Genomic DNA, 72,089 nt, shown 5'->3' with positions numbered 1-72,089 from the left:
CCTAATGCAGGCCAGAATGCTATTGGCCCTCCTGGCCACCTGAGCACACTGCTGGCTCATATTCAGGTGGCTGTCGATCAGCACACCCAGGTCCCTCTCTGTCTGGGAGCTCTCCAGCCACTCCGACCCCAGCCTATAGCTCTGCATGGGATTGCCATAGCCAAAGTGCAGCACTCGGCACTTGGACTTGTTGAAAGCCATCCCATTGGACTCTGCCCATCTGTCCAGTCGGTCGAGGTCCCTCTGCAGAGCCTTTCTACCCTCTAATTGACTAACATCTGCCCCTAACTTTGTGTCATCTGCAAACTTGCTGATGACTGACTCTACCCCTTCATCCAGATCATCAACGAATATGTTGAAGAGGACAGGGCCCAGCACTGATCCCTGTGGGACACCACTGGTGACTGGCCTCCAGCTGGATGCAGCACCGTTCACGACCACTCTCTGGGCCCGGCCCTCCAGCCAGTTCCTAACCCAGCACAGAGTGTAGTGGTCCAATCCACAGGCTGACAGCTTAGTCAGCAGTTTGCTGTGGGGGACGGTGTCAAAGGCCTTGCTGAAGTCTAGGTAGACCACATCCACAGGCCTCCCCACATCCACCAGGCGGGTCACCTGATCATAGAAAGAGATCAGGTTGGAGAGGCAGGATCTGCCCTTCCTGAATCCATGTTGGCTGGACCTGAGCCCTTGGCCATCCTTCAGGTGCGCAGTTATTGCTGCCAGGATAATCTGCTCCATCACTTTCCCTGGCACTGAGGTCAGGCTGACCGGCCTGTAGTTTCCAGGTTCCTCCATCCGGCCCTTCTTGTGGATGGGGACCACGTTGGCCAGTTTCCAGTCATCTGGGACCTCACCAGTGAGCCAGGACTGGAGGAAAATGATGGAGAGTGGCCTAGCTAGCACATCCGCCAGCTCTCTCAGCACCCTAGGATGGATCCCATCTGGTCCCATGGACTTGTGGATATCCAAGTGGCTCAGCAGGTCCCGAACTAACTCCTCATGGATTTCCAGGGTATTACTCTGCTCCCCGACCCCAATGCCCAGCTCCGGAGACCACTCGTCCTGAACTCCTGCCTTGCTGTTAAACATTGAGGTAAAGAAGGTGTTCAGGACCTCAGCTTTATCCTCATCCTCAGTAACTGTGTTCCCCTCCAGGTCCACTAGAGAGTTCAGGTTCTTCCTGCCCTTCTTCTTATTGTTAATATATTTATAAAAATGCTTTTTATTGTCTTTGACTGAGGTGGCCAGCTTCAGTTCCAGCTGGGCCTTAGCCTCCCTAATTTTATTCCTACATAATCTAACAGCTTCCTTGAACATACCTCGAGAAGCCTTCCCCTCCTTCCAAAGGTGATACAGCCTCCTCTTCCCCCTTAAATCCTCCAGGAGCTGCTTGCTCATCCAGGCTGGTCGCCTTCCCCGCCGGCTTGCCTTCCGGCACATGGGAACCGCCAATTCCTGTGCCTTCAAGAGCTCCTGTTTGAAGTAGGTCCAACCCTCCTGAACCCCTTGGTTCATGAGGGCTGGTACCCAGGGGACTTTGCAGACAAGTTTTTTAAATAGGCTGAAGTTCGCCCTTCGGAAGTCCAAGGTGGAGGTTCTGTTGGTGCTCCTCCCAATCTCCCTGCATATTGAGAACTTCACTATCTCGTGGTCACTGCACCCTAGGCAGCCTCCCACGATCACATCTCCCACCAGCCCTTCCCTATTGCAGAACAGCAGGTCAAGCAGAGCCTGTCCCCTGGTAGGCTCGCTTAACAGCTGTGTCAGGAAGCAGTCCTCCATTTGCTCCAGGAATCTTCTGGACTGCCTCCTCCCTGCTGAATTAAGTTCCCAGCAGATATCTGGGAGGTTGAAGTCACCAACAAGGACAAGATCAGATGATCTTGAGACAGCCTCCAGTTGCTTGTAGAACAACTCATCAGCCGCCTCATCCTGGTTGGGTGGTCTGTAACAGATTCCAATCAGGATGTCAGACTTGTTAGGTTGTCCTCTGATTTTGACCCACAGGCTCTCAACTACCTCATCTTCCACCACAAGTTGTGTGGCAGAGATTGACTCTCTAATATACAGAGCCACCCCTCCTCCTCTTCTCCCTCGCCTGTCCCTCCTAAAGAGCCTGTAACCCCCCATTGTAGCACTCCAATCGTGGGTGCTGTCCCACCAAGTTTCTGAGATGGCGACTACATCATAGTCGCCCTGATGGATTAGGACCTCCAACTCCTCTTGCTTGTTGCCCAGGCTGCGTGCATTGGTGTACACGCATCGCAGCTGGGTTCCTGACTTCTCAACTGACCCTACCTTGCGCCCTACTCTTACCTCTGCAGAGGGACCGATTGCCTCACCCACCCCCTTCAGACCTAGTTTAAAGCCCTCCTAATGAGCCCTGCCAACTCCAGTGCCAGGACTCTTTTACCCCTTCTAGATAGATGCACCCCATCAGGACCCAGCAGGTCAGGTGCAGTGAAAGTTGCCCCGTGGTCATAGAACCCAAAGTTCTGCCGCTGGCACCATCCCCTGAGCCAATTGTTGATGGTGTGGGTTCTCCCATTCCTCTCAGTGTACACCCCTGACACTGAAGGAATTGAGCAGAACACCACTTGAGCTCCTGCCCCATCAATCAATTGTCCAAGGGCCCTGAATTCCTTCTTAATTGTCCTAGTGCCCTTCCTGTCAATCTCATCACTCCCAGCCTGTATTACCATCAGAGGGTAATAGTCAGTGGGCTGGATTAATTCAGGGAATCTCTTCGCAATGTCCCTAACCCCTGCCCCTGGTAGGGAGCAGACCTCCCTGTGGGATGGGTCGGGACGACATATGGGTCCCTCAGTACCCCCCAGGAGAGAGTCCCCAACAACTATAACCCTTCTCCCTTTCTTTGTGGAGCTGGTCGTTATAGCCGGTGGGGACCGCTTGGGCTTAGGCTTCCCCCCAGAGCTGGCCGTTACAGCTGGTGGGGTCCGCTTGGCCTTAGGCTCCCCTCTGGATGGCTGCTCCTCAGACTCAGCCCTCTCATCCTTACTGCCCTCAGCCTGCAGGGCCTCATACTTATTATGCAAGGGCAGAGGAGGAGGAGGAGAGGGTCGGGGTGGATTTCTCTTGCCACCCCTGGCAGGGACCCGTATCCATCCCTCTCTGCCTCCAGAAACCCTTCCCTCAGCAGGGGAGATCTGCAGAGCCTTCTCCCGCAAGTCTAACTCCCTTAATTACGCAAGGAAAGAGGGTGAGCCAATACTAAGCTGGGCCCTGAGACGCTGGGACGAGGGGGTGGACACAGTGGACCTGGATAAGAGGGAGGCGAAGCTTTTAGGCTCCCTGACTCGTGATGCTGGTCTGGACAAAGAGTTAGCCAAACTTGATGGAATACACACTCTCTGGGCCCGGATTCTGAATGCCATCAAGAGCCGGTACCGCTCAAGAGATGACCTGCCCTGGGCCCCAGTTAGATGGACAACTATGGAACAGGGCATACGGTATCTGAGGCAGATGGCCGTGATGGAAATAATCTATGGGGACGGCCAGCTCCCTTTGGACCCAGATGAGGTGCCCATGAGACGGCCCTTCGTAAAGAAACTCACCCAGGGTGCTCCTTAGAAATATGCCCACACATTAGGAGGGATTTGGTTTCTGCTGGTTATGTCACGATTTAGGGAAGAAAACTGCTTGTCTGATGTTAAAACTGCTAGTTCCTCATGACAATCAAGGCATGGCAGCAGGAAATCTAGAGATTGGGTGTGGATATCTTGCGCTTTGATTGTGAACTTGACTGGTTTGTGGTGGAAAAGTTGGTTTCTGCTGGTTATGTGACCATTTAGGGAAGAAATCTGCTTGTCTGAGGATTAACTGTTGGTTTCCCATGAAAATCAATGTGTTGCAGCAGGAAATCGTCAGATTGGGTCTTGAAATCTTGTGCTCTGATTCTGAACTCGACTGGTTTGTAGTGGAAAAGTTGGTTTGTGCTGGTTATGTGAAGATTTTGTTCAGAAATCTGCTTGTCTGAGGATGAACTCTGCTGGTTTCCCATTAAAACTGAGGAGTTGCAGCAGGAAATCGACAGACTGAGCCTTGAAATCTTGTGCTTTGATTCTGAACTCGACTGGATTGTGGTGGAAAAGTTGGTTTCTGTAAGTTATGTGATGATTTTTTTAAGAAATCTGATTGTCTGAGGATGAAGTCTGCTAGTTTCCCATGATAATGAAGGGTTGCATCAGGAAATCTACTGATTGGTTCTAGAAATCTTGTGGTTTGATTCTGAACTCGACTGGATTGTGGTGGAAAACTTGTTTTCTGCTGGTGATGTGACGATTTAGGTATGAAATCTGCTGGTCTCAGGATGAACTCTGCTGGTTTCCCATTAAAAGCACAGAGTTGCAGCAGGAAATCGGCAGATTGAGTTATGAAATCTTGTGCTTTGATTCTGAACTCTTATGGTTTGTGGTGAAAAGTTGGTTTCTGCTGATTATGTCACAATTTCGGGATGAAATCTGCCTGTCTAAGGGTGAACTCCAATGGTTTCCCTTGGAAATCAATGCGTTGTAGCCAGAAATCGACAGATAGAGTCTTGAAAAGTTGTGCTGTGATTATGAACCCTACTGGATTATGGTGGAAAAGTTGGTTTCAGGTGATTATGTCCAGATTCAGGCAAAAAATGTGCTTGTCTGAGGATGAACTCTGCTGGTTTCACATTAAAACCAAGGATTTGCAGCAGGAAATTGACAGATTGGGTCTGGAAATCTTGTGCTTTGATTCAGAACTCTACTGGATTGTGGTGGAAAAGTAGGTTTCTGCTGGTTATGTGCCTATTTAGGGAAGAAATCTGCTTGTCTCAAGATGAATTCTGCTGGTTTCCCATTAAAACCGAGGAGTTGCAGCAGGAAATCAGCAGATTGAGTCTTGAAATCTTGTGCTTTGATTCTGAACTCTACTGGATTGTGGTGGAAAATTCGGTTTCTGCTGGTTATGTCCAGATTTAGGCAAGAAATGTGCTTGTCTGAGGATGAACTCTGCAGGTTTCCCATGAAAATCAATGCGTTGCAGCAGGAAATCTGCTCTCTTCGTCGAGCAGCTCGCTCAGGACAGCACCAAGACCAGCAACCGCCGGGGACCAGCCGCTGCTCTCCTTTTCGGGCTGCGGGAATCGCCATCGCTGCCGAGTTTTTGCCGCGAGGAAGGAGCAGCCGCCCTTTCACGTGGTCAGACTCGTGATCCCAGTGGCAGGAGCGGCTGAATTTAAAAGGCTCTGCTGCGACTCGCGCGGGCTTTCTTCGTCGGGCAGCTCGCTCGGGTGTGGTGGTTTGGCTCTGGCCTGGAGGCCAGATACCCCCCAAGCCGCTCTATCGCTCCCCCTCTTAAGTGAACAGGGGAAGAAGGGAAAGAAAATATAACAGAAGCCGGGGATAAGATAGGAGCAATTTAATAACACTAATAAGCAAAGAGCAAATAGACTGCGCAGAAGCGAAGAAAGCAGAGAGAGAGATGTTAGTCTCTACTTCCCATCAGCAGGACGGTGGTAGGTCTCGAGAAGCAGGGCTCTCTAAGCTTGATGGTTCCTTGGGAGGATAAACGCCATGGACGAATCCCCAAACTTCCTTCTTTCACATCCTTCTTATACCTGAGCTGACGTCATATGGTATGGAATACCTCTTTGGCCAGTCTGAGTCAGAAAAAAAAAAAAAAAAAAAAACCCCACAGCCCTAGAACGATGCTGTGAGGAGAATTAACTTCACCTCAGTTCAACCCAATACAATCTCCACCCCTTATTCCATACCATTTGCATCAAGCTCAGGTTCTACACATTTCAATACATTTAACCATCTCATTTGATTCTTACACCAAAATAACAAAAGAACACAAAAAAAAATTTCTTGCTTACATTCACAACCTGATCTACATACTTAAACTATCTCAATACTCCAACATATAGAGACTTATATCAATGTCTCAGTCCTCTCTTAAAGTTTTTTTTCTGCTCCTGCAGATGTCATTTGGGAATATTCAAGACAGGAGAAGCAGGATATTCTGTTCTTGGACAGCAACTCCAGATGGTCTCAACCACTGTGTCGTTCTTGATCCTTGCAAAACTTCATCAGTCTGTGTTCTTCTTACTTCATTACTTTCTGCAACATGCAACTCACATTATTCACATTCTAAATTACCTTTCCCCCAGTGTTAGGTCCCTTTGTGGCACACACTGAGTCTCCCCATTTCTTTTCATTACCCACCGTGTACATCCAGGCCCCTGAGCAAAGACAATCCCACGAATGGGTTTGCCTTTCCCCATGGGAGGAGCAACCCACACTGCCTTTCCTAGCCACTTTCCCATGTGTACTACAGGGACTTTATCTCCCCCCACAGTGTGCAAGGGTTCTGTTTGGGCAGGACCAGGACGGTTAGCAGATCCTCGAGAATTAACCAGCCAAGTGGCTTCTGCTAAATTTACATCCCAGTGCCTCCATGCTCCATTACTCAATGCTTTCAGCATAGTCTTTAACAGTCCATTATATCTTTCAACCTTCCCAGAGGCTTGTGGGTGATAGGGAATGTGATACACCCATTCGATGCCATGTTTCTTGGCCCAGGAGCTGATGGCATTGTTCCTGAAGTGAGTCCCGTTGTCAGACTTGATCCGTTCAGGGGTACCGTGCCGCCACAGGATTTGCCTTTCAAGGCCTAAGATGGTGTTCCGGGCAGTAGCATGATTTACAGGGTATGTTTCTAACCAGCCTGTAGTTGCTTCCACCATGGTGAGGATATAGCGCTTGCCTTGGCGTGTTCGTGGCAGTGGTCCAATATAGTCAATCTGCCAGGCCTCGCCATAGCGAAAACCCAGCCACCACCCTCTGTTCCAGGGAGACTTGGCTCTGGTGGCCCTCTTGATGGCAGCACAGGTTTCACAGTCATGTGTGACCTGTGCGATGGCTTCCATGGTCAAGTCCACCCCTCGGTCACGAGCCCACCTGTACGTAGCATCTCTCCCTAGATGTCCTGATGTTTCATGGGCCCATCGAGCTACAAACAGTTCACCTTTTCGCTCCCAGTCTAGATCCACTTGAGCTATATCAATCCTGGCAGCCTTGTCTGCATGCTCATTGTTTTGATGTTCTTCATTAGCATAACTCTTAGGTACGTGAGCATCAACATGACGTACCCTCAGAGGCACGTTCTCCACCCGAGCAGCAATGTCCTGCCACAGTGAGGCAGCCCAAATAGGCTTACCCCTGCGTTGCCAATTGGTCTTCTTCCACTGCTGTAGCTATCCCCACAAGGCATTAGCCACCATCCAAGAATCTGTGTAAAGATAAAGTACTGGCCACTTTTCTCTTTCAGCAATTTCTAGAGCAAGTTGGATGGCTTTCACCTCTGCATATTGACTTGATTCACCTTCTCCTTCAGTAGTCTCAACAACTTGTCATGTAGGACTCCATACAGCAGCTTTCCACTTCCGATGGCTTCCTACTACACGACACGATCCATCAGTAAACAGAGCATAAGGCCTTTCATCTTCAGGTAACTCGTATGGTGGTGCCTCTTGGGCACAAACCACTTCCTCAGGCGATGCTCCAAAATCCCTGCCTTCTGGCCAGTCCATAATCTCTTCCAGAATTCCTGGGTGGTTTGGTTTTCCCAGTCGAGCTCGCTGTGTAATCAGTGCTACCCACTTACTCCATGTAGCACTGGTGGCATGATGTGTACAAGGGATGTTTCTTCTGAACATCCAATGCAGCACAGGCAGCCTTGGTGCTAAGAGGAGAGTTGCTTCTGTACCCACTACTTCTGATGCAGCTCGAACTCCCTCATAGGCTGCTAAGATATCCTTCTCGGTTGGTGTATAGTGGGCTTCTGATCCTCGATATCCTCTACTCCAAAATCCCAACGGCCGACCTCGGGTTTCACCTGGTGTCTTCTGCCAGAGGCTCCAAGTAAGACCATGCTCCCCAGCTGCGGCGTAAAGGATATTCTGCACCGATGGTCCTGTGCGAATGGGCCCAAGTGCCACTGCACGAGCTATCTCTTGTTTGATCTGTTTGAAAGCTTGTTGCTGCTCACTACCCCATTCAAATTGATTCTTCTTTCGAGTTACTCGATAGAGAGGGCTGACAAGCTGACTGTAGCCTGGAACATGCATTTTCCAGAACCCCACAAGGCCTAGAAAGGATTGTGTCTCTTTCTTGTTGGACGGTGGAGACATGGCTGTTATCTTGTTGACCACGTCCATAGGTACATGATGGCGTCCATCCTGCCACTTTATTCCCAAGAACTGAATTTCTTGCGCAGGTCCTTTGACTTTGCTTTTCTTTCTAGCAAACCCAGCCTTTAAGAGTATTTGAATGATGTTTTCTCCCTTCTTGAACACTTCCTTTGTTTTATCGCCCCACACAATGATGTCATCAATGTACTGGAGATGTTCAGGGGCCTCACCCTTTTCCAGTTCACTCTGAATTAGTCCATGACAAATGGTGGAGCTATGCTTCCACCCCTGGGGCAATCGATTCCACGTGTATTGAACACCCCTCCAGGTGAAAGCAAATTGTGGCCTGCACTCTGCTGCCAATGGGATTGAGAAGAACGCATTGGCAATGCCAGTAGAATAGAATAGAATAGAATAGAATAGAATAGAATAGAATAGAATAGAATAGAATAGAATAGAATAAACCAGGTTGGAAGAGACCTTCAAGATCATCGCGTCCAACCTATCACCCAACACCACCTAATCAACTAACCCATCTAACGAAGCACCCTGTCAAGTCTCCTCCTGAACACCTCCAGTGATGGTGACTCCACCACCTCCTCGGGCAGTCCATTCCAATGGGCAATCACTCTCTCTGTGTAAAACTTCCTCCTGACCTCCAGCCTGAACTTCCCCTGGCGCAGCCTGAGACTGTGTCCTCTTGTTCTGGTGCTGGCTGCCTGGGAGAAGAGACCAACCTCTGCCTGTTTACAACCCCACTGCAGGTAGTTGTAGAGAGCAATAAGGTCACCCCTGAGTCTCCTCCTCTCCAGGCTAAGCAGCCCCAGCTCCCTCAGCCTCTCCTCATAGGGCTTGTTTTCCAAGCCCCTCACTAACTTTGTTGCCCTTCTCTGGACTCGTTCCAGCAAGTCAACACCCTTCCTAAACTGAGGGGCCCAGAACTGGATACAGTACTCAAGGTGTGGCCTAACCAGTGCAGTGTACAGGGGCAGAATGACCTCCCTGATCCTGCTGGCCACACTGTTCTTAATGCAGGCCAGGATGCCATTGGCCCTCCTGGCCGCCTGGGCACACTGCAGGCTCATGTTCATCTTACCATCAACCAGCACCCCTAGGTCCCTCACTGCCTGGCTGCTCTCCAGCCACTCTGACCCCAGCCTGTAACACTGCATGGGGTTGTTGTGGCCAATGTGCAGAACCCGGCACTTGGATGTGTTAAATCTCATGCCGTTTGACTCTGCCCATCTGTCCAGCCTGTCGAGGTCTCTCTGCAAAGCCTCTCTACCCTCTAGCAGATCAACTCCTGTCCCCAGCTTGGTGTCATCCGCAAATTTACTGATGATAGACTCCATGCCCTCATCCAGATCATCAATAAAGATGTTAAAGAGGATGGGGCCCAGCACAGATCCCTGGGGGACTCCTTTACTGACTGTCCGCCAGCTGGATGTGACACCATTCACCACCACTCTCTGGGTTCGGCCATCCAGCCAGTTCCTAACCCAGCTCAGAGTGCTGCTGTCCAAGCCATGGGCTGACAGCTTGGCCAGAAGTTTGCTATGGGGGACGGTGTCAAAGGCCTTGCTGAAGTCCAGTGAGGGGTGTAACCTCAATTCTTTTTCTCCTGAGAGATCGTTGATTACTTTCTTGGCTTTTTACAGCAGATACCTTTGCTGTTTTCTTAAATGATCCCTTTTTAGTTCTTGTTTTTCCTTTCAGTTCACATACCCGAGCTTCCAGTTTATAAGTGGGTTCACCATCCCACTTCCTCATGTCCTCCCCCTGGTCACGAAGGAAAAACCAGAGTATTCCACGTGGTGTGCGGCTGGGGCTCCCTTTCCCTCCGACTGAGGCAGGAGGGGACAGATTTCTTGGAGTAGACCTGGTCAATGAGGCACTGGCGCGTGGAAATGAGTTAGTACAGAGGTTATCTTCAAAATTCTGGAGCCAGGCTGACACAATCTCCACAGACCGTGCGTCCTCATCCAAATAGTACATCATTGCTAGGCTGTTAGAATACGATGCTGGAGCACCTTGGATCACTTTCCTCCACATGGCCCGTGTGCATGGGACATCTTCTGGATCTGTGGAGACACTTTGATCATCTAAATCACTATAGATAACTTCCAACACCGCTAATTCTCTTAAGTATTGGATTCCTTCATCTGCTGTATTCCACTTCCCTGGAGAACTCATAAGGTCCTCCTTGCATGGGTACCTGGCCCTCACACTTAGCAGGAGTCGTCTCCAGAGGCTGCATATGCCTGTCTCCTTTGCAATGCCTTTCTCAATACCTCTGTTTCTAGCAATGGGTCCCAATTGTTGGGCCTCTTTGCCTTCCAGCAGTTGGCTGTCAGCCCCATTATCCCAGCACCAGAGCAGCCAAGCAGCAATTCGCTCTCCTGGCTGATGACTGTAATCCTTGCGTATGTCTCTCAGTTCTGCTGAGGTCAAGGACTGAGTAGTCTCTGCTTCTTGTCTAATCTCACTCACATCCTCTGATTTCCCACTTGATGGACCAGCCTCTTGATCATAATCTTCCTCATCCCTTATCAATCGATGAGAGGGACCTGTTGACCTCCTTGTCCACTGCCTCTTTCTTACAACTGGGGCAATCTCTCTGGTTGCTGTCTGGGTCCCCATCTCCACCATGGTGTCCTCAGGTAGTGTTTGGGTGCCTGCCTCAGCCATAGTCCTCATAGAGTATTGAACTGTGGCTCGGTAAGCACAGGCCAGGCCCCAGTAAAGTGCAAGAAGTTGTTTGTTCTCATTGGGATAAGCAAGGCACCCTTCTATCAGATGGCGAGTTAGTTTAGTAGGATCGCTCGCCTCTTCTGGGGTAAAGTCCCAGGCTATGGGAGGTGATAACCGTCCTAGGAATCTGCACAAGTCCTTCCACACACCCTGCCACCCAGGGACTGGCCGCTTCAAGTCACACTTCAATATATCCCCACCCGAAGACTGTCTCTTTTCATGCCATGATGGAATCAAACTCCACAAAACCCGCAACATGCCAGTAATGTTGATAAGCAGTACTAGGGAGCTCACATATGGATGGATCAAAATCTTGGGGGCCTGCATAATAAAATTCTCTACACTCATTTCAGGTGGGGAGACAGAAATGATGACCTCTCTAGCATCGCTCCCACAGAACAGCAGCCCTACAAGCAGGAGAAAGAGACACATAGCCATTATTTGCTTCGGCATGTTCCTAAACAAATGAAGTATTACCAAAGCAAAGCAGAAATTATCAGAAGCCACGTGACCAGCACAGAAGCCTGTATCATAAGCAAGCTTATATAAAAAAAACCTGCAGAAACTACAGCTATGTTATATTTTTGTTTTTCTGGCCAATGCACCAAAAAGGACTGTGGTGGTTTGGCTCTGGCCTGGAGGCCAGATACCCACCAAGCTGCTCTATCACTCCCCCTCTTAAGTGAGCAGGGGAAGGGGTTAATAGTCTACTGCTGGCCGATGACAAACAGAGGGGCAGCTCACCAGCAGTAGAGAGAAGGAGAGCTGGTAAGGGCTCTCAACTTGCTGTCCTGAGGCAAGCCACGAATGATCCACCAGGACATTCTGTGGAAACCGAGGGGATTTGGCACAAGAGGAGGACAGGGCCAGCCCAGCTGAAGTGCTTCTATGCGAATGCGTGCAGCTTGGGCAACAAACAGGATGAGGTAAAGGCCACTGTGCTGCTGGGATGCCATGACATAGTGGCTGTTACTGAAATTTGGTGGGATGAATCCCATGTCTGGAATGAAGGGATAGATGGGTATAAACTCTTTAGGCAGGATAGGCAGGGAAGGAGAGGAGGAGGTGTTGCCCTCTATGTCAATAGCCAGTTGGAATCAGTGGAGCTCCAACTGGGGAGGGATGATGAGCTAGTTGAGAGTGCATGGGTTAAAATTAAAGGCAGGACAGGGGAAGGAGATATTACTGTGGGGGTCTCCTACAGGCCACCTGACCAGCAGATCCAAGCAGATGAGGCCCTCCACAGGCAAATAGAAGCGGCTTCCAGGTCACAAGCCCTGGTCCTCATGGGTGATTTCAACCACCCGGACATCTGCTGGAGGGACAGCACAGCAAGGCACCAGCAATACAGGATGTTCCTGGGCTGCATAGAAGACAACTTCCTCCTCCAAATAGTAGAGGAACCAACAAGAAATGGTGCTATGCTGGACCTTGTTCTCACCAAGAGGGAAGGGCTGGTAAGCAATGTGAGGCTCATAGACGGCCTTGGCTGCAGTGACCATGAAGCAGTTGAATTTAACATCCTCAGGGCAATCAGGAAGAAGTATTCCAAGCTCACGACCCTAGACTTTAGGCGTGCAGATTTTGATCGCTTCAGGGATCTGCTAGCCTAAGTGTCGTGGGACAAAGCCCTGGAGGGAAGAGGAACCCAGGACAGCTGGTCAGTATTCAAGGATCACCTCCTCTGTGTCCAGGAGCTCTGTATACCAACAAAGAGAAAAGCAAGTAAGAAAGCTAGGAGGCCTGCCTGGAGGAGCAAGGAGCTACTGGACACACTATTACTTAAAAGGAAACTCTACAGGCAGTGGAGAGAAGGACAGCTAGAACAGGGGGTATATAAGGAAGCTGCCCGAGCAGCAAGAGTCCTGGTTAGGAAAGCCAAAGCAGAGTTTGAATTGAATCTAGCCAGGGAAGTTAAAGGGAACACTAGGAACTTCTACAGGTATATTAATGGGAAGAAGAAGACTAGGGAAGGTGTGGGCCCCCTCAGAAAGGAAAATGGTGACATGGTCACAAGTGATGAGGAAAAGGCTGAGGTACTTAATAACTTCTTTACCTCAGTCTTCACTGCAAGGGCCTCTAGCCACACTCCTGATGTTATGGAAGACAATGCCAGGGACGGGGAGGAAGAACTGCCCGTTGTAAGTGCAGATCAGGTTCGTGATCACCTGAAGAACCTGAAAGTGTTCAAGTCCATGGGACCCGACGGGATACACCCACGGGTACTGAGAGAACTGGCAGATGAGGTTGCTAAACCCCTCTCTATTATATTTCAAAAGTCATGGCAATCTGGTGAAGTCCCCACAGACTGGAAAAGGGGAAACATTGCCCCCATCTTCAAAAAGGGTAAGAAGGAGGAACCAGGGAACTACAGGCCAGTCAGTCTCACCTCTGTGCCCGGAAAGATCATGGAGCAGATCCTCCTGGAGTCACTACTGGCTCAGAAGAATAGTGAAGAAGTGATTGGGAACAGTCAGCATGGCTTCGCCAAGGGCAAATCCTGCCTGACCAACCTGGTTGCCTTCTATGAGCAGGTGACAAAATTAATAGATGAGGGGCGAGCAACTGATGTCGTTTACCTGGACCTGAGCAAAGCCTTCGACACTGTCCTGCACCACATCCTGGTCTCCAAACTGGTGACACATGGGTTTGATGGGTGGACCACTAGATGGATAAGGAACTGGCTTGATGGCCGCACCCAAAGAGTGGCTGTCAATGGGTCCATGTCCCAGTGGAGGCCAGTGACAAGCGGAGTCCCTCAGGGATCAGTCCTGGGACCTGTCTTGTTCAACATCTTTGTGGGTGACATGGACAGTGGCATTGAGTGCACCGTCAACAAGTTTGCTGATGACACCAAGCTGTGTGGTGCAGCAGACACGCTGGAGGGAAGGGAGGCCATCCAGAGGGACCTGGACAGGCTGGAGAGGTAGGCACAAGCCAACCTCATGAAGTTCAATAAGAGCAAGTGCAGGGTCCTGCATCTGGATCGAGGCAATCCCAGGCACAAATACAGGCTGGGCAGTGACTGGCTGGAAAGCAGCCCTGAGGAGAGAGACTTGGGGGTGCTGGTGGACAAAAAGCTCAACATGAGCTCTCAGTGTGCACTTGCAGCCCGCAAAGCCAATCAGATCCTGGGCTGCATGAGGAGAAGTGTGGCCAGCAGGTCGAGGGAGGTGATCTTCCCCCTCTACTCAGCTCTGGTGAGACCCCACCTGGAGTACTGCATCCAGTTCTGGAGCCCCTATTACAAGAGGGATGTGGAGGTGCTGGAACGTGTCCAGAGAAGGGCCACAAGGATGATCAGAGGGCTGGAGCGCCTCTCCTATGAGAACAGACTGAAGGAGTTGGGGCTGTTCAGTCTGCAGAAGAGAAGGCTCTGAGGTGACCTAATTGTGGCCTTCCAGTATCTGAAGGGGGCCTACAGGAAGGCTGGGGAAGGACTTCTCAGGATCTCAGGTAGTGATAGGACTAGGGGGAATGTCCCCCAGGGATCAGTGCTGGGCCCCATGCTCTAACATCTTTATTGATGATCTGGATGAGGGCATTGAGTCGATCATCAGTAAATTTGCAGATGACACCAAGCTGGGGGCAGGGGTTGACCTGCTGGAGGGTAGGAGAAGCTCTGCAGAGAGACCTCGACAGGCTGGACAGATGGGCAGAATGCAACGGCATGAGATTTAACACATGCAAGTGCCGGGTACTGCACATCGGTCATAACAACCCTATGCAGTGCTACAGGCTAGGGTCAGAGTGGCTGGAGAGCGGCCAGGCAGAGAGGGACCTGGGGTGCTGGTTGATGGTAGGCTGAACATGAGCCTGCATTGTGCCCAGGCGGCCATGAGGGCCAATGGCATCCTGGCCTGAATTAAGAACAGTGTGGCCAGCAGGAGCAGGGAGGTCATTTTGCCCCTGTACACTGCACTGGTTAGGCCACACCTCGAGTACTGTGTCCAGTTCTGGGCCCCTCAGTTTAGGAAGGATGTTAACTTGTTGAAGAGTGATTGCCCATTGGAATGGACTGTCCGGGGAGGTGGTGGAATCGCCATCGCTGGAGGTGTTCAGGAGGAGACTTGACAGGGTGATTGGTTGCATGGGTTAGTTGATTAGGTGGTGTTGGATGATAGGTTGGACGTGATGATCTTGTAGGTATCTTCCAACCTGGTTTATTCTATTCTATTCTATTATTCTATTTTATGTACCAACATCATGAAGAGATCCAATCACATGCAGTGCAGTTTATCTGAATATGTCAAGTTTAATTTAAAGTCCAATTTCACACGGAGGTTGTGCTTTGGTCTTCAGTGGGTCACTACAGTGGGTCTCTTATTTCTCCATGGCATACCAAGACCTGGTGGCAACTCTGTGATAGGGTACACATTTGAGAGGCATCTAGTAATCATGGAATTATAGAATGGCTTAGGTTGGAAGGGACCTTAGAGATCATCTACTCCAAGCTCCCCACCATGGGCAGGGATCCCTCATCAGCTAGACTCAGCTCCTCAAGGCCTCATTCAACTTGGCTTTGAACACTCCCAGGGAGGATGTGTCCACAACTTCCCTCAGCAACCTCTTCTAGAGTCTCACCGCCCTCATACTGAAGATTTTTTTCCTAAAATCTAGTCTAAACCTCCTCAGCTTAAAACCGTTTCCCCTTGTCCTATTGCAAGATATCCTTATGAAAATTCTCTCTCCAGCCTTCCTGTAGGATTCCCTCTGGTATGGGAAGGCAGCTTTTAGGTCACCCTGGAGTCTTTTCTTCTCCAAGCTGAACAACCCCAGTTCCCTCAGCCTGTCCTAATAGAGGCATTCCATCCCTTGGATCATCTTTGTTGCCCTCCTCTAAATTCAGTCCAACAGCCCTGTGTCCTTCTTATGATGGGGACACCAGAAGTGGACATAGTATTTGAGTTGGGGTCTCGCAAGAGCAGAATAAAGTGGCAGAATCCCCTCTCTTGCCCTGCTGGCCACACTCCTCTTGATGCAGCCCAGGACACAATATGCCTTCTGGGCTGCATGAGGGCACTGCTGGCTCATGGTAAGATTCTCATAAATCAGCATCCCCAAGTCTCTTCAGAGAGCTACTCTCAATCCACTCTGCATCCAGCCTGGATTTGTGCCTGGGATTGGCCCAAACCAGATACAGGACCTTGCACTCTGACTTGTTGAATCTTTTGCAGTAGTCACTGGGCCACTTTTCAAGTAAAACTCAAACAACTCACCACAGACCTATCACTAAGGAGCTGAAGAAAAATGGAGAATTTTTTTCTTCATGGAATCACAGAATTTCAGGGGCTGGAAGTGACCTCAAAAGGTCATCCAGTCCAACCCCCCCTGCCAGAGCAGGATCACCTACACCAGATTACTCAGGAATGCATCCAGGCAAGTTTTGAGTATCTTCAGGGAGGGAGACTCCACAACCTCCCTGGGCAGCCTGTTCTTCATTGATTGTTCTTTAAAAAAAGTAAAAGTATAGCACTCTCCATTTAAGCTTTCTGCCAGAATGGGGTACCAAAATCCATGTTTCCTTCTAAAAGATTCTGAGAAACAGGAGGAGAATAACGTGTTTGTCTGCATGTCAATGTGGAAGTGCTAACAGAGAAGCAAAGGAGGGGTTTCTGGCTGTTTAGAAAGAAAGGGGTGTACCTGAATATGCAAACACCCCCTTGTCTGCTTTGGTGTTTACACCTGATTCAAATGTATACAAACACATAACAGACAGGCCATTACATATTTTTTTTCATATATATGCATTTATGCATGTGCACACAGACACACAAGCATGAGTTTGACAGATCTAAGGAAAAATAATACTTTGGATTGTTGACTCAGCCAGTGTTGCTCTCTCTGTTGATGACAGATTGTCCTTTGCTGTTTCTGGTCCTTTCTCAGTAGTAAACACACTTCTACACTGATAAAAGTGAAAAGAGGAAAAAAATCCCACAAGTTTTGATTGTGATTCTTACACCACATCTACTATTAGGGTACCTTATTTAGCAGAGCTATAAGCCAGTTAACTGCATTTTCCTGCACTCTTGGGAGACCAGAGGAACTAAATAAGGCTGAGGTTATTCTAACGGTCATCCAACAGACATATACCAGATAGATTTAGTTCTGCAATTCTTTATGCAATATGGAAAATATTCTAGAGAAAATAGAAATAGAAATAACCAGGTTGGAAAAGACCTTCAAGATCATCAAGTCCAATCTATCACCCAACACCATCTAATCAACTAAACCATGGCACCAAGTGCCTCATCCAGTCTCCTCCTAAACACCTACAGTAATGGGGACTCCACCACCTCCCCGGGCAGCACATTCCAATGGCCAATCACTCTTTCTGGGAAGAACTTCTTCCTAACATCCAGCCTAAACCTCCCCTGGCACAGCTTGAGACTGTGTCCTCTTGATCTGGTGCTGGCTGCCAGGGAGAAGAGACTAACCCCCACCTGGCTCCAACCTCCCTTCAGGTAGCTGTAGACAGCAATAAGTTCTCCTTTTTACTTTGGTTCAGCAAAAACTCAGACATAACACTTCAGACAGACTTGTGGAATCTCAAAGTTTCCCTTTTTCACACAAGATAATCCCTGATCTGTTTATTCACCACTCTTAATGTGATTCAGCCAGATAGTAGCAAGCACAGGAATGTCATCTCTTACTCCAATCAAGGCATCAAAACTTCAGCTTTAGGTGGCATCTTCCCTGGCTTAGCTGCATTCCTGACCCTTCCTCAGGTAGTTCTGTGAATGTGAAGGAGTTCATCTGGTTGTCTGGATTATGGGGAAACTTCAAGAGTGAGGCAATAAAACTTTCTGAACTTGGACTACTGAACACATGGAGGTAACTCAATCACCTAAGGACCTCATATAAGGACAATGTATATTGAATGTATATCAAAAAGCCATGGAGAACAGGCAGATTTATTGGGATTTAAATAAGTTTTAGACAATCTGAATTGTCTGCACAATCCATGACCATCAAAACAAAAGCCCGGATGAGGTCATAGTGTGCATACTGTCATGTCATCAGAAGAATAACACCTCACTGCAGAATACTTAGGATAGGAAGCCCTGTTTGGGGTTTTACTACATAGTTTTACTTGCTTTTACTCAGAGGTATTAAAAAAAAACACATTGCAAATATGATGAGCTCCACAGGAACATACATGTGTTAAAATAATTGTCATTATAAAAGAAACTTCTGCACTTTCCATTTATGGCTCCAATAGACAGACATCAAAGGGATGCTCTAACATTTCTGGTCACAATCCCAAGTGTGACCGTTTGAGGCTGTGCCTTTAAGAAAGGGACAGTAGTTGGAACACTCTGGATGAGTGTTTTGGTATTAAAATGAAAACATGATATTCTAAACAAATTTCATTGGTAGATTTGTAGAATGCAACTTTAAGTTTTAGTTCAGTTTGAGTCTCATTCTGTTCCAGTCTGTTCTGCCTTTCCAGCCTGTCTGCTTCTGAGCAACTAGCCAGAATGACGTTGGATAACAGAAAAGAGGACTAATCCCTGCATGCGCTTTGAGGCCTAACAAAATTTCATCCTTATTAATTACCTTTTCTCTCTCTCTAGCCCTTTTTGGGAAAAAAAGGAGGTAGGGGGAGAGAAGGGGTACAGAGGGGGAACCCTCCTCTGTCCGGAGGAGGGAGTCTTGTTCTGTATTACTTTCTTTGCTGTGTATTTCTGTATATATTGTAAATACTGTATATATTGTGTATATACAACCTGCATTTCATCTTGCTTGTGAATACAGCTCTACTCTTTGCTTCTCCGACTGAGTCAGCCGTGGTTTTTTTCTTTGTGGGGGTGGGAGAGCTGGGCCTTCTCTCACCACCACACCAAGCTATGCTTGTGAAGAAGTGCTAACTGTGCTATTCTGGCTTAATTCCAATTTATATTCAGCTTACCTAAAAAGGTACTTTCAGGTAAAAAGGTTATTCTTCATTCCCTCTCCAGAGACCCAAGGCATAAGATGAAGATAGAGTGGCTGCAGCATTCTACCTCAGAAGTGGCTGCATTTCAGTGGTGAGGGAATAATCCCATTTGTTCAACTTCTGCCAGTAGATGCACACTTGTGGAGGAATCAAGCTTTAAAAATGCAGGCTGGAAAGTGCTTTGGGACTTTCCAGAGTAGAAAGCAGAGTTTGAAATTAAAAGTGAGGAAGGCAAGGATATAGGAAAAATGAGGAGTTAATAAAAAGTGAATAAAGGTAGAAAAGAACAGAGGGGAAAACAGAAGTAGGGATTCAGAAGACAGGAATGATCTGAGATTTTGTCTAGATGAGCTCAGAGATGGTAGCTCAGACTTGGTTCATGATGTGGCAAATCCAGAGCAAGTTAGCCATAATGGAATGAGCCTTCTTAAAGTCAGATGTGTGATTATTCCTTCTGGTACTTGCCTGAATACTGCAGCTTGTGGAAGAAATCCTTGGGTAAAGAGGCTTGTCTCTTACCCTTTTTGCTTTTCAGATGGAGAAATGAAGGTGGAATGTGCACCAATTTAGCTGCAATTTTTGGCTAAACTAAGAGCCAGGCAGACTGCTTGTTTCCTTGCCCTCAACAGAAATGATTGATAGCTGAACAAAAGCTACTGCACCAAGTTCCAGAAGCACTGTGGATGCTCTTTCACTACAGGGTCATTCATGAGCCCAAATGGATTTGAAAGAAGAGGTAAAATAGATTTAAAATAAGAAAGTGCCATGTCCATATGTTTCTTGAACACCTCCAGGGATGACCACTGACCACTTTTTCTGTAAATAAAATAAATCCCAGTATCCAACCTAAACCTTCCCTGGTGCAACTTGAGGCCATTAAAACAAAAAATATTAAGTCCAGCCACTGTTCATTCAGGCAAAACATTTGCGGGGTGATTTCATTCTACAGACATCTAGCAAGAAGTAATTTCTGAACAGCACAGATTTGGGGAAGAATGTCAACACCTTCCATTGTTCACAAACCACAGTCTGCTGTGCAACCACTGGCTCTCTGCTACTCTGTCCTGTTTGCCTTCTCTTCTCTCCTCCTCGCTTATCGCCACCAGATGCCAGGTGCCACCAACCTCAGCACCAGGTCGGTGGCCGCAGAGAGCGGAGGTGGCCGTGCAGGGAGCCACGCTCGTGCCCCAGTCTCCTCATTGTCATTCTGCTTGTGTCCCCCCCGCTTTCCCTTCTTCTCTCCAAAGGTCAGCCCGAGGTCTGCTCCGGAAGGTTAACGGGCGAGCAGCGCTCGGCAGCGACTCCTGCCACTGCATAGGAACTTAGTCCCCACACATCAAGACACACACGCACTCGCCCTGCTCCCTCGCCCGCCCTCCCTCTCTCTCTGCCTTGCAAATGACTCTGAGGAGCAGAGGCTGGTGGATGATTTAGATCGGGGAGTGGAGGGGGGGGAGGGGGTGGAGAGGGAGGTAAGGGGAGGAAGGGGAAAAAAAGGTACTCATTTTTTTTCTTTTTTTTTTTTCTTTTTTTTTTTTCTTTTGAACTAGGCTCCCAGAGAGCACTCAGGGCTGCCACGCAGTGCACGACGCCTACCTGCTCAACTGCAGGGAAACAAGCTTCTGAAGGCTTTAATGGGATTTTGCCCGAGGCTGTTTTATGAAGATGTCGGCTTTTTCTGCTGCCTCTGCAGCTGACACCATTCACTGTCAGCTCCCCCCTTCCCCCGTCCCCCTCCTCCCGTCCCCCCCAGCAATGCACCAAATTACTCGCTTCATTTAGTGCTCATGGCTCAGCACAGGCAAATAAGAGGAAAGAGTTGGACTTGACCAGATGAGTCTCAGCAAAGGTGAAAAGACACTGCTGCTTCACTGGGAGGAGGGCGGGGGGGGAGGAAGGGGGTTCAAGCAGAAAAGGGAAAAGATCAATACCACTGGGGCTTACTCCCACTCTATTAGAAAGAATCATATTTCATATTAACATAGCCAATTTAGAAACCACATTTACATTCCTAATTTGCATCCTGGCTTTAAAGCTTATTTGTAATGCATTGTATAATTATTGATTGTCCCTGCCCATGGCAGGGGGGTTGGAACTAGATGATCCTTGTGGTCCCTTCCAACCCTGACTGATACTATGATACTATGATGCCTTACATGTGACTATACCACACAGTGACAGGTTGGGAAGGGGAAGAAATGCTGTCTGGTTTCAATAAACAAAGTAGTTACAAGTCTTAATGAATGTTAGGCAGTAATAAATTACTTCCCCCCCCCCGCCCTTTTTTTTTTTTTTTTCCCTCTAAGAGAAACAAACCAAACCAAACAAACAACGGGGGAAAAAAGAATAAAAGAAACAGAGCTGGACAAGCTAATTAGAGGTTGTATATTTCAGTAGCAAGAGTAAATGAGATACAGTACAGCAGTGGAAAATCTACTGTGTAATGCCCCTTCCTCCCCTGTTGTGCATGAGTGGTAGTGGCAGAGCAAAGGATGGCTCCATATCTAGAACAGAGCAGGCTGAGGAAATCCTGTCTGGAAGGCAAGACGAGGTTTGCAAGCGATGGAAAACATTCTCTCTGATACTTCTCATTAAGTTCTCCAGGTTTCCATGTAAGCTTAAGGTGAGCCAAAAGAAGGAGTGGGCAAAAAAGTGTAATGATGGGTGAGACTCAGTGCACACATGCTCAGTTGTCTCTCAGCAGATTATTTTTTTGGTTGAATTAGGCTCAAATTACCACTAGCGTGGGATAAAGTTATCTCAGCTGTGTTAGGAAAGGAAGAGTGACTGAGGCTGAGGGGATACCTTGTTGCTGTCTACAGCTACCTGAAAGGAGGTTGTGGAGAGGCTGGTGCTGGTCTCTTCTCACAGGTAATTAGTAATGGAACAAGAAGGAATGGTCTCAAGCTGTTACTGGGTAGGTTTAGACTGGACAGTAGGAAAAAAAAATTCACAACAGGAGTGGTCAAAGATTGGAATGTGCTGCCCAGGGAGGTGGTTGAGTCACCAACCCTGGATGTGTTTAAAGGTGTTTTGGATGTGGTGCTTGGGGATATGGTTTAGGGGTGAACCTTGTAGAGTAGAATTTTGGGTTGTAGTTGATGATCCTGAGGGTCTCTTCCAACATGAATGTTGCTGTGATTATGTGAAGTTGAGGACAAAACCACTCACCAAGACTGAGGACTGAAGAGGTGATCTTGCTGACTGAAAATTAGATGGATGGACGGAAAAGACTGGGCAATTCAAGATCTTTGACTTTCAAGTAAAAAATAAAGTAACATAAACCCTCAAGAGAACTCTATGTTTAGAATAGAATAGAATAGAATAGAATAGAATAGAATAGAATAGAATAGAATAGAATAGAATAGAATAGACCAGGTCAGAAAAGACCTTTGGGATCACCAAGTCCAACCTATTACCCAATGCCATCTTATCAACTAAACCATGGCACCAAGTGCCTCATCCAGCCTCCACTTAAACACTTCCAGTGATTGTGACTCTACCTCCCTGGGCAGCACATTCCAATGGCCAATCTCTTGCTGTGAAGAACTTCTTCCTAACATCCAGCCTATACCTCCCATGGCACAGCTTGAGACTGTGTCCTCTTGTTCTGATGCTTCTTGCCTGGGAGAAGATACCAACCCCCCTCCTGGCTACAACCACCCTTCAAGTAGTTGTAGACAGCAATAAGGTCTCCTCTGAGCCTTCTCTTCTCCAGGCTAAGCAACCCCAGCTTCTTCAGCCTCTCCTCATAGGGCTTGTGCTCCAAACCCCTCCCCAGCATTGTTGCCCTTCTCTGGACATGTTCCAGCAACTCAACATCTTTCCTTTAACCATCTCATGAGTGAGTCTCACTTTTTGCCTCTGGTCTTGACAACAAAAGCAGATTGCCTTGATGAATTTCCTTGATTTTCATGGGAATTTCATACATTTCGATGTCAACTTCTCACCAGAACATGTTGAATGAGCCTTCACAGGAGGCTTATCTGATAGAACAGCACCAAGATCAGCAGCCGCCGGGGACCAGCCACTGATCTCTTTTTCGGACTGTGGGAATAGCCAACAATGCGGAGGTTTGCTGCGAGGAAGGAGCAGCCGTCCTTTCACGTGGTCAGGCTCATGATCCCAGCGGCAGGAGGGGCTGAATTTAAAAGGGTTTGCAGGGGCTCGTGGGACTCTGTTCGTCGGGCAGCCCGTATTCTCTTGTACTCTCTCATGCTCTCACGCACCGCCGCACTTTTTCTAAATTTTTTTTTTTTTTGTGCAGTAGGTGCTGTGGCCAGGGGCAGGCATGGTTGTAACTCGCAGCAAAATCTCCCTAAAATAATCAGTGTCGACCCAGACTGAGGTAAAACACAAGCAGGTAGCTGTCCAGGTATCTGGCTGTAGAGAATGCTGGAGCCTGGCACTTGAGATGCAGGGTAGTGGGGGCAACTCTTGTATAAGGTGTGAGCAGGTTGACTATCTGCTTAATCTGGTGGCCAGACTGAAGGATGAGGTTACTAGCCTTAGAAATGTAAGGGAATGTAGGAAAGAGATGAACCAGAGGAGGAAGGAGATGGACCAAAGGAGGAAAGAGATGAACCAGAGGAGGAAAGAGTTGAATCGGAGTAAGCAGGCTCTGCAGGCTCCCCCAGCAGAAGCTGGTTATTCAAAAAGCAGAGGGGAATGGACGCAGGTTCCTCTCAAAAGACGCAAAGTTAAACCTCCTTGCCTCCCCTCACCTTCCCCGCTGCCCTTGGAAAACAGGTATGGAGCACTGGAGATCGAGGGTGAGGTGATCCTGATGCTGGAGGACACACCATCTGGGGTTCTCCCTGAGGTTAAACAGCCTAAGGTTAAACAGCCTAAGGCAAAGCAGCCTAAGGTTAAACAGCCTTCCCCTGGCATCAGGACCTGTTCCCTCAAAAAAAAAGAGGAGGGTAATTGTAATTGGTGATTCCCTTCTGAGGGGAACGGAAGGCCCTATATGTCGGCCTGACCCATCTCATAGGGAACTCTGTTGTCTGCCAGGAGCCCAAGTTAATGATGTTACCAGTAGGCTGCCTAAACTGGTGCAGCCCTCTGACTTCTATCCCTTACTAGTTATGCAGTTAGGGAATGATGATGTTGCAACCAGAACTCCCAGGGCTATCAAAGATGACTTCAGGGCCCTGGGAGACCTGGTTGAGGGGTCAGGTGCACAAATAATTTTTTCATCAATACCCTTAGTTGCAGGAGGGAATACCGTAAGGAACAGGTCAGCAGCTGTAGTTAACAAGTGGCTTAGAGGCTGGTGCAGTCAAAAGAATTTTGGGGTTTTTGGTCTTGGAGAACTTTCTACTGCAACAGGCCAGCTGGCAACAGATGGAGTACATCTGTCCCAGAGAAGGGGAAAGGACACTGTATATGAGAACAGCCCATCCCCCAAAGGTAAAAAGATCCTGGGAAGGGAATTGGCAGGTCTCATCGACCGGGCTTTAAACTAGTTTCGAAGGGGGAAGGGGCTGAAACTAGTCCCCTCAGGCAAGAGTCTGGGGGCGATAAGCTAGAGTCAGAGGTGAAACCAGCAGCCCAGCTGAAGTGCATGTACACTAATGCACGAAGCATGGGCAACAAACAAGAGGAGCTGGAAGCCTTGTTGCAGGAGGAAAGTTATGATGTAGTTGCCATCACAGAGACGGGGTGGGATGACTCACATGACTGGAGCGCTGCAATTGATGGCTACAGGCTCTTCAGGAGAGACAGGCAAGGAAGAAGGGGTGGAGGGGTGGCCCTGTAAATCAGGGAGGCACTAGATGCCATTGAGACGGAGATTAGGGACAATCAGGTTGAGTGCTTGTGGGTAAGAATTAGAGGGAAGACCGGCAGGGCAGACACCCTGGTTGGAGTCTGTTATAGACCACCCAAGCAGGAGGAAGATGTTGATGAGTCATTCTATAGGCAGCTTAGGGCTGTCTCAAGATCGCCTGACCTTGTTCTCATGGGCGACTTCAACCTGCCTGACATCTGCTGGGATCTCCACACAGCAGAGAGGAGACAGTCTAGGAGGTTCTTAGAGTGCATGGAGGACAGCTTCTTACCCCAGGTGCTGCGAGAGCCTACCAGGGGCAAGGCTATGCTTGACCTCCTCTTCACCAACAGGGAAGGGCTGATGGGCGATGTGGTGGTTGGAGGGTGTTTGGGGTCCAGTGACCACGAGATAATTGAATTCTCGGTTTTTGGTCAAGCTAAGAGGGGTATCAAGAAGACCTCCACTCTGGACTTCCAGAGGGCAGACTTCAGGTTACTCAAGGAACTAATTCAGAGGGTTCCTTGGGATAAAGTCCTTAATAATAAAGGAGTCCAGGAGGGCTGGACCTGCTTCAAGGAAGAATTGTTGAAGGCACAGGGTCAGGCTGTGCCAATGTGCCACAAGATGAGCCGCCGGGGCAGACGGCCAGCCTGGATGGTTAATTAACTTATAATAGATTTGCAGTTTGAGCTGGGTGCCCCCCTGCAATGTTTACTTCCTGTGTCCAGAAGTCCAGCCCACAGGGGTGGACACAGGAAATTATGTAGTATTTCCTACCACAATCCTTTGCACCACTATAAGATCCAGTGTGGAGTCTAGCACGCTCTCTTTTCTTCCTCCTCTGTCAGCCGGTAACTGGGGGAGATGTCTCCTGGCTTTGGGCATGGCTAGGCCCAAGGCCATGGGGGGATGGGCAGTCTCAAATCTGGCCAGCTGAGACTAGCCTAGCAGTGGGAGGGGGAAGAAGGAGCCCTGGGGGTCTTGGGTGTACCCTCAGGTGGGGATGGGATCTCTCTGGGTCTGCTTTGGGATTTTTCTTTGACACTGCGCTTTTGGCTTTCTGTAAATGTTCACTGCTTTCTATTTAAACTTTCCATCACTTTGCAATCCGTTTGTCTGAGTGTTTATTGTTGCCAGGGGTGGGGAAGGGGGTTGCCTCAACCCAGCACATTCTTGGTAGCAGAGGATGGTTACAGTGGGCAGGGGGTCTGCCCCCAACCCTTTACATTCTTGGCGGGCCAGCCAGGAGTAGGAGTTGGTTATTGTGGCTCCTCTGCAGATCAGATTGCAAAAGATAAGAGAGTTTAAATTTAGTTCTGGGCGTTGTTTTGGTTTTTTGGCAGTTGGGGGCTCATGTGTTGTTGTTGGGGCAATTGTGTTAAGTTCTTGTGGATTGCAGGGGGACACCTGGTGCATGACTGGTGGCACAGAGTCCCTCCTGCTATTTCAAGCAGGGGTGGTTCTTAACCATCGGAATTGGGGCACCGCTTGAGAATGCGGGACCTGCCCTTCCTCCACCTTTATTCTCTGCGGAGCAGCAGAAGCAGCAGGGAGTGAAGTGGGGGAGGGGCAGCGGCGAGCAGATCAAAGTCAGGTCCGTTCTCGCTGCGGGGTAGGGTCAGCCGCGGCGAGCGGGCGAGCTCGGCTCCTTATGGGCTAACGGGGACTCCAGCTGGAAAGCTGTTCTCAAGGGCCCTGAGGACGTACTTATGGCTTTTGCTGGAGGAGACGTTTGAATGCCTGAGGGGTGGAGGCGATTTTGATTCTGTACCGCGGCAATAGAGGTAACCGGAGCCCTCCTGTATGCCTGGTGGTGGCGGGTCCAGCTGTGCGCTCGGAGCGGCAACGGCGGTCCCCGGCTGTCCACTTGGGCTGCGGTGGCGGCGGGTTCGGCCGTGCGCTCGGAGTGGCAATGGCGATCCCCGGCTGTCTACTCGGGCTGCAGCAGCGGTGAGCATGGCTGTGCGCTCGGAGCGGTGACGGCAGTCCTCGGCTGTCCACTTGAGCTGCGGCGGTGGTGGGACCGGCCGTGCGCTCAGAGCGGCGACGGCGGTCCTGGCCGTGCGCTTGGGCTGCGGCGGGGCCGGCCCTAGTCTCTTCCCCGACTTTTTCGGATGAGTTCCGAAAATGGCGCCAAGCACCTGGCTCCACCTCTCTTCTTCTCAGTAGGTTGTGGTGCAGCCTCTCCCTCTGCCAGGGGAGGGTTATGTTGTTGGATGCTGTCACGTCTTGGTACGCGAATGCCTAGTGGGGAGGCGGTGTACTGTGACATGCATCTGTATAGCCTCAGGCCGTGGCTGGAAGCGGTCAGCACTGGGCTTGGGATAGGTATGTGCAGGGTTGTGAAAGGCTCAGCGTGCTGTTTTCCTAGAGGGGTGGAGAAGCAGTTAGAGCCTGATTGTTCTGACTGGCTTGCCCCAGGGGTGGAAATATGCCATTGAGTAAATAGAGATGGAAATAATGGTTTGGTTGAGAAGTTGTGAGGTTCTTTCCAGGTGACCAGGATGTCCAACAGATCCATGAAGAGCTTGCACTGCAGAAGAGTGAACTCTGCATCGCTGGGAGGTTCCATTAGATGAGGAAAGAAGAACTGGAATGGACTGACACTAGAGCCTGAATGAGAGACTGTTTGGGTGGACACCTAGATGAAGATATGGACTTCGCCGAACATGCCATCGGAAGATTTCCGTTTAATGATGTGTAGGGGTGCAAAGATTACGGTATGAAATAAGGGGTGGTGTGTTGCAGTTTGAGCTGGGTGCCCCCCTGCAATGTTTACTTCCTGTGTCCAGAAGTCCAGCCCAGAGGGGTGGACACAGGAAATTATGTAGTATTTCCTACCACAATCCTTTGCACCACTATAAGATCCAGTGTGGAGTCTAGCACGCTCTCTTTTCTTCCTCCTCTGTCAGCCGGTAACTGGGGGAGATGTCTCCTGGCTTTTGGCCTGGCTAGGCCCAAGGCCATGGGGGGATAGGCAGTCTCAGATCTGGCCAGCTGAGACTAGCCTAGCAGTGGGAGGGGGAAGAAGAAGCCCTGGGGGTCTTGGGTGTACCCTCAGGTGGGGATGGGATCTCTCTGGGTCTGCTTTGGGATTTTTCTTTGACACCGCGCTTTTGGCTTTCTGTAAATGTTCACTGCTTTCTATTTAAACTTTCCATCACTTTTGCAATCCGTTTGTCTGAGTGTTTATTGTTGCCAGGGGTGGGGAAGGGGGTTGCCTCAACCCAGCACAAATAGAACTAAGGGAAAAAAAGGAGGGTGTATCACCTTTGGAAGAAAGGTGAGGCAACCCACGGTATGTTTAAGGATGTTGCCAAATCATGTAGGAAGAAAATTAGGGAGGCAAAAGCACATTTGGAGCTTAAACTGGCCTCTACTGTGAAGGACAACAAAAAGTCCTTCTATAAATATATTAATAGCAAGAGGAAGGGAAAGGACAACCTCCACTCTTTGGTTGACATGGAGGCAAACGCTGTATCAAAGGATGAGGAAAAGGCAGAGATACTTAACACCTTCTTTGCCTCAATTTTTACTACAAGGACAGAACGTCTTCCTGATAGCTGGCCTGCAGAGCTGGCAGAAGGAGCCAGGGAGCTGCACAGTTTCCCTGTGTTCCATGAGGAGGTGGTTGGAACTCTCCTTAGCAGCTTGGATCCCCACAAGTCCATGGGACCGGAAGGGATCCATCCTAGGGTAATGAGAGAGCTAGCAGATGAGCTGGTCAAGCCGCTCTCCATCATTTTCCAGCAGTCCTGGCTCACTGGAGAGGTCCCAGAGGACTGGAAGCTGGCCAACGTTGTGCCCATCCACAAGAAGGGCCGGTTGGATGAGCCAGGGAATTATAGGCCTGTCAGCCTGACCTTAGTGCCAGGCAAGATCATGGAACAGGTCATCCTGAGTGCAATCACACAGCACTTAGAGGATGGCCAAGGGATCAGGCCTAGCCAGCATGGATTTTGGAAAGGCAGGTCCTGCCTGACCAACCTGATCTCCTTCTATGATCAGGTGACCCGCCTGGTGGATGTGGGGAGGCCTGTTGATGTAGTCTACCTGGACCTCAGCAAGGCCTTTGACACCGTCCCCCATAGCAAACTGCTGGCCAAGCTGTCAGCCCATGGCTTGGACGGGAGCACACTGCGATGGGTTAGGAACTGGCTGGATGGCCGAGGCCAGAGAGTGGTAGTGAATGGTGCCACATCCAGCTGGCGACCAGTCACTAGTGGTGTGCCCCAAGGATCAGTGCTGGGCCCTGTGCTCTTTAACATCTTTATTGATGATCTGGATGAGGGCATTGAGTCGATCATCAGTAAATTTGCTGATCACACCAAGCTGGGGGCAGGGGTTGATCTGCTGGAGGGTAGAGAGGCTCTGCAGAGAGACCTCGACAGGCTGGACAGATGGGCAGAGTCCAACGGCATGAGATTTAACACTTCCAAGTGCCAGGTTCTGCACATTGGCCGCAAAACCCCATGCAGTGCTACAGGCTGGGGTCAGAGTGGCTGGAGAGCAGCCAGGCAGAGAGGGACCTGGGGGTACTGGTCGATGGCAGGCTGAACATGAGCCTGCAGTGTGCCCAGGTGGCCATGAGGGCCAATGGCATCCTGGCCTGCATCAAGAACAGTGTGGCCAGCAGGAGCAGGGAGGTCATTCTGCCCCTTTACACTGCACTGGTTAGGTCACACCTCGAGTACTGTGTCTAGTTCTGCGCCCCTCAGTTTAGGAAGGATGTTGACTTGCTGGAACGATTCCAGAGAAGAGCAACAAAGTTGGTTAAGGGTTTGGAATACAAGCCCTATGAGGAAAGACTGAGGGAGCTGGGATTGCTTAGCCTGGAGAAGAGGAGACTCAGGGCTGACCTTATCACTCTCTACAACTACCTGAAGGGAGGTTGTAGACAGGCGGATGATGGTCTCTTCTCCCAGGCACCCAGTACCAGAACAAGAGGACACAGTCTCAGGCTGTGCCAGGGGAGGTTCAGGTTGGATGTTAGGAAGAAGTTCTATACAGAGACAGTGATTGCCCATTGGAATGGGCTGCCCAAGGAGGTGGTGGTGTCACCGTCATTGGAGGTGTTCAGGAGGAGATTTGATGGGGTGCTTGGTGCCATGAGTTAATTGTTTAGGTGGGTTGGATTGGTTGATGGGTTGGACGCGGTCATCTTGAAGGCCTCTTCCTACCTGGTTTGGTTTATTCTAAATAAAGGTTTATTCTAAATAACTATTTTAAATATCCTGGGTTCCTATCCAAGGTTCTTGAGCTGGGATTGCGAACAGAATGGCAAGTGCTTTACTCCTGCTGACAACCCAACCTCATTTTTCAAGGGTTCTGAATTCTGCAAATGGTGACATGTTTTTACTTTTTGATCTGTCAGAGCAAATGCTTTCAGATTCAGGTTGTTTGGGTTTCTTGTTCAGCCTTCCTGCAAAGCATTTGGCTGCTTAGCAGAGGACTTCAGTAACAGTTCTAGACTGATATATTCTGGGCACCATTATTGACCACATAGATTGTATCTGAAACATACTTTGCTCTTATGGCACACAAAAAGATCAGATTCAAGCAGTACAGGTGAGCAGAAAAGTAAAATTTGGCCCCTCAGTTTAGGAAAGATGTTGAGTTGCTGGAACGTGTCCAGAGAAGAGCAACAAAGCTGGGGAGGGGGTTGGAGCACAAGCCCTATGAGGAGAGGCTGAGGGAGCTGGGGTTGCTTAGCCTGGAGAAGAGGAGGCTCAGGGGAGACCTTATTGCTCTCTACAGCTGCCTGAAGGGAGGTTGTAGACCGGTGGGGGTTGGTCTCTTCTCTCAGGCAACCTGTGACAGAGCATGAGGACAGTCTCAAGGTGCACCAGGGGAAGTTTAGGCTTGAGGTGAGGAGAAAGTTCTTCACAGAAAGAGTGATTGGCCATTGGAATGTGCAGAGGTTTCACAATCTGACTGTATCCAGGAATGTGCAGTCTCCAAACTCCCACTATCCCCAAGAAACGTAGGGTCTCTTGCTTGTTTGTGGGATTTGCCATGGTAGAGACTCTATTTACCACATCCGCTGGAATGTGTCGACGTCCATCCTGCCACCGCACTCCCAGAAACTGAATCTCTGTGGTAGGTCCTTTCACCTTGTCTCGTTTGATGGCAAAACCTGCATTCAGAAGAATGTCAATGATTTTGTTACCTTTCTCAAAGACTTCCTCAGCAGTTTTACCCCAGACGATGATATCATCGATGAACTGGATGTGTTCTGGAGCACCGCCTTTCTCCAGAGCATCGTGGATCACTGCATGACAGATGCTTGAGCTGTGTGGATCCTGCCCATTGGCCATCTGTTGAAAGTGTACTGGATTCCTCTCCACCTGAAAGCAAACTGAGGCATGCATTCCTCTGCTATGGGAATAGAGAAAAATGCATTAGCAATGTCTATGGTAGCATACCATTTGGCCTCTTTGGATTCCAGCTCATACTGTAGTTCCATCATGTCTGGTACTGCTGCACTCATAGGTGGTGTCACTTCATTCAGGGCTTGGTAGTCTACCGTCAGACGCCAGTCTCCATTCTGCTTTCTCACAGGCCACACTGGACTGTTGAAAGGTGAATGAGTTTTGCTGACGACTTTCTGACTCTCCAACTGATGAATCAGATTCTGAATGGGCAACAAAGAGTCACGGTTGGTTCTGTATTGTCTGTGATGCACAGTCTGAGAAGCAACCGGCAATTTAATGTCCTGTATCTTATGTTGTCCCACAATTGCAGATTCATCAGAAAATTCAGGTCTAGCAGACAGCTTCAATTTTTGTCCATCAATTTCTATAGAAGCTACTCCAAAAGCCCATTTGTAACCTCTAGGGTCTTTGAAACGCCCTTCTCTCAGAAAATCAATTCCCAAAATACAAGGTGCGTCAGGTCCGGTCACAACTGTATGCTTCCTCCATTGTTTACCAGTTAAACTTATATTAACCTCCAACTTACTTAACTCTTGAGATCCACCAGTGACTCCCAAAATACTTATAGAGTCTGATCCCTGATAATTTGATGGTATTATGGTGCACTGAGCTCCTGTGTCAACCAAGGCCCTGTACTTCCGAAATTGCGAAGTGCCAGGCGACTGGATGTACACATCCCAATAGATTCTATTATCTCCGTTATCCCTCTCCTCCCCCTGGCGGGAGGCAGGGCACCCCTAGTTATGGGGAACATGCCCACACGTGCATTGCACATAGTGTGCAGTATTATAACTTTGCATGTTATAACTGGAGCCACTGTTGGAGCTACTAGAGTTGTTCTGGGGAACTGTGGAAGTAACAGCTACCCTTCTGGTATTGCTACCTCGGGTTCTGCCACTTTGCAATTCCCTCAGTCTCCTGAAAAGATTAGAAGTTGGTTGGCCATCCCAGCGGTTCATGTTCTCACCAAACTGATCACGCAGAGTTATCCAAATATTTCTACATGATTGCCTTGGTGGTCTGTTTTGGAATGACCTCCTTGGAGGACATGTATTCCTCACAGATGAAACTTGTATCCACCTGGAGGAAGAATTGAAATTATCCCTTTGTGCCAATTGGGATATGGAATCTTTCAGATCCTTCATGCAACTCTCAATTTTTCCAGACAGAGTTTCAATGGCTGAAACCAAAGAAACACATGTCATGCTATCCTCCAATTGTCTCATTTGATCAGTGAATTGGCCAACCGTAGGAGAAGCTCCACCATAATTTCTTGACACAATTCTGCTTGCCAGAATGTTTGCATAATTAGAAGGAGCAAGTTTGATGATCTTTTTAGCAAGACCAATACCCACAGGAATGTCATCAGGATTCAGAGTTTCATGTTCACCATAGAGTAGCTCTCTAACAGCAAATTCTCTCAAGTGCTTAATTCCCTCATCTATGGTAGTCCAGGGTTTAGGATTCCATGGGAGATCATCTCGGGAAGGGTAACTCAGGGCAACCGCCATTAAAAGGCGTATCCACAGATTAACCTTACCTCAAACACTGCCTAGATGTCTATCTATTCCATTATCCCTTGAGTTCCTAACTGAACTGCTGACTTGTCTCCAACTGTTAGAGCTGGAGCACCTGTATCATAACACCTACTAAGCCAAGCTAGAACTGGCTCCTTATCTGCCCTGGTGAAATCTTTACGGACATTTAGATGCCATTGAGACGGAGATTAGGGACGATCGGGTTGAGTGCCTGTGGGTAAGAATTAGAGGGAAGGCCATCAGGGCTGACATCCTGGTTGGAGTCTGTTATAGACCACCCAACCAGGAGGAAGATGTTGATGAGTCATTCTACAGGCAGCTTAAGGCTGTCTCAAGATCGCCTGACCTTGTTCTCATGGGCGACTTCAACCTGCCTGATATCTGCTGGGATCTTAACTTAGCAGAGAAGAGGCAATCTAGGAGGTTCTTAGAATGCATGGAGGACAGCTTCTTATCCCAGGTGCTGCGAGAGCCTACCAGGGGCAAGGCTATGCTTGACCTCCTGTTCACCAATAGGGAAGGGCTGGTGGGCGATGTGGTGGTCGGAGGGTGCTTAGAGGCCAGTGACCACGAGATAATTGAATTCTCATTATTTGGTCAAGCTAAGAGGGGTAGCAAGAAGACCTCCACTCTGGATTTCCGGAGGGCGGACTTCAGGCTACTCAAGGAACTAATTCAGAGGGTTCCTAGGGTTAAAGCCCTTAAAAACAAGGGGGTCCAGGAGAGCTGGTCCTACTTCAAGGAAGAATTGTTGAAGGCTCAAGGACAGGCTGTGCCAATGTGCCGGAAGATGAGCCGCAGGGGCAGACGGACAGCCTGGATGGTTAAAGAACTTTTAATAGAGCTAAGGGGAAAAAAGAGCGTGTATCACCTTTGGAAGAGAGGGGGGGCAACCCATGAAAAATTTAAGGATGTTGCTAGGTCTTGTAGGAAGAAAATTAGGGAGGCAAAAGCGCATTTGGAGCTTAGCCTGGCCTCTGCTGTGAAGGACAACAAAAAGTCCTTCTATAAATACATTAATAGCAAGAGGAAGGGCAGAGACAACCTCCACTCCTTGGTGGACATGGAGGGGAACGTTGTGATAAGGGATGAGGAAAAGGCAGAGATACTTAACACCTTCTTTGCATCAATTTTTACTAGCAGGACAGAATGTCTTCCAGACAGCTGGCCTCCAGAGCTGGCAGAAGGAGCCAGGGAGCAGCATAGTTTTCCACTGTTCCAAAATGGGCTACTTGGTGATCTGCTCAGCATCCTGGATCCCCACAAGCCCATGGGACCAGATGAGATCCATCCTAGGGTGCTGAGTGAGCTGGCAGATGAGCTGGCCAAGCTGCTCTCCATCATTTTTCAGCAGTCCTGGCTCACTGGAGATGTCCCAGAGGACTGGAAGCTGGCCAACATGGTGCCCATCCACAGGAAGGGCCGGTTGGATGAGCCAGGGAATTATAGGCCTGTCAGCCTGACCTCAGTGCCAGGCAAGATCATGGAACAGGTCATCCTGAGTGCAATCACACAGCACTTAGAGGATGGCCAAGGGATCAGGCTCAGCCAACATGGATTTAGGAAGGGCAGGTCCTGCCTGACCAACCTGATCTCCTTCTATGATCAGATGACCCGCCTGGTGGATGTGGGGAGGCCTGTGGATGTAGTCTACCTGGACTTCAGCAAGGCCTTTGACACCGTCCCCCCTAGCAAACTCCTGGCCAAGCTGTCAGCCCATGGCTTGGGCAGCAGCAATCTGAGTTGGGTTAGCAACTGGCTGGATGGCCGAACCCAGAGAGTGGTGGTGAATGGTGTCACATCCAGCTGGCAGCCAGTCAGTAGTGGAGTCCCCCAGGGATCAGTGCTGGGCCCCATGCTCTTTAACATCTTTATTGATGCTCTGGATGAGGGCATTGAGTCTATCATCAGTAAATTTGCTGATGACACCAAGCTGGGGACAGAAGTTAATCTGCTGGAGGGTAGAGAGGCTCTGCAGAGAGACCTCGATTGGCTGGACAGATGGGCAGAGTCCAACGGCATGAGATTTAACACATCCAAGTGCCGGGTTCTGCACATTGGCCACAACAACCCCATGCAGTGCTACAGGCTGGGGTCAGAGTGGCTGGAGAGCAGCCAGGCAGAGAGGGACCTGGGGGTGCTGGTTGATGGTAGGATGAACAGAGCGTGCAGCGTGCCCAGGCGACCAGGAGGGCCAATGGCATCCTGGCCAGCATTAAGAACAGTGTGGTCAGAAGGAGCAGGGAGGTCATTCTGCCCCTGTACACTGCACTGGTTAGGCCACACCTTGAGTACTGTGTCGAGTTCTGGGCGCCTCAGTTTAGGAAGGACGTTGACTTACTGGAACGAGTCCAGAGAAGGGCAACGAAGTTGGTGAGGGGCTTGGAACACAAGCCCTATGAGGAGAGGCTGAGGGAGCTGGGGCTGCTTAGCCTGGCGAGGAGGAGACTCAGGGGTGACCTTATTGCTCTCTATAACTACCTGAAGGGGGGTTGTACCCAGGCCGAGTTTGGTCTCTTCTCCCAGGCAGCCAGCACCAGAAGAAGAGGACATAGTCTCAGGTTGCGCTAGGGGAAGTTCAAGCTGGAGGTCAGGAGGAAGTTTTACCAAGTGAGAGTGATTGCCCATTGGAATGGGCTGCCTGGGGAGGTGATGGAATTGCCATCACTGGAGGTGTTCAGGAGGAGACTTGACAGGGTGCTTGGTTACATGGCTTAGTTGCTTAGGTGGTGTTGGATGACAGATTGGACGCGATGATCTTGAAGGTCTCTTCCAACCTGGTTTATTGTTTTGTATTGTATTGTATTGTATTGTATTGTATTGTATTGTATTCTATTCTATTCTATTCCATTCTATTCTATTCTATTCTATTCTACTCTATTCTATCTACAACCCCACTTCAGGAGACTGAGGAAATTGCAAAGTGGCAGAACCCGAGGTAGCAATACCAGAAGGTTAGATGTTACTTCCACAATTCCCCAGAACAACTGTAGTAGCTCCAACAGTGGCTCCAGTTATAACATGCAAATTATAACCCTGCACACTATGTGCAATGCACATCTGCGCATGGTCCCCAAAACTAGGGGTGCCCAGCCTCCCGCCAGGGGGAGGAGAGGGATAACGGAGATAATAGAATCTATTGGGATGTGTACATCCAGTGGCCTGGCACTTCACAATTTCGGAAGTACAGGGCCTTGGTTGACACAGGAGCTCAGTGCACCATAATACCATCAAATTATCAGGGATCAGACTCTATAAGTATTTTGGGAGTCACTGGTGGATCTCAAGAGTTAAGTAAGTTGGAGGTTAATATAAGTTTAACTGGTAAACAATGGAGGAAGCATACAGTTGTGACCGGACCTGATGCACCTTGTATTTTGGGAATTGATTTTCTGAGAGAAGGGCGTTTCAAAGACCCTAGAGGTTACAAATGGGCTTTTGGAGTAGCTTCTATAGAAATTGATGGACAAAAATTGAAGCCCTGGAGAAAGGCAGCACTCCAGAACACATCCAGTTCATCGATGATATCATCGTCTGGGGTAAAACTGCTGAGGAAGTCTTTGAGAAAGGTAACAAAATCATTGACATTCTTCTGAATGCAGGTTTTGCCATCAAACGAGACAAGGTGAAAGGACCTACCACAGAGATTCAGTTTCTGGGAGTGCGGTGGCAGGATGGACGTCGACACATTCCAGCGGATGTGGTAAATAGAGTCTCTACCATGGCAAGTCCCACAAACAAGCAAGAGACCCTACGTTTCTTGGGGATAGTGGGAGTTTGGAGACTGCACATTCCTGGATACAGTCAGATTGTGAAACCTCTGTATGATGTGACTCGAAAGAGAAACCGTTTCCACTGGGGACCTGAACAACAAGCAGCCTTTGACCAGATAAAGCAAGAGGTAGTTCAAGCAATGGGTCTGGGACCTGTCCGAGATGGTCCAGACATTAAGAACATTTTGTACACGGCTGCAAGTGACAATGGTCCAACCTGGTGCTTGTGGCAAAAAGCTCCAGGTGAGACACGTGGACGACCTCTTGGTTTCCGGATTCGAGGTTACAGAGGCTCAGAGGCTAATTATACTCCGACAGAGAAAGAAATTTTAGCTGCCTATGAAGGAGTAAAAGCATCTTCTGAAGTAATTGGAACTGAATCACAACTTCTCTTAGCTCCCAGATTACCAGTTTTGAATTGGATGTTCAAAGGCAAAGGCTCCACACCACATCATGCCACAGACTCAACCTGGTCTAAGTGGATGGCTCTGATAACACAGAGAGCTCGAATGGGAAATCTTGAAAGACCTGGTCTAGTGGAGGTGATCTCAAGTTGGCCTGAAGGTATCAACTGTGCTAAACCTCCAGAGGAGAAAGTAACTCGTGCTGAGGAAGCTCCTCCTTACAATGACCTTTCTGATGATGAGAAGAAATATGATTTGTTCACAGACGGTTCCTGTCGTCTTATTGGAAACAAGCGAAGCTGGAAGTCTGCAGTGTGGAGTCCAATATGCTGATTTGCAGAGGCGAAGGATGGAGAAGGAGAATCCAGTCAGTTCACAGAGGTAAAAGCTGTCCAGCTAGCTCTCGACGTGGCTGAACGTGAGAGATGGCCAAAGCTTCATCTCTACACCGACTCATGGATGGTAGCCAATGCTCTGTGGGGTTGGCTAAAGAACTGGAAGAAGAGTGGTTGGCAGAGGAAAGGAAAACCCATTTGGGCAGCCAACCTGTGGCAGGACATTGCTGATCGAATCGAGAGAATTCCAGTGAAGGTGAGACACATCAATGCTCACATTCCTAAGAGCAAAGCTACTGAGGAACAGCAACACAACCATCAGGCAGATCTAGCTGCAAGAGTTTCTCAAGTAGACGTGGACTCTAATCTTGATCTCGACTGGAAACACCGAGGTGAGATATTCTTAGCTCGGTGGGCTCATGATTCGTCCGGACATCAAGGCAGAGATGCAACATACCAATGGGCTCGTGACAGATCCATAGACATTTCCATGGATGCTATCACACAAGTCATCCATGACTCTGACATTCGTGCTGCTATTAAGCAGGCAAAACGACTTAAGCCCTTGTGGTATGGTGACAGATGGTCCAAGTACAAATATGGTGAAGTTTGGCAGATTGACTACATCACTCTACCACGTTCTCATTCTGGTGTGACCGTTTGAGGCTGTCCCCTTAAGAAAGGGAATATGGTGGTCGGAAGTTGGGAAACGAAAAGAAGGATCTAAACTAATTTCATTGGTAGATTGGGAGGAAGCACCTTCTGAACTGGGAGTGCAGGAGGGTATCCTGGGCATTCCGGTACTTTTATCTATAGTCTTTCTTCCGCTCATCCTTAGGGCAGCAGCTCTCTGTTCTGGGCTTTAGGCCAATGCTTGACCTTGAAAACTGATAACCTGCAAGGCCTGTATTAACTGCTTTCCAATTAACACATAACTGCTTCTAACTTTTTTCTCTTTCTCTCTCTTTCTAACCTGCTCTGGGGAAAGGGGGAGAGAGGGGGGAGCAGAGGTGGGGAACCCCCTCAGTAGAGGGGGGAACTCTCATTTCTGTGCTACTTTATTGTATATCTTTGCATGTCTAACAGACTGGTGTAACCCATACATGGCACAATGCTTAAGTTGAACTGGTTACAATGCTCTACAGAGTTGGCATAATACATGGTCAAAGATAACAAACATTGTAAAGAAGAACTTAGATCTTAATAGTTCCGATCTTTGCATTTCACTCCTCTGATTCACAGAGAAGACTTGATTATGCCTGAACACAATGCACACAGAGATTGAGGCACAAATGCAATCCTTAGCACTGTCTTTTACAATCTGCTTTAGGATTATGTTGCATCTTTATTTTCCCTAGGATGGTCAAAAATCATGAATTGTTTAATGGTAGCAAGATTTCTTTAATCTGTAAAGGTAGATCTGGCCAGGTTTGCTGACTGTCATTTTAATGACAGTTGTGCCGTGTTCGTGCTGTCTTGTGGTGAGAGGGTTACAGCACTTTGCAAAGTTGTTGTTTCTAGGGTTACAGCACTTTCTAGGGTTGAGGTTCCTAGGGTTACAGCATTTCTAGTGTTGCCATGAGCTAATTTTTTGCTATGGGGTATTCTCTCTTTTCCCCCCCCTTTTTTTTTTTTTTGGTAATAATTTCTACTAAGCAAAATGTAAAGATGAAACTGTATCCTCTAGGATGTCTACATTCTGAGGCACACTTAGTTAACAAGAGAGAATACAAAGTTATCAAGCAACCACAATATTCAGTCCTAATTCGCATGATGCTGTGGTACATTCTTCTGAGTGATGCTGTTTGATCCCAGATGATCATAGAAGTTATTGTGATTGATGTTCAACTGCATGGGAAATGCTGTGTCCTCATGGTCTTGATTCCTCTGCTGTCGTTTATTGCGATGATTGCAGTTAGCAGAAAAGACGGCTTGAGGTGACCTGATCGTGGCCATCCAGTATCTGAAGAGAGCCTACAAGAATGCTGGGGAGGGACATCCTAGCATGTCAGGAAATGACAGGACTAGGGAGAATGGAACAAGGCTGGGGATGGGAAGATTCCGGCAGGATGTGAAGAAGAAACTCTTCACCGTCAAAGTGGTGAAGCCCTGGAATGGGTTGTCCAGGGAGGTGGCCGAGGCCCCATGCCTGGAAGTGTTTAAGACCAGGCTCGACGAGGCTCTAGTCTGCCTGATCCAGTGTGAGGTGTCCCTTCCCATGGCAGTGGTTGGATCCTTGTGTTCCTTTCCAACCCTCACTCATTCCACGAGTCTATGATTCCACATATTTTGTAACTAATTTTGACTGTTTTTTGTTTGTTTTTAATGTGAGCTATTTTCAAATTTGTGATTAATTTTTTGCTTCATTTCATTAATATTTTGAAATCTACTTTCAATAAATCTATTTAATTTTCCTTTGATTACATTATATGTATATATTTAATTTTTTTTCGAAGTTAATTTTTTAAAAATTATTTTTACATGTTTGCAATTGATTTTGCTTAATTTTGTAATTTCTTTTCAGTTCAATTTTAGTTTTTGTAAATTATTTTTATAATTTTTCATTTTTAAATCTAATTCGAGCTGTTTCATATTTTATTTTGAATGTATTTCTTTTATTATTTATTTTCATTTCTTTGTGTTATTTCATTTCATTTCTAGCAATTATTTTCTATTGTGAATTTATTATTTTATATGTTTAATATTTTGACTTTAAATCTAGTTCTTTTGTTTACTCTTTAATGCATTTTAATTTTTGTTTTTAAATTCTTTTTATACGGTTTTAAGGTTTTTGGTTTTTTTTTCATTGCATTTTATTATTTTTTTTATCTGCACTTTTTAATTATTTTTTGTTAAAGTTTTTGTTTTGTAAATTTTAATCTAATTTTTATATTTATTTTTTCAATTATTTTTTGTTATTTTGTATTTTAATTTTCTTTGTTCTTTAAATTTTTATTATTATTATTAACTTACTTTTTGTCATTTTTAAAATTTATTTCTTTTTTACCTTCATTATTATTAGTTTAATTTTATTATTTCCATTTTTTTAATCTGTATTTTAATTTATTCTAATTAATTTTTTCTTTTCAATTTCTTTAATTTTTTCTAATTTCTATTTTTTTCCTTTTATTTAGTGTTTAATCTTTTATTTTTTCATCTTATATTCTTTATTGTAATTATTATTTTGCATGTTTTTTTTATTTAATCTATTTTCCATTTTAATTTTCATTTTTGCTTTTTATTGTATTTTTTAACCTTCTTTTCTATTAAGTCTTTTTTATTATAATTTTTCATTTTAATTTTCTTGGGTTTTCTTTGTATAATTTTTTGTTTGTTTTAATCTAGAAGTCTTGATAATCCTTATTTTTATTTTTTGCTAACAATTCTCATGTTTGGTTTTTTTTGTTAATTGTTGCTCTTCTTACTTATTATTATTCTGTTATTTAGTACTCTATTTTTTGTATCCAGAGTTTTTGTGCTTTTGTTATATATTTCTACGTTTACATTTTTTCTTTGCACATGTTACCTTTTTGTTTACCTTTTTATTTTTTTGCATTTTTTGTATTTTTTCTAGTCTATGTCTAAGGAGGAAATATAAAGACATTACCTTAGCTAAGGAATACTTTTTAAAATTAATACCTATTTACTACAAATCCTAACTATATTACATGGAGCTCCTTTGAAATGCCTAGGCACATAACTAAGAAGGTTCGAACCAAAAGAAATCTTGCAATGTGAACTCATTACTAAGTACTTACACCTTACTACAATTACTATGTACTAGGTATCTGTAAATACCAAATGCTTACCATTCATTATGCTTACCAGGAAAACTTAGCAAAACTCTAAATAACAAATCTCTTAAGGACATTGCAATCAGAAATGAAGAAATTAGCACTGTAGCTTTAAATCAGAGCAGAGTTTTGGTTGGCAAGAGTCGTACCAGAAAATCCTCCCTTTTCTGGGGGTGGGGGTAGGGGTGGGTGGCTAGCAAGGTGTGACCTAGTTGCTATTGTTTCTGTATTAGGGTCTTAACGACTTGCAGCCTATCATGTCTGAACGACCATTGTTCCACCCATACTGCATTATGCGTTTTCCATTTTAATTTGAGGGTTGGTTGCTGACTAGTAGCCACTACAAAGAAGGAACGGTAACAAGTTTTGCTCCTAGCTGACTTAAGGTATCTCAGCCCAATAGAGCAACTGGAAGGGTTAACACGTACGGTCTTACAGTGATTGATTTGTCATAGTTAAAAGCTAATTGCACTGGCTCTTTGCTAACCCAGGTTGTTTGGATACCTTTTAAACACATGACTTCAACATTTGCCATGAGCAATGGCTAGTGACCATTCCATTTATGACTAGGTATAATGATGACATCGTCTCCAGTATCCACAATAATTGAAAATTGTATAATTTGTCCACAAGGGTGTCTGACAGTTAAAATTTGTTCCAGTTTTCCCTTTTGGATTTCTAGGGTAATAAGGTATTAGGCATATCGGCGGAACCCGAGCCTTCTTGCCCTCGGATCCTGTTAGAAGTTTTAGGCACTCGGGACTCAGGTGGTATTAGCTGAGCAATTTCTGTCCCAACAAGAGTGCTAACAGGAGAGGCAATGGTATAGAGCATAATTTTCATAGCCCAGTCATAATCAGAATGTATTGAACCAGGAATTATAAGAAGGCCCTGTCTAGAGGTAGACAATGTGCCAATTAACAGAGCACAGGGTCTGTGACCCAAAGGACCATGCCAATTGAACTTGACAACGCTTTGTGGATTCAAAAGGTGATATGCGGCTGTTGTCAGGTCCGCTGTGCGCTGCCAGAGGGGGCTGCAGGGGGGGAAGGGGGGGGGGGCACGGTCGAAGCACCCTGGTTTGGTGTCGTCGTGCGGGGTATATTCACGCTGCAGGAGCAGCTTCTGTGACGATCTCGAGTAAAATGATTAGATCTGTGACACTTTCGAGTCTGTCCGACAATCAGACACATTGATTTAAGGCACCTAGGTTTCTCAGAGGCATGATGATTTCGAGCCAGGTTGTTTCCTTTGTGCGGTGGGTCGTACTGGTGGTTTCAAGACTGCGTGTATGGCCGTGGCTAGATACATTGCAGTTTGTCGATGCCTTCATTCCTTGTGGCGTCCAGCAGTCATGCGACAGTGGCACCTGTTGATAAAATGCTGAGAACCTGTTTAGTTTCTTCATTAACCTCTTTTTAGTTTCATCAGTAACCTCTTCTAAACCAGAACAGGGGGTAACTCTTGTCTGAAGATGAACTCTACTGGTTTCTCATGAAAATCAATGTGTTGCAGCAGGAAATCGACAGATCAATTGTGGAAATCTTGTGCTTTGATTCTGAACTCGACTGGATTGTGGTGGAAAAGTTGGTTTCTGCTGGTTATGTCACGATTTAGAGAAGAAATCTGCTTCTCTGAGGATGAACTCTGCTGGTTTCTCATGAAAATCAACACATTTCAGCAGGAAATTGACAGAGTGATTGTGGAAATCTTGTGCTTGGATTTTGAAGTCGATTGGATTGTCGTGGAAATGTTGGTTTCTGCTGGTTATGTCACAATTTAGGGCACAAATCTGCTTGTGTGAGGACGAACTCTGCTGATGTCCCATTAAAATCAAGGAGTTAGAGTAGGAAATCAACAGATTGCATGTGGAAATCTTGTGCTTTGATTCTGAAGTCGACTGGATTGTGGTGGAAAAGTTGGTTTCTGCAGTTTATGTGAAGATTTTGTTAAGAAATCTGCTTGTCTGAGGATGAACTCTACTTGTTTCCCATGAAAACCAAGGCGTTACAGCAGGAAATCAACAGTTTGAGTCTTGAAATCTTGTGCTTTGTTTCTGAACTCTAATGGTTTGTGGTGGAAAAGTTGGTTTGTGCTGGTTATGTCACGATTTAGGGAAGAAATCTGCTTCTCTGAGGATGAACTCTGCTGGTTTCCCATGAAAATCAAAAAATTTCAGGCGGAAATCGACAGAGTGATTGTGGAAATCTTGTGCTTGGATTTTGAAGTCGATTGGATTGTCGTGGAAATGTTGGTTTCTGCGGGTCATGTCACAATTTAGGGCAGAAATCTGCTTGTCTGATGCTGAAACTGCTAGTTCCTCATAAAAATCAGTGCGTGCCAGCAGGAAGTCTGCAGATTGGGTCTGGAAATCTTGGGCTTTGATTCTGAACTCTAATGGTTTGTGTTGAAAAGTTGGTTTCAGCTGGTTATGTAACGATTTAGGGCAGAAATCTGCTTGTCTTATGTTGAAACTGCTAGTTCCTCATGAAAATCAATGCGTTGTAGCAGGAAATCTACAGATTTGGTCTGGAAATCTTGAGCTTTGATTCTGAACTCTAATGGTTTGTGGTGAAAATTTGGTTTATGCTGGTTGTGTGACGATTTAGGCTTGTCTGAGGATGAACTCTGCTGGTTTCCCATGGAAATCAACAAATTTCAGCAGGTAATCGACAGATTGATTGTGGAAACCTTGTGCTTGGATTTTGAAGTCGATTGGATTGTCGTGGAAATGTTGGTTTCTGCTGGTTATGTCACGATTTAGGGAAGAAATCTGCTTCTCTGAGGATGAACTCTGCTGGTTTCCCATGGAAATCAACAAATTTCAGCAGGAAATCGACAGAGTGATTGTGGAAATCTTGTGCTTGGATTTTGAAGTCGATTGGATTGTCATGGAAATGTTGGTTTCTGCGGGTTATGGCACAATTTAGGGCAGAAATCTGCTTGTGTGAGGACGAACTCTGCTGATGTCCCATTAAAATCAAGGAGTTGCAGTAGGAATTTGACAGATTGCCTGTGGAAATCTTGTGCTTTGATTCTGAACTCTGCTGGATTTTGGTGAAAAGTTGGTTTCACAGTATCACAGTATCACGGTATCACTTAGGTTGGAAAGGACCTCGAGGATCATCGAGTCCAACCTATCAACACAGACCCCATGACTAGACCATGGCACCAAGTGCCACGTCCAATCTCCCCTTGAACGCCTCCAAGGTCGATGACTCAACCACCTCCCTGGGCAGCCCATTCCAATGATGAAGGACTCGCTCGGTGAAGAACTTCCTCCTCACCTCGAGTCTAAACCTCCCCTGGCGCAGCTTGAGACTGTGTCCGCTTGTTCTGGTGCTGGTTGCCTGGGAGAAGAGGCCAACCCCTTCCTGGCTACAACCACCCGTCAGGTAGTTGTAGAGGGCAATGAGGTCACCCCTGAGCCTCCTCTTCTCCAGGCTAAACAATCCCAGCTCCCTCAGCCTCTCCTCATAGGGCTTGTGTTCAAGGCCTCTCACCAGCCTTGTTGCCCTTCTCTGGACATGCTCAAGTGTTTCGATGTCCTTCTTAAACTGAGGGGCCCAGAACTGGACACAGTACTCAAGGTGTGGCCTAACCAAAGCAGAGCACAGGGGCACTATGACCTCCCTGCTCCTGCTGGCCACACTATTCCTAATGCAGGCCTGGATGCTATTGGCCCTCCTGGCCACCTGGGCAAACTGTTGGCTCATATTCAGGTGGCTGTCAATCAGCACACCCAGGTCCCTCTCTGTTTGGGAGCTCTCCAGCCACTCCGACCCCAGCCTGTAGCTCTGCATGGGATTGCCGTAGCCAAAGTGCAGCACTCGGCACTTGGACTTGTTGAATGCCATCCCATTGGACTCTGCCCATCTGTCCAGTCGGTCGAGGTCCCTCTGCAGAGCCTTTCTACCCTCTAACTGACTAACATCTGCCCCTAACTTGGTGTCATCTGCAAACTTGCTGATGACTGACTCTACCCCTTCATCCAGGTCATCGATGAATATGTTGAAGAGGACAGGGCCCAGCACTGATCCCTGGGGGACACCACTGGTGACTGGCCTCCAGCTGGATGTGGCACCGTTCACTACCACTCTCTGGGCCCGGCCCTGCATCCATTTCCTAACCCAGCACAGAGTGTAATGGTCCAATCCACGGGCTGACAGCTTAGCCAGCAGTTTGCTGTGGGGGACGGTGTCAAAGGCCTTGCTGAAGTCCAGGTAGACCACATCCACAGGCCTGCCCACATCCACCAGACGGGTCACCTGATCATAGAAAGAGATCAGGTTGGAGAGGCAGGATCTGCCCTTCCTAAATCCATGTTGGCTGGACCTGAGCCCTTGGCCATCCTTCAGGTGCGCAGTTATTGCCACCAGGATAATCTGCTCCATCACTTTCCCTGGCACTGAGGTCAGGCTGACCGGCCTGTAGTTTCCAGCTTCCTCCATCCGACCCTTCTTGTGGATGGGGACCACGTTGGCCAGTTTCCAGTCATCTGGGACCTCACCTGTGAGCCAGGACTGGAGGAAAATGATGGAGAGCGGCTTGGCCAGCTCATGTGCCAGCTCTGTCAGCACCCTAGGATGGATCCCATATTTGGTCTGGAAATCTTTTGCTTTGATTCTGAACTCTGCTGGATTTTGGTGAACATTTTGTTTCGGCTTGTTATGAGACGATTTAGGTAAGACATCTGCTTGTCTGAGGATGAACTGTGCTGTTTTCCCATGAAAATCAAGGCGTTGCTGCAGGAAATCAGCAGATTGGGTCTGGAAATCTTGTTCCTTGACTCTGAGCTGTACTGGGTTAAATTGAGGTAGAGTTAATTCTCCTCACAGCATTGTTCTAGTGCTGTGGGTTTTTTTCAGCAGCAGTTGATATAACAGCAGTGTTTTGGCTACAGCTGAATTTGGTATCCAAGCTGTGTCCTTTCAACATTTCCCTGCCCCAGGAGTACATTGAGGTGTGGGCAGGATCTTGGGAGGGGACACAACTGAGCCAGCTGACTCAGACTGGACAAGTGGTGTTCCATACCATATGACGTCAGCTCAGGTATAAGAAGGACGTGAAAGAAGGAAGTTTGGGGATTCGTCCATGGCGTTTATCCTCCCAAGGAACCACCAAGCTTAGAGAGCCCTGCTTCCCGAGACCGACCACCATCCTGCTGATGGGAAGTAGAGACTAACATCTCTCTCTCTGCTTTCTTCGCTTCCGCGTGGTCTATTTGCTGTTTGCTTATTAGTGTTATTAAATTGCTCCTATCTTATCCCCGGCTTCTGTTATATTTTCCTTCTCTTCTTCCCCTGTTCACTTAAGAGGGGGAGTGATAGAGCGGCTTGGTGGGTATCTGGCCTCCAGGCCATAGCCAAACCACCACACCCGAGCGAGCTGCCTGACGAAGAGAGCCTGTGCGAGTCGCAGCAGAGCCTTTTAAATTCAGCCGCTCCTGCCGCTGGGATCACGAGTCTGACCACGTGAAAGGGCTGGTCCTTCCTCGCGGCAAAAACTCGGCAGCGATGGCAATTCCCGCAGCCCGAAAAGGAGAGCAGCGGCTGGTCCCCGGCGGTTGCTGGTCTTGGTGCTGTCCCGAGCGAGCTGCCCGAAGAAGAGAGCAGATTTCCTGCTGCAACGCATTGATTTTTATGGGAAACCTGCAGAGTTCATCCTCAGACAAGCACATTTCTTGCCTAAATCTGGACATAAACAGCTGAAACCAACTTTTCCACCATAATCCAGTTGGGTTCATAATCACAGCACAACTATTCAAGACTCAGTCTGTCGATTTCTGGCTGCCACACATTGATTTCCAAGGGAAACCATCGGAGCTCACCCTTAGACAGGCAGATTTCATCCCAAAATCGTGACAAAATCAGCAGAAACCAACTTTTCCACCACAATCCAGTTGAGTTCAGAATCAAAGCACAAGATTTCCAGACCCAATCTGTAGATTTCCTGCGGCAACGCATTGGTTACCATGGGAAACCAGCAGAGTTCGTCCTCAGACAGGCAGATTTCTTCCTTAAATCGTGACATAAATAGCAGAAACCAACTTTTCACCACAGACTATTACAGTTCACAATCAAAGCGCATGATTTCCAGACCCAATCTGCCTATTTCCTGCAGAAATTTGGTGATTTTCATGGGAAACCAGCAGAGTTCATCCTGAGACAAGCAGATTTCTTACCTAAATCTTCACACAAACAGAAGAAACCAACTTTTCCCCACTATCCAGTCGATTTCTGGATCAAATCAGATTTCCCGAATCAATCTGTCGATTTCCTGGCACAACGGTTGGATTTTCAAGGGAACCCAGTAGAGTTCATCCTCAGAGAAGCCGATTTCTTACCTAAATCTTCACATAATAAGCAGAAACCAACCTTTCCACCACAATCCAGTCGAGGTCAGAATCAAAGCACAAGATTTTCAGACACAATCTGCAAATTTTCAGCTGCAAAGCCTTGATTTTCATGGGAAACCAGCAGAGTTCATCCTCAGACAAGCAGATTTCTTGCCTAAATCGTGACATAACCAGCAGGAACCAACTTTTCACCACAAACCAGTAGAGTTCAGAATCAAAGCACAAGATTTCCAGACCCAATCTGTAGATTTCCTGCTGCAACACATTGATTTTCATGAGGAACTAGCAGTTTCAACATCAGACAAGCAGATTTCTGCCCTAAATCGTGACATAACTGTCTCGTTCTGGAGACACAGTTCTTTTAAATATTCCTGTGTTGTGAAATTAGAGGCACAAACGAGGCCAAAGTATCAACAGCTAGACTATTTATTACATAAACTGCATAAATAAAGTGGACATAAGAAGGGGAGAGGGAGAAAATAGAGAGGGAGAGAGAGAAGAGAGAGAGAAGAGGAAAGGAATTATATTACCCCACCCCTCACCCCCCCCAAGACAGTTTGAGTCTGTGGAGGAAAGGTGCTGCAGGAGATGGTGGGTTGGTACGAGAACGGTGCTGAGGCTCTGGCTGAAAAAGAGCTGTGGTACTCTGGGCAGCCTGGGTCTGTAGAGCAGCATTGTCCCGGGCTTTCCCTTCTCAGCAGCATGGTCCGTCTCCTGTGTTTTCCTTCATCTCCGTTTTCCTTCTCCCAAGCCAGTAGTTGCTCAAGTCTTTTATACAGATTTTAGTCCTTAGTTATGTATCCAAGTATTGTCCCTCAGGAATTCCAGGTGCCAGGAAAACATCCTTAGGTAAATGTCCCAGTATCGGTCCCCCTGGAAATCTTTCTGTGTATTTCTGTGTGTTTGGGCAAGGTTCTGGATGGGGGGGGGGGGGCCTCTGCCTCTTCCTTCTCCATCCAGACAAGCCCTCAGACTCATTACACATCAGGAAACAGGTGGTGAACCCATTGTCTACCCTTTCCAGGGTACTTTATGGGTGGAGATTATCTTGTCCTGAAGGCTTGAATGGCTGGGTCATTGTTGTAGGCCAGCTGTGGCCCAGTGAGCAATGTTATCTTTGCACCTTCCAAGAGTCCTTCTAGTGGCTCTGCCCAACACATATTGTCTGGGCAAACAGCAAGTGATTTTATCTTTGCTGAGTCACACTAAGAGAGACAAACTTTTAGTCTCTCACAATAACCAGCAGAAACCAACTTTTCCACCACAATCCAGTCGAGTTCAGAATCAAAGCACAAGATTTCCATAATCAATCTGTCGATTTCCGGCTACAATGCATTGATTTTCACGGGAAACCATCAGAGTTCATCCTCAGACAATCTGATTTCTTGCCTAAATCCTGACATAACCAGCAGAAACCAAATTTTCACCACAAACCAGTAGACTTCAGAACCAAAGCACAAGATTTCCAGACCAAATCTGTTGATTTCCTGCTGGAATTTGTTGATTTTCATATAAAAAACCATCAGAGTTCATCCTCAGACAATCAGATTTCTTCCCTAAATCGTGACATGACCAGCAGAAACCAAATTTTCCACCACAAACCAGTTGAGATCAGAATCAAAGCACAAGATTTGAAGACTCAATCTGACAATTTCCTGCTGCAACTCCTTTGTTTTAATGGGAAACCAGCAGAGTTCATCCTCAGACAAGCAGATTTCTTGTCTAAATCTTCACATAACCAGCAGTAACCAACTTTTCACCACAAACCATTAGAGTTCAGAATCAAAGCTCAGGATTTCAAGACCAAATCTGTAGATTTCCCTCTGCAACGCATTGATTTTCATGAGGAACTAGCAGTTTCAACATCAGACAAACAGATTTCTGCCCTAAATTGTGACATAACCAGCAGAAACCAACTTTTCCACCACTATCCAATCGACTTCAAAATCAAAGCACTGGATTTCCACAACCAATCCGTCGATTTCCGGCTGCAACTCTGTGCTTTTAATGGGAAACCAGCAGAGTTCATCCTCACACAAGCAGAATTCTTACCTAAATCGTGACATAACTAGCAGAAACCAACTTTTCACCACAAGTCATTAGAGTTCAGAATCAAAGCACAAGATTTCAAAATTCAATCTGTCCATTTCTTGCTGCAGCTCCTTGGTTTTAATGGCAAACCAGCAGAGTTCATCCTGAGACCAGCAGATTTCTTACCTAAATCATCACATAACCAGGAGAAACCAACTTTTCACCACAAACCATAAGAGTTCTGAATCAAAGCGCATGATTTCCAGACCCAATCTATCTATTTCCTGCTGCAACTCCAAGCTTTTAATGGGAAACCAGCAGGATTCATCCTCAGACAAGCAGATGAGCCATTTTGGCTCAGTAGCTGATCGGGACCGCTCGTCCGGAACCGCTCCGCTTAAGCTGTGAGTTTCTCGGGGTTTTTCTTTTGCTTTTGCTTTCCTTTCGGGGCTTCGCGGGTCGGGAGGACTGCTAGTAGGGGGAGGAGCCGGCAGGATCGTGCTCACGAGAGCCTGCACGGGTCACGGGAGCCTGACGTCAGCCGCGGCAGTTTTAAAAGCTGCCCGGGCTGTGCGCGTGGCGCCATTTTGGCTCAGTAGCTGTCTAGCTGTCTACCAGCCGGGTGACAAAAAAAAAAAAAAAAAAAAAAAAAAAAAAAAAAAAAAATCCCAAACAGAAAACCCGAACCTTAAACATTGCATCATGGTCGTCACTCGGACGAAGGGTAAAAAAGCAGCGTCTGCCCAGACAGAGCTGTTTCACCAACATGCTGGAGTCCAGGCTGTCAGCTGCAGAGAGTGCTTCAGCCTGGCACTTGGAATAGAAGGGGAGGGAGAGGACAGCTGTGTCCGGTGTGAGCAGGTGAATTTTCTCCTCAGCATGGTGGCAGAGCTGAAGGATGAAGTGGCCGAGCTGAAGGAGGAGGTAGCTAGGCTAAGGACCATAAGGGAAAGCGAAAGGGAGTTAGACTTGCGGGAGAAGGCTCTGCAGATCTCCCCTGCTGAGGGAAGGGTTTCTGGAGGCAGAGAGGGATGGATACGGGTCCCTGCCAGGGGTGGCAAGAGAAATCCACCCCGACCCTCTCCTCCTCCTCCTCTGCCCTTGCATAATAAGTATGAGGCCCTGCAGGCTGAGGGCAGTAAGGATGAGAGGGCTGAGTCTGAGGGGCAGCCATCCAGAGGGGAGCCTAAGGCCAAGCGGACCCCACCAGCTGTAACGGCCAGCTCTGGGGGGAAGCCTAAGCCCAAGCGGTCCCCACCGGCTATAACGACTAGCTCCACAAAGAAAGGGAGAAGGGTTATAGTTGTTGGGGACTCTCTCCTGGGGGGTACTGAGGGACCCATATGTCGTCCCGACCCATCCCACAGGGAGGTCTGCTCCCTACCAGGGGCAGGGGTTAGGGACATTGTGAAGAGATTCCCTGAATTAATCCAGCCCACTGACTATTACCCTCTGATGGTAATACAGGCTGGGAGTGATGAGATTGACAGGAAGGGCACTAGGACAATTAAGAAGGAATTCAGGGCCCTTGGACAATTGATTGATGGGGCAGGAGCTCAAGTGGTGTTCTGCTCAATTCCTTCAGTGTCAGGGGTGTACACTGAGAGGAATGGGAGAACCCACACCATCAACAATTGGCTCAGGGGATGGTGCCAGCGGCAGAACTTTGGGTTCTATGACCACGGGGCAACTTTCACTGCACCTGACCTGCTGGGTCCTGATGGGGTGCATCTATCTAGAAGGGGTAAAAGAGTCCTAGCACTGGAGTTGGCAGGGCTCATTAGGAGGGCTTTAAACTAGGTCCGAAGGGGGTGGGTGAGGCAATCGGTCCCTCTGCAGAGGTAAGAGTAGGGCGCAAGGTAGGGTCAGTTGAGAAGTCAGGAACCCAGCTGCGATGCATGTACACCAATGCACGCAGCCTGGGCAACAAGCAAGAGGAGTTGGAGGTCCTAATCCATCAGGGCGACTATGATGTAGTCGCCATCTCAGAAACTTGGTGGGACAGCACCCACGATTGGAGTGCTACACTGGGGGGTTACAGGCTCTTTAGGAGGGACAGGCGAGGGAGAAGAGGAGGAGGGGTGGCTCTGTATATTAGAGAGTCAATCTCTGCCACACAACTTGTGGTGGAAGATGAGGTAGTTGAGAGCCTGTGGGTCAAAATCAGAGGACAACCTAACAAGTCTGACATCCTGATTGGAATCTGTTACAGACCACCCAACCAGGATGAGGCGGCTGATGAGTTGTTCTACAAGCAACTGGAGGCTGTCTCAAGATCATCTGATCTTGTCCTTGTTGGTGACTTCAACCTCCCAGATATCTGCTGGGAACTTAATTCAGCAGGGAGGAGGCAGTCCAGAAGATTCCTGGAGCGAATGGAGGACTGCTTCCTGACACAGCTGTTAAGCGAGCCTACCAGGGGACAGGCTCTGCTTGACCTGCTGTTCTGCAATAGGGAAGGGCTGGTGGGAGATGTGATCGTGGGAGGCTGCCTAGGGTGCAGTGACCACGAGATAGTGAAGTTTTCAATATGCAGGGAGATTGGGAGGAGCACCAACAGAACCTCCACCTTGGACTTCCGAAGGGCGAACTTCAGCCTATTTAAAAAACTTGTCTGCAAAGTCCCCTGGGTACCAGCCCTCATGAACCAAGGGGTTCAGGAGGGTTGGACCTACTTCAAACAGGAGCTCTTGAAGGCACAGGAATTGGCGGTTCCCATGTGCCGGAAGGCAAGCTGGCGGGGAAGGCGACCAGCCTGGATGAGCAAGCAGCTCCTGGAGGATTTAAGGGGGAAGAGGAGGCTGTATCACCTTTGGAAGGAGGGGAAGGCTTCTCGAGGTATGTTCAAGGAAGCTGTTAGATTATGTAGGAATAAAATTAGGGAGGCTAAGGCCCAGCTGGAACTGAAGCTGGCCACCTCAGTCAAAGATAATAAAAAGCATTTTTATAAATATATTAACAATAAGAAGAAGGGCAGGAAGAACCTGAACTCCCTAGTGGACCTGGAGGGGAACACAGTTACTGAGGATGAGGATAAAGCTGAGGTCCTGAACACCTTCTTTGCCTCAATGTTTAACAGCAAGGCAGGAGTTCAGGACGAGTGGTCTCCGGAGCTGGGCATTGGGGTCGGGGAGCAGAGTAATACCCTGGAAATCCATGAGGAGTTAGTTCGGGACCTGCTGAGCCACTTGGATATCCACAAGTCCATGGGACCGGATGGGATCCATCCTAGGGTGCTGAGAGAGCTGGCGGATGTGCTAGCTAGGCCACTCTCCATCATTTTCCTCCAGTCCTGGCTCACAGGTGAGGTCCCAGATGACTGGAAACTGGCCAACGTGGTCCCCATCCACAAGAAGGGTCGGATGGAGGAACCTGGAAACTACAGGCCAGTCAGCCTGACCTCAGTGCCAGGGAAAGTGATGGAGCAGATTATCCTGGCAGCAATAACTGCGCACCTGAAGGATGGCCAAGGGCTCAGGTCCAGCCAACATGGATTCAGGAAGGGCAGGTCCTGCCTCTCCAACCTGATCTCTTTCTATGATCAGGTGACCCGCCTGGTGGATGTGGGGAGGCCTGTGGATGTGGTCTACCTAGACTTCAGCAAGGCCTTTGACACCGTCCCCCACAGCAAACTGCTGACTAAGCTGTCAGCCTGTGGATTGGACCACTACACTCTGTGCTGGGTTAGGAACTGGCTGGAGGGCCGGGCCCAGAGAGTGGTCGTGAACGGTGCCGCATCCAGCTGGAGGCCAGTCACCAGTGGTGTCCCCCAGGGATCAGTGCTGGGCCCTGTCCTCTTCAACATATTCGTTGATGATCTGGATGAAGGGGTAGAGTCAGTCATCAGCAACTTTGCAGATGACACAAAGTTAGGGGCAGATGTTAGTCAATTAGAGGGTAGAAAGGCTCTGCAGAGGGACCTCGACCGACTGGACAGATGGGCAGAGTCCAATCGGATGGCTTTCAACAAGTCCAAGTGCCGAGTGCTGCACTTTGGCTATGGCAATCCCATGCAGAGCTATAGGCTGGGGTCGGAGTGGCTGGAGAGCTCCCAGACAGAGAGGGACCTGGGTGTGCTGATCGACAGCCACCTGAATATGAGCCAGCAGTGTGCTCAGGTGGCCAGGAGGGCCAATAGCATTCTGGCCTGCATTAGGAATAGTGTGGCCAGCAGGAGCAGGGAGGTCATAGTGCCCCTGTACTCTGCTCTGGTTAGGCCGCACCTTGAGTACTGTGTCCAGTTCTGGGCTCCTCAGTTTAAGAAGGACATTGAGACACTTGAGCGTGTCCAGAGAAGGGCAACAAGGCTGGTGAGAGGCCTTGAACACAAGCCCTATGAGGAGAGGCTGAGGGAGCTGGGATTGTTTAGCCTGGAGAAGAGGAGGCTCAGGGGTGACCTTATTGCCCTCTACAACTACCTGAAGGGTGGTTGTAGCCAGGAGGGAGTTGGCCTCTTCTCCCAGGCAACCAGCACCAGAACAAGGGGACACAGTCTCAAGCTGCGCCAGGGGAGGTTCAGACTCGAGGTGAGGAGGAAGTTCTTCACCGAGCGAGTCATTCGGCATTGGAATGGGTTGCCCAGGGAGGTGGTTGAGTCATCGACCCTGGAGGCGTTCAAGGGGAGATTGGACGTGGCACTTGGTGCCATGGTCTAGTCATGGGGTCTGCAGTGTCAGGTTGGACTCGATGATCCTCGAGGTCCTTTCCAACCTAAGTGATACTGTGATACTGTGATACTGTGAAACCAACATTTCACCACAAACCATTTGAGTTCAGAATCAAAGCACATGATTGCCAGACCCAATCTGTAGATTTCCTGCTGCAAAACATTGATTTTTATGAGGAACTGTCAGTTTCAACATCAGACAAGCAATTTTCTTCCCTAAATCGTGACATAAACAGCACAAACCAACTTTTCCACCACAATCCAGTCGTGTTCAGAATCAAAGCACAAGATTTCCACAATCAATCTGTTGAGTTCCTGCTGCAACTCCTTGGTTTTACTGGCAAACCAGCAGAGTTCATCCTCAGACAAGCAGATTTCTTACCTAAATCTTCACATAAACTGCAGAAACCAACATTTCACCTAAAACCAGTAGAGTTCAGAATCAAAGCACAAGATTTCCAGAAACAATCGGCCGATTTCCTGCTGCAAAGCCTTTATTTTCATGGGAAACCAGCAGAGTTCATCCTCAGACAAGCAGATTTCTTACCTAAAGCGTCTCATAACCAGCCAAAAGCAACTTTTCACCACTAACCATTAGATTTCAGAATCAAAGGATAAGATTTCGAGACCTAAACTGTAGATTTCCAGCTGCAACGCATTGATTCTCATGAGGAACTAGCAGTTTCAACATCAGACAAGCAGATTTCTCACCTAAATCGTGACATAACCAGTAGAAACCAAATTTTCCACCACAAACCAGTCGAGTTCAGAATCAAAGCACAAGATTTCAAGACTCAATCTGTTGATTTCCTGCTGCAGCTCCTTGGGTTTAATGGGAAACCAGCCGAGTTCATCCTCAGACAAGCAGATTTGTCACCTAAATCGTGACATAACCAGCAGAAACCTACTTTTCCATTACAATCCAGTCGAGCTCAGAATCAAAGCACTACATTTCCAGAACCAATCTGTCGATTTCCTGCTGGAATTTCTTGATTTTCATATAAAAAACCAGCAGAGTTCATCCTCAGACAAGCAGATGTCTTACCTCATTCGTCTCATAAACCGCAGAAACCAACTTTTCGCCAAAAAACAGTAGAGTTCAGAATCAAAGCACAAGATTTCCAGACCCCATCTGACGATTTCCTGTTGAAATTTGTTGATTTTCATGGGAAACCAGCAGAGTTCATCCTCAGAGTAGCAGATTTCTTCCCTAAATCGTGACATAAACAGCAGAAACCAACTTTACACCACAATCCCGTCGTGTTCAGAATCAAAGCACAAGATTTCCACAACCAATATGTCGATTTCCTGCTGCAACACCTTGGTTTTCATGGGAAACCAGCAGAGTTCATCCTCAGACAAGCAGATTTCAGACCTAAAGCATTCATAAGTAGCCAAAAGCATCTTTTCACCACTAACCATTACATTTCAGGAACAACGCATAAGATTTCGAGACCTAAACTGCAGATTTCCGGCTGCAACGCATTGATTTTCATGAGGAAGTAGCCGTTTCAACATCAGACAAGCAGATTTCTCACCTAAATCGTGACATAAACAGCAGAAACCAAATACACAACAATCCCGTCGTGTTCAGAATCAAGATTTTCAGGCTCAATCAGTCGATTTCCTGCTGCAACGCCTTGGTTTTCATGGGAAACAAGTAGAGTTCATCCTCAGACAAGCAGATTTCTTCCCTAAATCGTCACATAAACTGCAGAAACCAACTTTTCCAGCACAATCCTGTAGAGTTAAGAATCAAATCACAAGATTTCAAGACTCAAACTGTTGATTTACTGCTGCAACACCTTGGTTTTCATGGGAAACAAGTAGAGTTCATCCTCAGACAGGCAGATTTCTTACCTAAATCTTCAGATAACCAGCAGAAACCAACTTTACCAACACAATCCTGAACAGTTAAGAATGAAAGCACAAAATTTCAAGACTCAATCTGTTGATTTCCTGCTGCTACTCCTTGGATCTAATGGGACATCAACAGAGTTCGTCCTCAGACAAGCACATTTCTGCCCTAAATGGTGACATAACCAGAAGAAACCAACTTTTCACCACAAACCAGTAGAGTTCAGAATCAAAGCACATGATTTCCAGACCAAATCTGTAGATTTCCTGCTGCAACACATTGGTTTTCATGAGGAACTAGCAGTTTCAACATCAGACAAGCAGATTTCTGGCCTAAATCGTGACATAACCAGCAGAAAACAATATTTCACCACAAGCCATTAGAGTTCAGAATCAAAGCTCATGATTTTCAGACTCAATCTGTCGATTTCCTGCTGCAATGCCTTGGTTTTCATGGAAACAAATAGATTTCATCCTCAGACAAGCAGATTTCTTAACAAAATCTTCACATAAACTGCAGAAACCAACTTTTCCACCACAATCCAGTCGACCTCAGAATCAAAGCACAAGATTTCCACAGTCAACCTGTCTATTTCCCACTGCAACGCATTGATTTTCATGAGAAAGAAGTAGAGTTCATCCTCAGACACACAGATTTCTTACCTAAATCTTCACATAACCAGCAGAAACTGACTTTTCCAACACAATCCTGTAGAGTTTAGAATGAAAGCACAAGATTTCAAGGCTCAAGCTGTTGATTTCCTGCTGCAACGCCTTGGTTTTAATGGGAAACCACCAGAGTTCATCCTCAGAGAAGCAGATTTCTTGCCCTAAATCGTCACATAAGCAGCAGAAACCGACTTTTCACCACGAACCATTAGAGTTCAGAATCAAAGCTCAACATTTCCAGAACAAATATGTAGATTTCCTGATGCAACACATTGATTTTCATGAGGAACTAGCAGTTTCAACATCAGACAAGCAGATTTGTGCCCTAAATCGTGACACAACCCGCAGAAACCAACATTTCCCCACAAACCAGTAGACTTCAGAATGAAAGCACAAGATTTCCAGAGTCAGTCTGTCGATTTCCTGCTGAAATTTGTTGATTTTCATGGGAAACTAGCAGATTTTATCCTCAGACAATCAGATTTCTTCCCTAAGTCGTGACATAACCAGCAGAAACCAACTTTTCCACCACTATCCAATCGACTTCAAAATCAAAGCACTAGATTTCCACAACCAATCTGTTGATTTCCTGCTGCAACTCCTTAATTTTAATGGGACATCAGCAGAGTTCATCCTCACACAAGCAGATTTCTGCCCTAAATCGTGACATAACCAGCAGAAACCAACTTTTCCAGCACAAACCATTAGAGTTCAGAAACAAAGCACAAGATTTCAAGACTCAAACTGTTGATTTCCTGCTGAAACGCCTTGGTTTTCATGGGAAACAAGTAGAGTTCATCCTCCGAGAAGCAGATTTCTTCCCTAAATCGTGACATAACTAGCAGAAACCAACTTTTCCACCACAATACAGTTGAGTTCAGAATCAAAGCGCAAGATTTGAAGACTCAATCTGTCAATTCCCTGCTGGAACACCATGGTTTTATTGGGAAATCAGCTGAGTTCATCCTCAGACAAGCAGATTTCTTACCTAAATCGTGACATAACCAACAGAAACCAACTTTTCCACCTCAATCCAGTAGAGTTCAGTGTGGTGGTTTGGCTCTGGCCTGGAGGCCAGATACCCACCAATCCGCTCTATCATTCCCCCTCTTAAGTGAACAGGGGAAGAAGGGAAAGGAAATATAACAGAAGCCGGGGATAAGATAGGGGCAATTTAATAACACTAATAAGCAAACAGCAAATAGACCGCACGGAAGCAAAGAAAGCAGAGAGAGAGATGTTAGTCTCTACTTCCCATCAGCAGGACGGTGGTCGGTCTTGGGAAGCAGGGCTCTCTAAGCTTGGTGGTTCCTTGGGAGGATAAATGCCATGGACGAATCCCCCAAACTTCCTTCTTTCACGTCCTTCTTATACCTGAGCTGACGTCATATGGTATGGAATACCTCTTTGGCCAGTCTAAGTCAGCTGGCTCAGTTGTGTCCCCTCCCAAGATCTTGCCCACCTGTCACGGTCCGGAGACATTAAATGCCTCGGTCCGGAGACACAGTTCTTTTAAATATTCCCGTGTTGTGAAATTAGAGGCACAAACGAGGCCAAAGTATCAACAGCTAGACTATTTATTACATAAATAAAGTGGACATAAGAAGGGGAGAGGGAGAAAAGAGAGAGGGAGACGAGAGATAGAAGAGAGAGAGAAGAGGAAAGGAATTATATTACCACACCCCTCATCCCCCCCAAGACAGTTAAAGTCTGTGGAGGAAAGGTGCTGCAGGAGATGTTGGGTTTGTAGAGAAACGGTGTTGAGGCTTTTGCTGGAGAACAGCTGTGGTCCTCTGGGGAGATGTTGGGTTTGTAGAGAAACGGTGCTGAGGCTCCTCTGGGCAGCCTGGGTCTGTAGAGAAAGGGTGCTGAGGCTTGGTCCTCCGGGCAGCTTCTTTTCTCCGGAGCAGCATTGTCCCGGCTTTCTCTTCTCAGCGGCCTGGCCCGTCTCCTGTGTTTTCCTTCATCTCCGTTTTTCTCCCCATTTTTCTCCTCTGTTTCTCTCTACAAACCAGTAGTTGCTTCAGTCTTTTATACAGTTTTTAGTCCTTAGGTATGTATTCAAATATTGTCCCTCAGGAATTCCAGTGGCAGGAAATAATCCTTAGGTTCTGTGTATTGCTGTGTGTTTGGGGAAGATCCTGGCTGGGGGGGGGGCGGAATCTCCGTCTACCCCGTCTCCATCCAGACAAGGCTCAGGAAACAGGTGGAGATTATCTTGCCCTAAAGGTGTGATGGCTGGGTCCTTGGGTCCATTGTTGTAGTCCCGTGTTATCACGATGCAATCACAAGCTGATTTGCATCCAGGATTGGTGGACAGGATTCTTTCCACCTTCTTTCCAGTGGCTCTGCTATCACTTTATCTTTGTTGACTCACATAGAGAGAGACAAACTTATTAGACTCTCACCCCACCCCTCAATGTACTCCTGGGGCAGGGAAATGTTGAAAGGACACAGCTCGGATACCAAATTCAGCTGTAGCCAAAACACTGCTGTGTTATCAACTGCTGCTGCAAAAGACAAAAAAAAAAAAAAAAACAAACACCACAGCCCTAGAACGATGCTGTGAGGAGAATTAACTCCACCTCGGTTCAACCCAATACAATCTCCACCCCTTATTCCATACCATTTGCATCAAGCTCAGGTTCTACACATTTCAATACATTTAACCATCTCATTTGATTCTTACACCAAAATAACAAAAGAACACAAAAAAAATGTCTTGCTTACATTCACAACCTGATCTACATTCTTAAACTATCTCAATACTCCAACATATAGAGACTTATATCAATGTCTCAGTCCTCTCTTAAAGTTTTTTTTCTGCTCCTGCAGATGTCATTTGGGAATATTCAAGACAGGAGAAGCAGGATATTCTGTTCTTGGACAGCAACTCCAGATGGTCTCAACCACTGTGTCGTTCTTGATCCTTGCAAAACTTCATCAGTCTGTGTTCTTCTTACTTCATTACTTTCTGCAACATGCAACTCACATTATTCACATTCTAAATTACCTTTCCCCCAGTGTTAGGTCCCTTTGTGGCACACACTGAGTCTCCTCATTTCTTTTCATTACCCACCGTGTACATCCAGGCCCCTGAGCAAAGACAATCCCACGAATGGGTTTGCCTTTCCCCATGGGAGGAGCAACCCACACTGCCTTTCCTAGCCACTTTCCCATGTGTACTACAGGGACTTTATCTCCCCCCACAGTGTGCAAGGGTTCTGTTTGGGCAGGACCAGGACGGTTAGCAGATCCTCGAGAATTAACCAGCCAAGTGGCTTCTGCTAAATTTACACCCCAGTGCCTCCATGCTCCATTACCCAATGCTTTCAGCATAGTCTTTAACAGTCCATTATATCTTTCAACCTTCCCAGAGGCTTGTGGGTGATAGGGAATGTGATACACCCATTCGATGCCATGTTTCTTGGCCCAGGAGCTGATGGCATTGTTCCTGAAGTGAGTCCCGTTGTCAGACTCGATCCGTTCAGGGGTACCGTGCCGCCACAGGATTTGCCTTTCAAGGCCTAAGATGGTGTTCCGGGCAGTAGCATGATTTACAGGGTATGTTTCTAACCAGCCTGTAGTTGCTTCCACCATGGTGAGGATGTAGCGCTTGCCTTGGCGTATTCGTGGCAGTGGTCCAATATAGTCAATCTGCCAGGCCTCGCCATAGCGAAAACCCAGCCACCGCCCTCTGTTCCAGGGAGACTTGGCTCTGGTGGCCCTCTTGATGGCAGCACAGGTTTCACAGTCATGTGTGACCTGTGTGATGGCTTCCATGGTCAAGTCCACCCCTCGGTCACGAGCCCACCTGTACGTAGCATCTCTCCCTAGATGTCCTGATGTTTCATGGGCCCATCGAGCTACAAACAGTTTACCTTTTCGCTCCCAGTCTAGATCCACTTGAGCTATATCAATCCTGGCAGCCTTGTCTGCATGCTCATTGTTTTGATGTTCTTCATTAGCATAACTCTTAGGTACGTGAGCATCAACATGACGTACCCTCAGAGGCATGTTCTCCACCCGAGCAGCAATGTCCTGCCACAGTGAGGCAGCCCAAATAGGCTTGCCCCTGCGTTGCCAATTGGTCTTCTTCCACTGCTGTAGCCATTCCCACAAGGCATTAGCCACCATCCAAGAATCTGTGTAAAGATAATGTACTGGCCACTTTTCTCTTTCAGCAATTTCCAGAGCAAGTTGGATGGCTTTCACCTCTGCATATTGACTTGATTCACCTTCTCCTTCAGTAGTCTCAACAACTTGTCATGTAGGACTCCATACAGCAGCTTTCCACTTCCGATGGCTTCCTACTACACGACACGATCCATCAGTAAACAGAGCATAAGGCCTTTCATCTTCAGGTAACTCGTTGTATGGTGGTGCCTCTTGGGCACGAACCACTTCCTCAGGCGATGCTCCAAAATCCCTGCCTTCTGGCCAGTCCATAATCTCTTCCAGAATTCCTGGGTGGTTTGGTTTTCCCAGTCGAGCTCGCTGTGTAATCAGTGCTACCCACTTACTCCATGTAGCACTGGTGGCATGATGTGTACAAGGGATGTTTCTTCTGAACATCCAATGCAGCACAGGCAGCCTTGGTGCTAAGAGGAGAGTTGCTTCTGTACCCACTACTTCTGATGCAGCTCGAACTCCCTCATAGGCTGCTAAGATCTCCTTCTCGGTTGGTGTATAGTGGGCCTCTGATCCTCGATATCCTCTACTCCAAAATCCCAACGGCCGACCTCGGGTTTCACCTGGTGTCTTCTGCCAGAGGCTCCAAGTAAGACCATGCTCCCCAGCTGTGGTATAAAGGATATTCTGCACCGATGGTCCTGTGCGAATGGGCCCAAGTGCCACTGCACGAGCTATCTCTTGTTTGATCTGTTTGAAAGCTTGTTGCTGCTCACTACCCCATTCAAATTGATTCTTCTTTCGAGTTACTCGATAGAGAGGGCTGACAAGCTGACTGTAGCCTGGAACATGCATTTTCCAGAACCCCACAAGGCCTAGAAAGGATTGTGTCTCTCTCTTGTTGGACGGTGGAGTCATGGCTGTTATCTCGTTGACCACGTCCATAGGTACATGACGGCGTCCATCCTGCCACTTTATTCCCAAGAACTGAATTTCTTGCGCAGGTCCTTTGACTTTGCTTTTCTTTCTAGCAAACCCAGCCTTTAAGAGTATTTGAATTATTTTTTCTCCCTTCTCGAACACTTCCTTTGCTTTATCGCCCCACACAATGATGTCATCAATGTACTGGAGATGTTCAGGGGCCTCACCCTTTTCCAGTTCACTCTGAATTAGTCCATGACAAATGGTGGAGCTATGCTTCCACCCCTGGGGCAATCGATTCCACGTGTATTGAACACCCCTCCAGGTGAAAGCAAATTGTGGCCTGCACTCTGCTGCCAATGGAATTGAGAAGAACGCATTGGCGATGTCAATAGTAGCGTACCATTTAGCTGCCTTTGACTCCAGCTCATACTGGAGCTCTAGCATGTCTGGTACAGCAGCACTCAGTGGTGGCGTCACTTCGTTCAGGCCACGATAGTCCACAGTTAATCTCCATCCTCCATCAGATTTTGGCACTGGCCATATGGGGCTGTTAAAAGGTGAGTGTGTTTTGCTGATCACTCCCTGGATCTCCAGCTGGTGAATCAGTTCATGAATGGGACCCAGGGAGTCTCGGTTTGTACGATACTGCCGTTGGTGCACTGTTCTAGTAGCAATTGGCACCTGTTGTTCTTCAACCTGCAGCAATCCCACAACGAAAGGACTTTCTGAAAGGCCAGGCAGGGTAGACAGCTGTCTGATCTTCTCTGTATTCACCGTGGCCACACCAAAAACCCATCTATAACCCTTTGAATCCTTGAAGTACCCTCTCTTGAGGTAATCAATACCAAGAATGCAAGGGGCTTCTGGTCCAGTCACAATGGGATGTCTTTCCCACTTGTCCCCTGTTAGGCTCACATCAGCTTCTAATACAGACAGCTCTTGGCAGCCTCCTGTCACTCCAGAAATCCAAAGAGATTCAGCACCTCTATGCCCTGATGGCATCAATGTACACTGCGCCCCTGTGTCTACCAGCGCCTTGTATTTCTGTGGCTTTGATGTGCCAGGCCATCGAATCCACACAGTCCAATATACTCTGTCATCCCTCTCCTCCTCCTGGCTGAAGGCAGGGACCCTCTACTCCTGGTCCTCATCAGAGCATTCACTGTCTGATCTGGGTAGTACCTGGCCAGAGGTCCCCTCATCGGGATCAAGGGGTGTAACCTCAATTCTTCTCCTGAGAGATCGTTGATTACTTTCCTGGCTCTTTACAGCAGATACCTTTGCTGTTTTCTTAAATGATCCCTTTTTAGTTGTTGTTTTTCCTTTCAGTTCACGTACCCGAGCTTCCAGTTTATAACTGGGTTCACCATCCCACTTCCTCATGTCCTCTCCCTGGTCACGAAGGAAAAACCAGAGTATTCCACGTGGTGTGCGGCTGGGGCTCCCTTTCCCTCCGATTGAGGCAGGAGGGGACAGATTTCTTGGAGCAGACCTGGTCAATGAGGCACTGGCGCGTGGAAATGAGTTAGTACAGAGGTTATCTTCAAAATTCTGGAGCCAGGCTGACACAATCTCCACAGACCGTGCATCCTCATCCAAATAGTACATCATTGCTAGGCTGTTAGAATACGATGCTGGAGCACCTTGGATCACTTTCCTCCACATGGCCCGTGTGCATGGGACATCTTCTGGATCTGTGGAGACACTTTGATCATCTAAATCACTATAGATAACTTCCAACACCGCTAATTCTCTTAAGTATTGGATTCCTTCATCTGCTGTATTCCACTTCCCTGGAGAACTCATAAGGTCCTCCTTGCATGGGTACCTGGCCCTCACACTTAGCAGGAGTCGTCTCCAGAGGCTGCATATGCCTGTCTCCTTTGCAATGCCTTTCTCAATACCTCTGTTTCTAGCAATGGGTCCCAATTGTTGGGCCTCTTTGCCTTCCAGCAGTTGGCTGTCAGCCCCATTATCCCAGCACCGGAGCAGCCAAGCAGCAATTCGCTCTCCTGGCTGGCGACTGTAATCAAGGACCGAGTAGTCTCTGCTTCTTGTCTAATCTCACTCACATCCTCTGATCTCCCACTTGATGGACCAGCCTCTTGATCATAATCTTCCTCATCCCTTATCAATCGATGAGAGGGACCTGTTGACCTCCTTGTCCACTGCCTCTTTCTTACAACTGGGGCAATCTCTCTGGTTGCTGTCTGGGTCCCCATCTCCACCATGGTGTCCTCAGGTAGTGTTTGGGTGCCTGCCGCAGCCATAGTCCTCATAGAGTATTGAACTGTGGCTCGGTAAGCACAGGCCAGGCCCCAGTAAAGTGCAAGAAGTTGTTTGTTCTCATTGGGATAAGCAAAGCACCCTTCTATCAGATGGCAAGTTAGTTTAGTAGGATTGCTCGCCTCTTCTGGGGTAAAGTCCCAGGCTATGGGAGGTGATAACCGTCCTAGGAATCTGCCCAAGTCCTTCCACACACCCTGCCACCCAGGGACTGGCCGCTTCAAGTCACACTTCAATATATCCCCACCCGAAGACTGTCTCTTTTCATGCCGTGATGGAATCAAACTCCACAAAACCCGCAACATGCCAGTAATATTGATTAGCAGTACTAGGGAGCTCACATATGGATGGATCAAAATCTTGGGGGCCTGCATAATAAAATTCTCTACACTCGTTTCAGGTGGGGAGACAGAAATGATGACCTCTCTAGCATCGCTCCCACAGAACAGCAGCCCTACAAACAGGAGAAAGAGACACATAGCCATTATTTGCTTCGGCATGTTCCTAAACAAATGAAGTATTTCCAAAACAAAGCAGAAATTATCAGCAAGCCACGTGACCAGCACAGAAGCCTGTATCATAAGCAAGCTTATATAAAAAAAAACTGCAGAAACTACAGCTATGTTATATTTTCGTTTTCCCGGCCAATGCACCAAAAAGGACTGTGGTGGTTTGGCTCTGGCCTGGAGGCCAGATACCCACCAAGCCGCTCTATCACTCCCCCTCTTAAGTGAACAGGGGAAGGGGTTAATAGTCTACTGCTGTCCGGTGACAAACAGAGGGGCAGCTCACCAGCAGTAGACAGAAGGAGAGCTGGTAAGGGCTCTCAACTTGCTGTCCTGAGGCAAGCCATGAATGATCCACCAGGACATTCTGTGGAAACCGAGGGGATTTGGCACAAGAGGAGGACAGGGCCAGCCCAGCTGAAGTGCTTCTATGCTAATGTGTGCAGCTTGGGCAACAAACAGGATGAGTTAAGGGCCACTGTGCTGCTGGGATGCCACGACATAGTGGCTGTTACTGAAACTTGGTGGGATGAATCCCATGACTGGAATGTAGGGATAGATGGGTATAAACTCTTTAGGCAGGATAGGCAGGGAAGGAGAGGAGGAGGTGTTGCCCTTGTGGTGAAGGCACATTATGCCCCGATACTGAATCTTGTCCCAGCATGTGGGCAAGTTCCCCCTCCCTTGGAGGGAGACAAAAGCCAAGGCATTAGCCAGGCTTGCACGCACCCAGCGCATGCAGTGCTCGTGCTGACACCAAGTATGGGCATAATTCTAGCTTCACGCTTTCTATAGGCTGAAGCCAGTTGCTTATGAGAGTGCCCACTGGTCAAGCCCAGCCTCGAGGAATCTATAAGTATCACCCCAGTTGGTGAACACGTTGCCTCCCTCATTTACTTTGTCTCTGTGCTTGCTCGAGGGAGTAACTCTCGAGCTGCAGCCTTTGCCATTGAGCTTATTGTTATTAGCTTCTGTTATACATGCACGCATACTGGAAGTGTCTGCATTGTTAAGAAGCCTAGAGGGAGGACCTTTGCTGAGCCTGAGGAGCTCAGCGTTGCTGCAGCCAGCCGTGCCGACCGGGAGAGCCCATCGTGCCACCGGAGGACTGGACGAACCCAGTTGCCGGGGAGAAGGGACTTGATCCATACCGAGTCCACGTATGCTTAGCCCCGCCGTAGCGGGAGAGAAGGTGCCGAGTGCCGCTCTGAGGAGCCGCCGAGTGCCGCTCTGAGCCCTGTGAATCTCAGGGAAAACCAAATCATTGTTCGTGCCTATACTGCACCGAACCGGGACCACTCTGAGAGTCCTGTTACTCCTTTAAGCTCGGTAAAGAGAATCCGCCGCCTAACACAGCCGCATTCTCTCCCCGAGGCTGTTTGCATCAGCCGCGAGAACCGCCGTGGTTGGGCCGATCCCCGTAGCTTCGCCTGCTTCCGTCGTTCGAGCCCATCTACCGGCCACCGTCGTCCTGCCCTGCCGTGCGAGCCGACTTCGGAGGGCCGATCCCACGGACTGACCCCGACCAGGACTGATCCCTGTTGTCTGAAGGGGACTGAATATCGTCCACATGCTTTCCACCTACTAGCACCCAGTTCAAAGTATCCGCGTCTAGCAGAGTAAGCTCTGACGCATAGAAAGATTGTAATATTGCTGTGTATAGCCAGAAGCCGCCCGCGTCCCGCCGAGTCTCCATCTAGTGACCAAGCGGCAGAATTGCATTCTTCGTTATATAAATACAGAAAGGGTTTATAGATAGTTCAATTACGTTATAATCATAACACTAAGCCAGTTGTGGAATCTATTTCACGAACGTGCACTAGAACATGTATATAAGTTGGTGATTTATCGCTTATTAATAGTTTGATAATTAATTAAAATTATATTTTCATAATTCATATTTCATATTAATAAATTTAATAACCTCTTCACCACAGCCCTCTATGTCAATAGCCAGTTTGAATCAGTGGAGCTCCAACTGGGGAGGGATGATGAGCTAGTTGAGAACGTATGGGTTAAAATTAAAGGCAGGGCAGGGGAAGGAGATATTACTGTGGGGGTCTCCTACAGGCCACCTGACCAGCAGATCCAAGCAGATATGGCCCTCCACAGGCAAAAAGAAGCGGCTTCCAGGTCACAAGCCCTGGTCCTCATGGGTGATTTCAACCACCTGGACATCTGCTGGAGGAACGACACAGCAAGGCACCAGCAATCCAGGATGTTCCTGGACTGCATAGAAGACAACTTCCTCCTCCAAATGGTAGAGGAACCAACAAGAAATGGTGCTATGCTGGACCTTGTTCTCACCAACAGGGAAGGGCTGGTAAACAATGTGAGGCTCAGAGACGGCCTTGGCTGCAGTGACCATGAAGCAGTTGAATTTAATATCCTCAGGGCAATCAGGAGGAAGTATTCCAAGCTCACGACCCTAGGCTTTAGGCGTGCAGATTTTGATCGCTTCAGGGATCTGCTAGCCAAAGTGTCATGGGACAAAGCCCTGGAGGGAAGAGGGACCCAAGACAGATGGTCAGTATTCAAGGACCACCTCCTCTGTGTCCAGGAGCTCTGTATACCAACAAAGAGAAAAGCAGGTAAGAATGCTAGGAGGCCTGCCTGGAGGAGCAAGGAGCTACTGGACACACTATTACTTAAAAGGAAACTCTACAGGCAGTGGAGAGAAGGACAGCTAGAACAGGGGGTATATAAGGAAGCTGCCCGAGCAGCAAGAGTCCTGGTTAGGAAAGCCAAAGCAGAGTTTGAATTGAATCTAGCCAGGGAAGTTAAAGGGAACACTAGGAACTTCTACAGGTATATTAATGGGAAGAAGAAGACTAGGGAAGGTGTGGGCCCCCTCAGAAAGGAAAATGGTGACATGGTCACAAGTGATGAGGAAAAGGCTGAGGTACTTAATAACTTCTTTGCCTTAGTCTTCACTGCAAGGGCCTCTAGCCACACTCCTGATGTTATGGAAGACAATGCCAGGGACGGGGAGGAAGAACTGCCCATTGTAAGTGAAGATCAGGTTCGTGAAGAACCTGAAAGTGTTCAAGTCCTTGGGACCCGACGGGATACACCCACGGGTACTGAGAGAACTGGCAGATGAGGTTGCTAAACCCCTCTCTATTATATTTCAAAAGTCATGGCAGTCTGGGGAAGTCCCCACAGACTGGAAAAGGGGAAACATTGCCCCCATCTTCAAAAAGGGTAAGAAGGAGGAACCAGGGAACTACAGGCCAGTCAGTCTCACCTCTGTGCCTGGAAAGATCATGGAGCAGATCCTCCTGGAGTCACTACTCGCTCAAAAGAATAGTGAAGAGGTGATTGGGAACAGTCAGCATGGCTTTGCCAAGGGCAAATCCTGCCTGACCAACCTGGTTGCCTTCTATGAGCAGGTGACAAAATTAATAGATGAGGGGCGAGCAACTGATGTCATTTACCTGGACCTGAACAAAGCCTTCCACACTGTCCTACACCACATCCTGGTCTCCAAACTGGTGACACATGGGTTTGATGGGTGGACCACTAGATGAATAAGGAACTGGCTTGATGGCCACACCCAAAGAGTGGCTGTCAATGGGTCCATGTCCCAGTGGAGGCCAGTGACAAGCGGAGTCCCTCAGGGATCAGTCCTGGGACCTGTCTTGTTCAACATCTTTGTGGGTGACATGGACAGTGGCATTGAGTGCACCCTCAGCAAGTTTGCTGATGACACCAAGCTGTGTGGTGCAGCAGACACGCTGGAGGGAAGGGAGGCCATCCAGAGGGACCTTGACAGGCTGGAGAGGTGGGCACAAGCCAACCTCATGAAGTTCAATAAGAGCAAGTGCAGGGTCCTGCATCTGGGTCGAGGCAATCCCAGGCACAAATACAGGCTGGGCAGTGACTGGCTGGAAAGCAGCCCTGAGGAGAGAGACTTGGGGGTGCTGGTGGTCAAGAAGCTCAACATGAGCTCTCAGTGTGCACTTGCAGCCCGCAAAGCCAATCAGATCCTGGTCTGCATCAGGAGAAGTGTGGCTAGCAGGTCGAGGGAGGTGATCCTCCCCCTCTACTCAGCCCTGGTGAGACCCCCCCTGGAGTACTGTGTCCAGTTCTGGAGCCCCTATTACAAGAGGGATGTGGAGGTGCTGGAACGGGTTCAGAGAAGGGCCACAAGGATGATCAGAGGGCTGGAGCACCTCTCCTATGAGGACAGACTGAGGGAGTTGGGGCTGTTCAGTCTGCAGAAGAGAAGGCTCCGAGGTGACCTAATTGTGGCCTTCCAGTATCTGAAGGGGGCCTACAGGAAGGCTGGGGAAGGACTTCTCAGGATCTCAGGTAGTGACAGGACTAGGGGGAATGGAATGAATCTGCAGGTGGGGAGATTCAGGCTAGATGTGAGGAGGAGGTTCTTCACCATGAGAGTGGTGAAGCCCTGGAATGGGTTGTCCAGGGAGGTGGTCGAGGCCCCGTCCCTGGAGGTGTTTAAGACCAGGCTGGATGAGGCTCTGGCCAGTCTGGTCTAGTGTGGGGTGTCCCTGCCCATGGCAGGGGGGTTGGAACTGGATGATCATTGTGGTCCCTTCCAACCCTGAATCATACTATGATACTAAGATACTATGATACCCACCAAGCCGCTCTATCAATCCCCCTCTTAAGTGAACAGGGGAAGAAGGGAAAGGAAATATAACAGAAGCCGGGGATAAGATAGGAGCAATTTAATAACACTAATAAGCAAACAGCAAATAGACCGCACGGAAGCAAAGAAAGCAGAGAGAGAGATGTTAGTCTCTACTTCCCATCAGCAGGACGGTGGTCAGTCTTGGGAAGCAGGGCTCTCTAAACTTGGTGGTTCCTTGGGAGGATAAACGCCATGGACGAATCCCCAAACTTCCTTCTTTCACGTCCTTCTTATACCTGAGCTGACGTCATATGGTATGGAATACCACTTTGGCCAGTCTGAGTCAGCTGGCTCATTTGTGTCCCCTCCCAAGATCCTGCCCACCCCTCAATGTACTCCTGGGGAAGGGAAATGTTGAAAGGACACAGCTCGGATACCAAATTCAGCTGTAGCCAAAACACTGTTGTGTTATCAACTACTGCTTCCAAAAAAAAAAAAAACCAAAAAAAAACACCCCACAGCCCTAGAATGATGCTGTGAGGAGAATTAACTCCACCTCAGTTCAACCCAATACATCAGGACAGCACCAAGACCATCAACCGACGGGGACCAGCCGCTGCTCTCCTTTTCGGGCTGCAGGAATCGCCATCGCTGCCGAGTTTTGCCGCGAGGAAGGAGCAGCCGCCCTTTCACGTGGTCGGACTCGTGATCCCAGCGGCGGGAGCAGCTGAATTTAAAAGGCTCTGCTGTGACTCACGCGGGCTCTCTTCGTCGGGCAGCTCGTGTTCTCTTGTACTGTCACGCGCCGCCCCACTTTTTTTTTTTTTTTTAAATTGGCAGTAGGTGCTGTGGCCAGGGACAGCCATGGTTGTAACTCGCAGAAAAATCTCCCTAAAAAAATCAGTGTTGTCCCAGACTGATGTAGAACAGAAGCACGTAGCTGTCCAGGTATTTGAATAGAATAGAATAAAATAGAATAGAATAGAATAGAATGAACCAGGTTGGAAGAGACCTTCAAGATCATCACGTCCAACCTATCACCCAACACCACCCAATCAACTAACCCATGTAACCAAGCACCCTGTCAAGTCTCCTCCAGAACACCTCCAGTGACGGTGACTCCACCACCTCCCCAGGCAGCCCATTCCAATGGGCAATCACTCTCTCCGTGTAAAACTTCCTCCTGACCTCCAGCCTGAACTTCCCCTGGCACAGCCTGAGACTGTGTCCTCTTGTTCTGGTGCTGGCTGCCTGGGAGAAGAGACCAACCTCTGCCTGTTTACAACCCCCCTTCAGGTAGTTGTAGAGAGCAATAAGGTCACCCCTGAGTCTCCTCCTCTCCAGGCTAAGCAGCCCCAGCTCCCTCAGTCTCTCCTCATAGGGCTTGTATTCCAAGCCCCTCACTAACTTCGTTGCCCTTCACAGCAGAGGCCAGACTAAGCTCAAAATGCGCTTTTGCCTCCCTAATTTTCTTCCTGCAAGACCTAGCAACATCCTTAAATTTTTCACGGGTTGCCTCCCCTCTCTTCCAAAGGTGATACACCCTCTTTTTTTCCCTTAGTTCCATTAAAAGTTCTTTAACCATCCAGGCGGGCCGTCTGCCCCGGCGGCTCATCTTCCGGCACATTGGCACAGCCTGTCCCTGAGCCTTCAACAGTTCTTCCTTGAAGTAGGACCAGCTCTCCTGGACCCCTTTGTTTTTAAGGGCTTTATCCCAAGGAACCCTCTGAATTAGTTCCTTGAGTAACTAATTTGGCTGTAGAGAATGCTGGAGCCTGGCACTTGAGACGCAGGGTAGTGGGGGCAACTCTTGTATAAGGTGTGAGCAGGTTGACTATCTGCTTAATATGGTGGCCAGACTGAAGGATAAGTTTGCTAGCCTTAGAAATGTAAGGAAATGTAGCAAAGAGATGAACCAGAGGAGGAAGGAGATGGACCAAAGGAGGAAAGAGGTGAACCAGAAGAGGAAAGAGTTGAATCGGAGTAAGCAGGCTCTGCAGGCTCCCCCAGCAGAGGCTGGTTATTCAAAAAGCAGAGGGGAATGGACGCAGGTTCCTCTCAAAAGATGCAAAGTTAAACCTCCTTGCCTCCCCTCACATTCCCCGCTGCTCTTGGAAAACAGATATGGAGCACTGGAGATTGAGGGTGAGGTGGTCCTGATGCCGGAGGACACACCATCTGGGGTTCTCCCTAAGGCTAAGCAGCCTAAGGTTAAACAGCCTTCCCCTGGCATCAGGACCTGTTCCCTCAAAAAAAAGAGGAGGGTAATTGTTTTTGCTGATTCCCTTCTGAGGGGAATGGAGGGCCCTATATGTCGGCCTGACCCATCTCATAGGGAACTCTGTTGTCTGCCGGGAGCCCAAGTTAATGATGTTACCAGTAGGCTGCCTAGACTGGTACAGCCCTCTGACTGCTACCCTTTACTAGTTATGCAGTTAGGGAATGATGATGTTGCAACCAGAACTCCCAGGGCTATCAAAGATGACTTCAGGGCCCTGGGAGACCTGGTTGAGGGGTCAGGTGCACAATTAATTTTTTCATCAATACCCTTAACTGCAGGAGGGAATACCGTAAGGAACAGGTCAGCAGCTGTAGTTAACAAGTGGCTTAGAGGCTGGTGCAGTCAAAAGAATTTTGGTTTTTTTGATATTGGGAAACTTTCTACTGCACCAGGCCAGCTGGTAACAGATAGAGTACATCTGTCCCAGAGAAGGGGAAGGGGAACGGCCTGTCCCCCAAAGATAAAAAGATCCTGGGAAGGGAATTGGCAGGTCTCATTGACAGGGCTTTAAACTAGTTTTGAAGGGGGAAGGGGCCGAAACTAGTCCCCTCAGGCAAGAGTCTGGGGGCGACAAGCTAGAGTCAGAGGTGAAACCAGCAGCCCAGCTGAAGTGCATGTACACTAATGCACGAAGCATGGGCAACAAACAAGAGGAGCTGGAAGCCTTGCTGCAGCAGGAAAGTTATGATGTAGTTGCCATCACAGAGACGTGGTGGGACGACTCACATGACTGGAGTGCTGCAACTGACGGTTACAAGCCCTTCAGGAGAGACAGGCAAGGAAGAAGGGGTGGAGGGGTGGCCCTGTACATCAGGAAGGCACTAGATGCCATTGAGATGTAGATTAGGGACGAT

The sequence above is a fragment of the Melanerpes formicivorus genome, unplaced genomic scaffold (assembly GCF_026170545.1).
Source record: "Melanerpes formicivorus ecotype bairdi unplaced genomic scaffold, bMelFor1.0.p_v2 SCAF_31, whole genome shotgun sequence".
Classification (NCBI taxonomy): domain Eukaryota; kingdom Metazoa; phylum Chordata; class Aves; order Piciformes; family Picidae; genus Melanerpes; species Melanerpes formicivorus.
Note: the sequence above shows the minus strand (reverse complement) of the source record.